At 46.5% G+C, this 61557-nt stretch overlaps 1 long non-coding RNA gene across 1 annotated transcript; it reads left to right on the forward strand.

Annotated features, from left to right (window-relative positions):
- The first annotated feature begins 13061 nt into the window (after positions 1-13061).
- Positions 13062-36831, forward strand: LOC132812708 (uncharacterized). Its single transcript, XR_009643768.1, has 3 exons — positions 13062-13170; positions 23014-23148; positions 36766-36831. It is a non-coding gene; the product is annotated as an uncharacterized LOC132812708 (long non-coding RNA).
- Positions 36832-61557: the final 24726 nt, after the last annotated feature.

Here is a 61557-nt window from a genome sequence, read left to right on the forward strand (position 1 = left end):
TACTGACATGATCGGCCAGGACCCCTGGTCACTGGGCCCACCACGATACCAGTGGGACCATTCTATTAGATCTTTTTTATAAATCAGGTAGGGATGTGGGGTTGTCTCTGACTGACCAGCCTTTATTACCTATCCCTACCTGCCCATGAGCTGAGTAGCTTGCAACTCGGCCATTTCAGAGGTAATTGGAGAGCAAACACCTTGCTGTGGGTATGTTCGTGTAGACCAAGTGAGGATGATCAGATCTCGTTGTCGAAAGGCAAAGTGCACGCCACGGTGGCTCAGTGATTAGCACTCCTGCCTCACAGCACCAGGGTTCCAGGTTCGATTCCAGCCCCAGGCGGCTGTGTGGAGTTTGCACATTCTCCCTGTGTCTGCATGAAATGCCTCCGGATGCTCCGGTTTCCTCCCACAGTCCAAAGCCGTGCAGGTCAGGCGAATTAGCAATGCTAAATTGCCCATAATGTTAGGTGTATTTGGTCGAGAGAGAAGGGTCTGAGTGGGTTACTCTTTGGAGGATGGTGTGGACTGGTTGGGTCGAAAGGCCTGTTTCCACACTGTACAAAATCTAATCTAAGGGATTGTAATTTTTGTACATCAGCAATGGTTTCATATTTGTTTATGGATTGTTAATTGCTATTTTTAAAATTATTGATTTTAAATTCCACCATATCTTATGATGGGATTCAAACCTGCCTCCCCTGAGCACTGGCTGAGGTTTTGGACAAATGCCCTAACAATAATGTTACTAGGCCATCGCTTCACCTGCTCACTGATTGCTCATCCCTGAACACTGATACATGAAGCTAAACCCATTCTTCCAACATGATTGTGTGATCCTGAAGTCTTCCAGCACTCCGGTGATATCACTTAGTCTCTCTCCATGTGGTATCCCTCACTGTGTGGGTCTAATTGCTGCCTCTGTCAGTGTCTCTCGCTCTTGCAGCTACTCCAGATCCTGAGCTAACAGAATTCTCCACTCCAGAGAGACGCAACAGCACAGGCCAGGGATGGAGCTTGGGATTTTCCAGATATCTGTGGGGTTCATTTCCATTCTCCTTGTGTAACCCTCACTGAATCAGTCTAATTTCCATTCTGTCTATTTCTCTGTCTCCTGTAGGTACTCAGGAAGTTACTGACTCAATAGACTTCCCAACTGCTGTGTGTCTCATCCATCACCTCATTGAAGATGGTTGGTCAGCCAGAGAGACAAAGGGCAGGGAGATCTGGAGCCTTCAATAAATCCTGCAGTGAGGTAAGATCACTCACAGTGCACAGAGCAGGGAGCAATGGGAGGGCTGCAAACATCGGCTAACAATACATGATATAGATACAGTGCTGGGTGGGGAGCACAGTATAGACACACCCCATGCTCAATCACCACATCTACTTTAACTTACGTTGCACTGAGACAGCATCGGGAGTTCAGAGTTATCAGTCCAGGCCTGTGCTGTCTTAGTGAGCATCAGGACAACAGAGGGGAAAGCAGGCCTCCCACGAGAGGGTGTGAATGCTGCCTGGGATCTTTCTGTTCTGTGTTCTCCCTCCAACACTGTATTAAGACTCACTACTCTGCAACGCTGTATCTGTGGCATGGCTTGTGCACCAGTGTCTTCAGTCATTTTTAACTCCTATAACAGTAGTTGTCCCTGTAACCTCCTCCCTTCCCGATAGTCCCTCCACATAGTTGAGACGTACTGCATTCCAGACTACCATCCCTATCGCTGTAACTTGTTTCAGTGTCCACAACATGCCTTATTTTGGTACACTAATCCTCTTTAACTGGATACAGAGTGATACAGCACGGAAACAGAACCTGTGGTCCTACTCCTCAATGCTGCCCATGTTACCTAAACTGAATGAGTCTCATTTGCCTGTATTTGGCCCTTATCTCTTCAAACCTTCTCCTCTCAATGTACCTCCCAAATATCTGTTCCATGCTGTAATTGTTCTTGTTTCTCCCATGTACCTGAGGCAGTCTGTTCCGTCTATGCACCATCCTCTGTGGATAATGTTCCCCGTCAGCTCCCCCTTCAAATCCTTGCTCTCTCACGTCCCATTTATATCCTCGAGTTTTGGACTCACCTACCCTTGGCTATTCACCATTCTTAGGGCCACCCCGAGGATTCATCTGTCAATGACGGCAAATTTGCCAAATGTCGCTTTTCCCACCCTGTCCATCCGGTATGCCACTTCTGAAGAACAATGAAACTTGCACCCCCTGGTCTCTCTCTCGCTCTCTCTCTCTCTCTCTCTCTCTCTCGCTCTCTCTCTCTCTCTCTCTCTCTCTCTTTCTCTCTATTCGACAACCCTGGCCAGAGCCCTTCCATTAACTGTATTAGTCCTCTATGGTTTGTCTTAACAAAATCCAACACCTGAATTAAACTCCATCTTTCATTGCCTGGTCCACTGGCCCAGTTGGTCAAGACCCCCTTTGATATCCGTATTTACTGCCCACTACACCATTAATTTGATCATCAACAAACTTACGCACAATCACTTCTATATTTTCAACCAAATCATTTATGTAGATGATGCACATTAGTGGACCCAGCCCTGATCCTTTCTTCAATAATGGAATAAAACCATATTCTTGTCATAGAGCCATACAGCATGGAAACTGACCCTTCAGCTGATACCCACCATCATCTTAAACTCAACTCTTCCCAGCTGCCTGTTGCTGGCCCATAGCACTCCAACCCTTCCCTATTCACCTGTTTATCCAAATATCTTTAAAGTGTTGTAATTGTACCCACATCAACCCCTTTCTCAGGAAGTTCATTTCACACTCAAACCACCCTCGGTGTAGCAAATTGCCCCATATCTTTTTTTTGAACATCTCTCTCCTCTAACCTTAAAAATGTGGCCCCTCCTCTTGAGACTCTCCCATCCTGCGGAAAAGGCAGCTACCATTAAATTGATCTATATACCTCATTTTTTTCATAAACCTTTATAGTATCATGTCTCAACCTCCAGGCTCCAGTGAAAAAAGACTCAGCCTATCCAGCCATTTTTCAGAACCCAAGCCTTCCATACCCAGCAATATCCTGGTAAATCTCTTCTGAATCCCCTGCAGCTTAATAAGATCCTCCCTATAACTGGGTGACCAGAACTGCACAGAGTATTGCAGAACAGGCCTCGTAAATGTCTGTGCAATCTCAATGCCGCTCATACCGCTCATGTTCATATAAGCCTCTGTAAGGTCATCCCTCAGTCTCCGATTCTCCAGTGACAGTAACCCCAGCTTATTCAGCAACAACCCGGGCAATATCTTGTAAAGCTTTTCTGAGCCCTTTCAAGTTTCACAACATCCTTCCTGTAGCAGGGAGACTGGAATTGCAGAGGACTCCGAATGTGGTCTCATGTATTACTCTTGTTCCCTGAGTTCCCCAGTCTTTGTCCTCAGTAAGTTCTGGAGTGAAAAAAATGTTTAGGATCTTAGCAAATATCCTGCAGTCCCACACATCGATGGCCTCATTGATCTTTAATGGATACTATTTTGTCCTGAGTTCCTTATGCACTCCTAATATACTGATACAATCACTTTTGGATTCCCCTTTCCTTCTCTGCTGAGGCTATTTCATTGAGCCTTTCTCCATTCCTGTTTTCTAATCAAAGTGTATTCCTACAGCCCCTGTATATCCTCAGGGATTCCCTTGATCCAGCTGGCTATACCTGACATGTGCCCCCTTTTCCTTGACCAGACCCTCAATAGACAGCCAGTGTTTCCGAATGCTGTCAGCATTGAGCTGCACACACACAGGAACATGCTGACGCTAGTCGATCAGTTTATCTCACTTTAAAGATATTCTCACTTGCCAAACTTCCCTTTCCCTGTAAATAATTCCCTTCCCCAATCACATTTTGAAAGTTCCTGGCTAATACGATCAAGATTGGTCAGGCTCCATTTTATAACTTGCACTTGTGGACCAGGCCTGTCCTTTTCCAAAGCTGTTTTCAAACTACGAGAACTGTGGTTACTTTGGCAAAATGCTTTCCCACTCACATCTCAGTCCCCTTCCCTACCTTGATTCCCAAGGGGAGGTCAGGTTTTGCCCCTTTCTCTTTTCAGGCCATTTACATATTGATTGGGAGATCCTGGAACACAATTACCAAATGCCTCCCTTGCAAACTCTGAACACTGGCAGTCCCAATCTAGGTTTGGAAAGTTCAAAAACCCTACCATAACAGCCCCATTATTATGGTTGATATTTAAGATGTCCCGATACATTTGTTCATCAGTCTGCCACGGATTATTCGGGGTCAGCAGTCAGATCGTATCAACGTGATGACCCATTCTTATTTCTCAGTTCTAACTTAGCTTCACTGGGCGATCCCACAGGAATATCCTCTCTAAGTCCTGCTGGGATGATTCATGCAATCAAAACCCACCACCACACGTCCTCTCCTGCCTCCCCTTCCTGGAGCATCTCTACCTTGAAACAATGAACTGCCAGTCCTGCCCCTCCCTCAGCTGTGTTTCTGTAATAACTATAATATCCCAGTCCCATGTTCCAATCCCTGCCTTGAGTTCATCTTCCTTAGCTGTCAGGCCCCTTGTATTGAAATAAATGCAGTTTAATCATCAGTTTTCCCCCATTGCCTGCTATGTTCTTGCCTGCCTTGTCTGCTGAAATTACTGTCTTTAACACGTGTACCAGTCTCAATCTTCTTTCTGGCCTTACGTTTATTTAAGGTCCAACACCCTGCCAGACTAGGTTATGTCCTCTCAAGCATCTCTAGCAATTCACCCCAGCAGGATGTGGGTCCCTCTCCCGCTCCCAGTTGAGGTGCCTTTCCCACCCTGTCTCCCTGTGCTGACACCTTCAGGGATCTATGAACTTGTCCACCAAGGTCCCTGTATTCCTCAGTACTCCGCAAAGTCCTACCATTCATTATGTCTGTCCTTCGCTTATCGTACCTCCCACAGAGTATTACCTCACTTCAATCAGAACTGAACTCTGCTTAGATTTTTATCTGATCGACATCGAACAGCAGACGGAGACCATCCCCCTCACTGTGGATAACACCCTCACCTTTCATATCATCTGCAAACCTACTAATGATACCTTCTGCTTTCACATCCGAGTCATTAATGGTCAATGGTTCCTGCACAGATCCCTGTGTACACCCGTTGGTGAAAGTATTCTACCCACCAGTTTTGCATCCAATTTGCCAACCTGCCTTGGAACCCAGTCCTTTTGGACCAACCTTCCATTTTGCATCTTATCAAAGGACTTATTCAAGTCCGTGTAACCCACATCATCTGCACTGCCTTCATCAATATACTTCAGCACCATTTCAAAAACCTGAACTGAATTCCTCAGACAGTACCTTCCTCTGCCAAATCTGTGATGACTAAACCAAGTTGATCCTTATCTTTGCAAGTGTGGATTCATCCTCATAATTCATTCCAATAATTTCCCTCCCCCTGCTGTCAGACTATCTGCTCTGTAATTACCTGGCCTGTCCCTGCTGTCCTTTTTGAACAAAGGGACCACATTAGCGATCCGCCAGTCATTCAACACTTCACCTGAGTCCAGCAAAGTATATATATCCACCAACAATCTCTGGGTAATTAGCATGGGGTCAAAGAATGCTGGTCCAGGCAGTAACACCCACATCCCATGAATGAATAAATAAAAATAAATATGTCCCTCCCTACCTCTGCAAACCACTCCAGCTGCAGTAATTCGTACTGGCTTTGTAACACCGTTCAGGCCCTGACCACTCTCTGTAACTCTCTCACTACCTCCAGCATCTTCATCTCTCCCTGTTCCTAACGTATCAATAAACCTTGACAATGTTTCCTCTTCGCATTGCCCTCCTCCTGCTAGCAGACCCATTGCAATCCCTTTAAAACTTACTCTAAAACTCTCACTTGAGGATTTTAAGTATTTTGTGGTGATCTTCTCAGCTTCCTAATCTAATATGATCCATTTTGTCCTGAGTGAGGGACTGATGGGGATTTCTTGCTGAGTTTTTGTCTGTTTCAATGGAATGTCCTTTTGTTGAGTGTTTTACACTGTTCATTCAAATGTTTTCCACAGTTCATTTCCAGACACCCATATTTCAGTCTGTGTAGCCTATTTACCTTGGTCAGTTTTCCTCTCAAACCCATGTAATTGGCTATTTTTGTTTCTATTTGTAGCTTGTCCTTTCTGTGATTTACTTGAAAACTTTATTTTTCTTTAAACTGCACTTTATCACAATTTTCCTGAGGATCTCTCCAGAATGACATAACTCATTCACTAAGTTTTCTCACACAACAGTCGCTCTGAGACAGTTACGTCCCTCGCCGGTTGCACAATGTGTTATTCTAAGAAATACTGAAAAAAAATTCTCTGAACTCCTCTTCCAATATCACTGTTGTCAGTGTGACTGTCCCAGACTTTGCGAATATTGAAATTTCAATAAATGTTCACCATTCCTTTATTAAAAATTCCAATGAGTTCCTGTGTAATGCAGTGATGAGCAAGGGAATGCTGTTCAGTGGTCTAAAACTGTTCTGCTGCTTGTGTCCTTGGCAAGGAATAGCCAGAGGTTACATTCAGACTGACTCTACTTCATGATCTGAGACCAAATGCTTTCTCTGTAATGCCCGTCTTACCCATTATTGTTAGTGTTACCCATTTTGCCTGAGTTTGCACAATGTTGCGAAACATTGAATATTTATGTCCACCTTTTGTTCGCCCTGTAACCACATCTCTCTGGTGTCAAAATCTCTTTTATCTCTGTGCCACAAATCCATCTACCTTGTTGCAGAGACTTTGTCCATTAATAAAAAACATAACTTACTCTTTCCCACAATTTCCTGTCACAAATGGTTTTGCTGATCTACAGTTTTAGTTAAAATTTGGCCCATCCTGTTCCTTTCTGTTGTCTTCGGTCACATTTTCTGTTGCTTCACCTTTTCTATTTGGATTTGGAAAGCTTCTTTCACCTGAAGCCTGTCCCAGCATCCTCTTTGTCAGTTTAAAGCCCTGTCCATAATCCTACCAATGTGATTGGCCAGGACATTGTTCCACTGGAACTGTGCTGGGACCAATCTGAATGGATTTTTTAAAATCAGGTCTGGGATGTGGGTGTCTCTGGCTGACCAGCCTTTATTGCCCATCCCTTGCTGCCCTTGAGCTAAGCAGCTGGCTCGCCCATTTCACAGGATCATTGAGAGGCAAACACTTTGCTGTGGGTATGTCGTGCAGACCACGTGAAAGTGAACTGTCGTCTTTCTCTGAAGGTCAAGTGTTTGGATTTTTATCAATACTTATTTATGGATTGTTAATTCTAATTTTTAAAACATATATTCATTTAAAATTCCACATGGTTAGAAGTTAGAAAAAAGAAGAGAGGTGGTCACTTTGTTGGGACTGTATTGTAGACTGAGTAGACCCAACAGATACCAGAGGAGCAGCTGTGTTGAGGGATTGCAGATAACTATAGGAATAATAGAGGAGTACAGGCTGGAGATTTTAATATTCCCTGTATTGACTGGGCCACCTGGAGTATAAAAGACTCGGACAGATTGCAATTTTTCAAATATGTCCAAGAAAGGTTTCTAAATCAATATGCAGAGGGCCCTACTCTACTCAGGCAGGTGCAACACAGTGCCCACAACTGTCTTTGTTTTAACATAGTTATGAAGGAAGATCAGCAGGTCCCCAGATTGATGAGGAAAACTGGAACAGGGCCAGGTTTGGGGCCATTCTGCAGGATCTGGCCAGCGTCAATGCTGTGAATTTAAAATTGCACAATGCCCAGTTATAATCCAACTCGCTTTGGAAGCGCTGGTGATCACTGTAACAGATGAAAGGCTTCAACTAAATTTGTTTGATATTATATTCCATGACCCTGCCATCCTGTTGCTAGAAATTCTGTGCCTTAGGATTGTGCTCCACAACCACCTGATGAAGGGGCAGTGCTCTGAAAGCTAGTGCTTTCAAATAAACCGGTTGGACTGGAACCGAGTGTTGGGTGATTTTTAACTTTGTACATCCCCTGTCCAACACTGGCACCTCCACATTATGATTCTAATCGATTGGGTGAGTCTGTTTGAAGGAAAAGAAACAACTGGCAAATGGGAGGCTTTTCAAAGTGTGATCTGAAGAATCCAGGACCAGTCTGCCCCATTGGGATAAAGGGAAATGCTGGCAGGGTTAGGGATCCTTGGCTGGTGTGGGATAATAAGGCTCTGGTCTTGAAATGAAGACTGCATGCATTGGGTTTAAGCTTTCAGTATCTACATAAACTCTTCTATTCTTAAAGACACCACCAATCTGTGGAGACCCTACAAACCTCTCAGTCCCTGTAACACTCCCAATCTGCAGAAGCCATTCCAATGCCTGTGACTCTTTCAATCCAGTTCCTACAAGACCCACTATCTGTGTGAAATCTTTTCATTGCCAGCACCCACCCTGTCAATGTAAGCTGCTCTAGTGTCTCCATCTATCTACTCATTTCCATAATCTTCTTCAGCTCTTACATGTGTAAACGTCTCCCTCCCCTACAACCCTTCCCACTTTGACTAAACTGGAGGAGGTTACTAATGCTCCCTAATCTGTGAAACTGTCTCCAACCAAAATTGCTGTCTTTGTCACTTGGAGAATCTGTCTGATTCCACACCCTCTTTATCTAAATAACCTGCAGAACCTCAGCCTTCCTGTATCTATAAACATCTTCAGTCACGACTACCCTCCATATGTCTATTTGTTTTTCTAATCTGGACAACTCACTTTATCTCTGTACTCAGCTCCATTCACCTGAAAAATTCCTGTCTGTGTAAAATACCACTATCCTTATCCCTGTAAACTGCTCCATTCCTCCCAACCTCCCCATCTCCATGAACTCCTGTAGGCCCGACAGCTCTCCACATTTCTGTAACCTCCTGTGGCTCTGTGCCCCTCCCTCTCTGTGAAACCACCTCCAGCCCCCACACCCCTCCCAGTCTGGGCCATCTGCTCCAGATCAGACCATTGCTGTCTCTGTTACCTCATACAACCTTAGCAACGCCTCCTATTTGTGTCACTTCATTCAGATCACAACCTCTCCCGCTTCCCGAAACCTCTTGCTGCCATCATAACCCTTGCTATTTAGAACATGGATTAGCACATTCCAGAACAAGCCCTTCCGCCCTCAATATTGTGCTGACCTTTTATCCTACTCTGAAGACGAAACTAACCTGCATACCTTACATTTTACTGTCATTGATGTGCCTGTCCAAGAGTTGCTTAGATATCTGGAATGCGTCTGAATCTACCACGGCTGGCAGTCCATTCCACACACCCACCACACTGTGTCAATAACATACCAGTCCCGTCCATGCCGACAGGATATCCCAACCCCATCTAGTCCTACCTGCCAGCACCTGGCCCATATCCCTCTGATATCTAAGCTAAACCTTCCGCCAATTACCTTAAACTTATGTCTCCTTGTGATTGCCATTTCACCATGGGAAATAGTCTCTGGTTATCCACTCCATCTATGCCTCTCATTCCCTTGTACACCTCTATCATGTCACCATTCTTCCTCCTTCGCTCTGATCAGAAAAGCCCCAGCTTCTACAACCTACCTTCTATGGGCATGCTCTCCAGTCCAGGCAGCATCCTGTTCAATCTCCTCTGCACTGTCTTTAAAGCTTCCACATCCTTCCTATAATGAAGCAAACAGAACTGTTCACAATATTCCAAGTGTGGTCTAACTGAGGTTCTGTAGAGCTGCAGCAAAACCTCGCATCTCTAAAACCCAATCCCCCTTCTAATGAAAGCCAATACACCATATGCCTTCTTAACACCCTGTCAACTTGGGTGGTAACCTGAGGGACACAGGATCCCTTTGTTCCTGCACGCTGCTAAGAATTCTGCCTTTAACCACATAAAGGCTTTCTGCAGAATCCTCCAATCTCAAACTATGCCTACCTTTGTAAGTTCCTCCAGACCCTACAACACTCATAAACTGTGAAACCTCCTCAAGTCCCTATATTCCTAATGTCTGCAAAATCCTGCCATCCTGATGTCCCTCCATATCTCTGTAACCCCCACCATCCTCCAGTGCCTTCTAGGGAACATTGCAGAGGAAGGAAGAGTTGGAGAGTCTGGGCCATGTTACGAGGTATGAAGGGCTGCAGAACCTGGAGGATGGTACAAATGTAGGAAGGGACTTGGGACCTGCAGGAGGTTGCGCAATTCATAGAACCTGCAGGATGTGACCGAGGATGGCTTGTGGAACCTGGAGGATATTATGATTTGAACCGCAGGTAATTTTTGATTGGACCATTCAGCCGATCTTACAGTCATAGAGATGTACAGCGTGGAAACAGACCCTTCAGTCAAACCCGGCCATGCCGACAGGATATTCCAACCCAATCTAGTCCCACCTGCCAGTACCTGGCCGATGTCCCTCCAAACCCTTTCTATTCATATATCCATCCAAATGCTTCTTAAATGTTGCAATTGTACCATCTGTAAGATTGGCTGAAAGATCCAATCAAAAATTACCTGTAGTTCAAATTATAACATCCTCCAGGTTCCACAATACATTCACGGTCCCATCCTGCAGATCAGATATCTCAACCCAATATAGTCCCACCTGCCAGCACCCGGCCCATCTCCCTCTAAACCCTTCCTATTCATACATCCATCCAGATGCTTTTTAACTGTTGCTGTTGTACTAGCCTCCACCACTTCCTCTGGCAGCTCATTCCATACATGTCCTATCCTCTGCGTGATAATGTTGCCCCTTAGTTCTCTTTTATACCTTTCTCCTCTCACCCTAAACCTTGCCCTACAATTCTGGACTCGCACACCCCAGGGGAAACACTGTCTATTTACCTTATCCATGTCCCTCTTGATTTTATAAACCCCAATAAGGTCACCCCTCAGCCTCCGACTCTCCAGGGAAAACAACCATCGCCTGTTCAACTCTCCCTATAGCTCAACCCTGGCAACATCCTTGTAAATCTTTTCTGAACCCTTTCAATTTTCACAACATCCTTCCGATAGGAAGTAGAACAGAGTTGCATGCAGTCTTCCAAAAGTGGCCTGACCACTGTCCTGTACAGCCGCAATATGACCCCCCAACTCCTGTACTCAATAGTCTGACCAATAATGTATACCAAGCGCCTTCTTCGCTATCCTAACTACCTGTGACTTTGCATAGACAGACAGAGTGGCCTGAGGTCTTCTGAGTAATGTTAGTTCAGTCTAAGCTGGTAGGCGGAGGCAGTGAAGTATTTGCAGTGCTGTCTGATGAATGGTCGAGAAATAATGCACATGTCAAACAGGCTATTGTAAGTGCTTATGGATTGCTTATGAAACGGAAGCCACGACAATTCCCTGTACTGTACCATCGCTAACTGACAAAGCTCCTTCAGACCTATATCCTCCAAATTGTTGAAACATGCTATCACCATGGCAACCCCCATTATTTCCAAACATTGTTGAGTCTCTAAAACCATCCCTATCAGTTTAATCTACTCCTCTGCATACAACACTCCAGGTCTGTGTAATCTCTTTAAGTCCTTCAGTTCCTATATACCTATGTGTAAGTGTGACTGCTTGGATGATAATACAGGAGTCATGGTTAGCAAGTTTGGGAGTGAGACTGAAATTGGTGATAAAGTGGACAGTGAAGAGGGTTATCGAAGAGTACAAAGGGATCAACAGTACAGCTGGGTCAGTCAGGTTAGAAAGAACAGGTGGAGAAATGCAAGATATTGTATTGTGGTAAAACAGACCAGGCTGGACTGGTAAAGTAAACGTTCGGGCCCTTGTCAATCAGTGACCCAGGGACGCAGATACACAGTCTTTTGAAAGTAGCGTCATGGGTAGACAGGCTGGTGAAGCAGGCGTTTGGGATGGTTACCCTTCATTGGGCAGAGCATTGAGAGTAGGAGTTGGGATGTCATGGTGTATCTGTACAGGACATTAGTGAGGTCACTGTATAAGCATTGTTGATTTTCTGGAAAAAATCAACTTGTTCACGTGTGTCCTTCAGGGAGGGACATCTAGCATTCTTACATGGTCTGGCTCACATGTGACTCCAGTCCCGCAGCAATGTGGCTGACTCTGAGCTGCCTCTAGGCAATTAGCAATGGGGTAATGTATGCTGGTCCATCCTCAGGCCGCAAATGAATCAATGAGAATACATATCTCCATCCCTAACTCTGCAAACAGCTCTAGCTGCAGCAATCCGTACTGGCTTTGTAACATTGTTCAGGACTTTGCCTCTCTCTGTTACACCCTCACCACCTCCAGAACCTTCAATTCTCCCTGTTCCTATCATCTGACAATGTTTCCTCTTCCTACTGCACTCCTCCTGCTAGGAGAATCCATAGCGATCTCTTTAACAAATGTGTCCAAGTTTCTAAATGCTGGCTTCTCAGAATTGATCGTTTTTTTTTCATCTCTTAATCAAATCTGTTAAGTCCTGGGCCAAGACCGTCCAAAGTGGGGAAAGAGCATTGGGAAGGTGTTGAGCACCTCGAAACTTGCTGTGGTGAAAATAGGAATCCAGCAGAAAACAGCACAAGGAGAGCGCTGTCACGCCAACGCCCCACCCACCCTCTTCCCATGTCCACCTCATGCCCCATGTGTAATAGTGTGTGTGGAAGGCCACATCGGTTTGTACAGCCAACTCTAGACTTTCCCACCCTCGCCCCGAGATTGGGAGAGAGTCAGCCTCATCTGTGAGCCACCGCCAAAGAGATGATGAGATATGAAGATTGAATCCCCTCACAATTATCCCAGTGCCTTTGTTACAAATTCAAACAATTCCCTGTTAATACAGTGTCTAGTAATGTGATATCACTCAGTATCTCTCCATGTGGTACCCCTCGCTGTGTCGGTCTATTTGCTGCCTCTGGCAGCATTTCTCCCTCTTACAGATGCTCTGAGATGCTGAGTCAACAGAATTGTCCACTCCAGATAGACGCAGCAGCACATACAAGGGATGGAGACTGGGATTCTCGAGATCTCTGCTGGACTCAGTGCCACTCTGCATGAGTTATCCTCATTACATCAGTCTAATTTCCCATTCTGTCTATTTCTGTCTCATGCAGGTAATCAGGATGTTCCTAACTCCTGTCTCATCCATCACCTCATTGAAGCTGGTTGGTCAGCCAGAGAGAGAGAGATGGAGAGGGAGATCTGGAGCCTTCAGTAAATCCTGCAGCCGGTAAGATCACTCACAGTAAACAGCACAAGATGGAGGTGGTAGACTTCTATATTCCGACCTGGAAGACAGGACATAGATACAGAGCTGGGCAAGGAACAGCAACATTCTAGGCTTCATTCCCACCATCTTGTGAGGGTCCTGCTTTCACCTCTGCTGTACTGGTCCTCAATGCGACAGCACAGGGGATAGCAGGCATCAATCCTGGCCCATTCTGTGTTAGTGATCTCTGTAATATCCTCCAGTCCAGATAATCCTTCCTCTGTTTGGAATCTCCACACCATTCTCCCTGTCTCTGTCAGGTTCTTCAATCCCTAACATCCTAATTCCTAAACTTCTGCAGTAGATACTCAATTCCTTCATCCCTGTAAACCCTGACTGTCCTGTCTATCCCTGTAAGCTCCTCCCACCAACACCACCCTCCATGTCAATGTATTTATCTTTAACCTCTCCAACGGTCCCTACCTATGTAATCTTCTCCAGCTCCTACAACCCTTCCTTAGCTGTGAAAAAATTGTAATCTCCTTGTCCTTCTCTAATTCTTTGATCTTTATCTTGTTAAATTACACCCTCATTCCCGACACCATACCCCTCGCGACCACAGGAACCTCCTTCAGTTTGTACAACCCTCCCTATTTGTGTAACTGTCTCCACCCCAGTAACCTGGCATTCTCCATTGCCTTCCCATCTCTGTAGCCTCCAGAGCCTAGAAGCCACCTTATATTTATAAACGTCTTCAGTCACGACAACCTTCCATATCTCTGTTAGTATACACAATACTCTCCTAGATGAAACAGCCCCCTGTCTGTGCCTCTCAGTCTGCCTACCTCTTCCTTTCTCCATCTCTATACCTATCTCCAGAATCTAATCCAGCTCCCTCTATCTCTGTAAATTCCTCCAATCCCCAAACCCCTTTGTCCCACTGACATTCTTGACCAGATGTAACTCTGTTTAACTCTAACATCCTTGAGTCCCTGTAAGCCTCCCTGTCTCTGTAACCTCTACCCATCTGTTCAACCCCCCACTACTGAGGAATGACTCCCTGCATTCACCATAAGGCAGATGGGATGACAGTGAACAGATATGATGGAACTGTCATTCCGGAGATTTAGCTGCAGAATGACCATCGCTGGGAGTGAATACTGAAGGGTTGTTGGGATAGAGTCATGGAGTCAGAGAGATGTACTACAACATGGAAACCAGCCCTTCGGTCCAACCCATCCATGCTGTGCAGATATCCCAACCCAATCTAGTCCCAATAGGCAGATTCAGCAAAAAGCCAACAAGTTGTGAAGGAAGGATGAGGTTAATGCATTAATGAGACAGTCATGTGGATCTGAATAACAAAAGTGGAGCTGAGAATAAGCAAGCAGCAGCAACCGTTAGCAGGAATTCTTTTGTAGGCACCAACCAGTGATGGGAATGTCAATACGGTTACAGTCAGGACACTGAATGTACTTGTAGCAAGAACAGTACAGTACCTGTGTGTGACAGTGGTGTGATCTCCATGCCGACTGATACAGCAGTGAGTATCAGTGCTGTAACGGATAGAATCCTGGATTGTATGTGAGATGGTTTTCTATAACATCATATCATATTTGTAGATCAAGTGCTGTGTACGAATAAATATCCAATAATCCCATTATAAAGGAGTTTTGTGAGCAGAAACCCATAATATTATGCAGGGCATATTGAGTTTGTGCTCAGACCATGAGATGTAGGAGGGGAATGAGGCCATTTGGCCCATTGAGTATACTGTGCCCTTCAGTCAGATCATGGCTGATCTGATACTGTTCAACTCTACTTTCCTGCCTTTTCCACAAAACCCTTGTTTCCCTGATTCAGTAACATCTGCAGGAGGTTACAGAACAGTTGGAGAGATAGACAGAAATGGCAAATTGGGTTTAGTCTGGACAAGTGTGAGATGATGTCAAATTCAGGAATAAAGTTCTCATCCTGAGGGATATTGATATCCAGAAGGATCTTGGTGCAAGTCAGTAACCCCTGAAAATGGCAACAGAAGTGTTTCAGATGGGAAACAAAGCAAATGGAGCACTGACCTTCATCGGTCACAACGTTGGGTAAAGTGGTTTGCATCTGATGCTGTAATTGTATAAAACGTTTGTTTGGCCACATTTGGAGAACTGTGTGCAGTTCTCATCTCCACACAATAGGGAGGATGGGGAGGCTTTGGAGAGGGTGCAAAAGGGGTTTATCAGCACGTTGCCTGTGTTAGGGTTTTTAAGTGTGTGTTAGGTGTTAAGAGGAAATTTAACAAAGTTGAATTGCTTTGTGAGGGTATCAGAGGCTGACAGGTGTCCAGGTACAGGGATATAACATTAGGACAGGGATAGATAATGTAGATAGTCAGCATCTCTTTTCCAATGTGAAAGTTTCAAATACTAGAGTGTAGAGGTTTAAGGTGAGAAAGAGAAAATTTAAACGAGATGTGTGAGGCAAGTTTTTTTTTGCAGAGAGTGGAAGTTGCCAAGCGAGGTCATAGAAAGAGAAATGTGAGTAAAGTTTTGAAGTGGGATTTCAACAGAAACATGAACGGGAAGAGCATAGAGGGATATGGACCACGTGCAGGCAGATTGTATGAGTTAGAATAGCATCATGGACAGCATAGACATGGTGGGCCGAAGGGCCTGTTGCTGTGCTGTGCTGTTCAGTTTTCTAACTTCCCAGCATCCGCCCGATCAGAGCCCCTCAGAATGGATGGTTCATTCCATTTCTCTCTCATTATCTAAACTTCAATGGGTTCAACCTCAACCTACTCCACCTCTTTTCATTGGAAAATCCCTCCATTCCCAGGATCAGCCGAGTGAGCCTTCTCTGACCTGCCTCCAATGTGACAATATCTTTCCTTCAGGCACTCTCACTGTTCATAATATTGAACCTTGCATCGTTTTAGCAAAACCTCCCTTTTTTAGACTCCATTCCCTCTGTAATAAATGCCAGCATTTGATTTGCCTTCTCTATTCCCTGCTGACCCTGTGAGCTACCTTTTTCAGATTGATACACAAGAACTCCCACAACCCTTTCTGCTGCCCGTCTGAAACCAAATAGAGTTACCCTGTCAGTAAGTCGGGACCATACTGACATTGTTAGAAAGGATATGTCAATATACAATAACTGGCCACTTAGAAACACATTTGATAAAAGAGAATTTGTTTCTGAGCCTGTTGGATTTAATTTGTTGGTGTGAATATAAATGGCAGAATTGTAAGGGTGTGAGAGGGGATATCATGTATTTGAATTATGAGAAGCCTTTGTGCAAGTTTCAGTCAGGGCTAAAGAGTAACTTAGTAGAGAATAGGGTCCCTTAAAGATCAATAAGGTCACCCCTGTGTGGAACCAGAGGAGATGGGTGAGATATTAGACAAAATAGCCTTGTCAGTATTTACTGTGGAGAAAGACATGGAAGCTCGGGAACTTGGAGAAATAAATAGCGATGTCTTGGAAAGAATCCTCACCAGAGAAGAGAAAGTGCTGGAATCTTAAAACAAATAAAGGTAGATCAATCCTCAGTAGCTCATTGGGTCGATACTAGAATATTGTGGGAAGCTAGGGAAGAGATTGCAGTGTCCTTAACAGAGATATTTATATTATCAACAGACACAGTGAGGTGTTGGAAGACTGGAGGGCGGCTAATGCTGTTCCATCACTTAAGGGCTGCAGGGAAAAGCCAGGAAATTACAGCCCTGTGAGCCCAGTGATGGGGAAGTTGTTGGAGGAGATTCTGAGAGAAAGGAGCTCCTTACATTTACAAAGGCAAAAGCTGATTTGAGATGGTCATCATGGCTTTGTGAGTGGAAAACCACGTTTCTCAAACCGGATTGACTCTTCGAGGAGGTGGCCAAGAGATAGATGAAGGCAGAGCAGTCAACGTTGTCCACGTGGACTTCAGCATCTAGTCAAGCGGAAGAAAGAAGCTAACTTGAGGTTGAGGAAGCAAGGATCAGACAGGACTCCAGAGAGTTACATTGGGTGGCGCGGTGTCTCAGTGGTTAGCTCTGCTACGTCAAAGCACTACAGGCTCCATTTCGATGAGAGCCTCAGGCGACTGTCTGTGGGGAGTTTGCACATTCTAGCCATGTCTGCGTGGGTTTCCTCCAGGTGCTCCAGTTTCCACCCACCATCCAAAGATGTGCAGATTAGGTGACTCAGCCATGCTAAATTACCCATAGTGTTCAGGGATGGGTAGTTTGGTGCATTAGTCAGGGCAAATGGAGAGTAACAGGGTGGGGGAATGGGGCTGGGTTGGATACTGTTTGGAGGGTTAATATGGAGGTGTTGGGCCAAATGGCCTGTTTCCATACTGTAGAGATTCCCTGAAGGTACCAGGAAGGAACCAAGGAATGGACTTAGGGCAACTAGAAGGCAGCATGAAAAAGCTTTCTTGGGAAGGCTTAAGGAAAACTGTGAGGCATTCTCCACTTCTGTGAGGAACAAGAGGATGGTCAGAGTGAGAATAAGGCCACTCTGGGATAGTGGAAGGAACTTGTCTCTGGAGTCACAGGAGGTAGGGGAGGTCTTTTAATGAATACTATGCCTCAGTGTTCACTGCTGAGAAGGGTCTTGTTGTTTGTGAGGACAGTGTGAAACAGGCTGATGGGTGGATGTTAAGGAGGAGGATGTGCTGAGAATTTTGTAAAAGATAAGGATAGATAAGTCGCCGAACCAGACTGGATGCGTCCAAAGTAACTGCACGAAGGGAGGGAATGGATTGCTGCGCACCTGGTGATGACCTTTGCACCCTCACTGTCCACTGGAGTCGGACCAGTTGATTGGAGGCAGGATAATATTATTCCCTTGTTCACGAAAGGGAATAGGAATAATCCTGGGAATTGCACACCTGTCAGTCTTATGTCTGTGGTGTGCAGATTATTGGAGAGGATTCTGAGAGAGAGGATTTATTTTTCCTTGGGAAACCATAGTTTGATTAGAGATAGTCAGCATGTTTGTATAAGGGCCAGGTCATGCCTTAAAAGTCTTATTGAATCTTTTAAGAATGTGACAAAACACCTTTATGGCTTATTCAGGAAATACAGAGGCATGGGATACAGGGAAACCTGTCTGTCTGGATACAGGATTACTGGCCCACAGAAGACAGAGGGTGATGATAGCTGGAAATAATTCATCCTGGAACTCAGTGACCAGTGGTTTTCTGTAGGGTGTGATTACAGCTCTTGTGCTCTTTGTGATTTTATGAATAAGTTGGATGTGTGAGTGGAAGGGTCGGTTAGTAGACTTGCCAATGACACGAAGGTTGGTGGCGTGGCTGACAGTGTGGAGGTCTGTTCTAGATTGCAACGGGACATTGACAGGATGCAGAGCTGGGCTGAGAAATGGCAGATGGAGGTCAATCTGGAAAAGTGTGAAGTCATTCATTTTGAAGATTGAATTTGAATGCAGAATACAGGGTGAAAGGCAGGATCTTTGGCAGTGTGGAGGAACAGAGGGATCTTGGGGTCCAAGTCCATAGATCCCTCAAAGTAGCCACCCATGCTGATAAGTTTGTTAAGAAGGGATATATTTTGTGGGATTTCATTAGTTTGGGGATTGAGTTTTAAAGCGGTGAGGTTATGCTGCAGCTCTCTACAGCCCTGGTTAGACCCCACTTGTAATATTGTGTTCAGTTCTGGTCCATTCATTACAGGAAGGATGTGGAAACTTGAGAGAGGGTAAAGAGGAGATTTACCAGGATGCTGTCTGTACTGGAGGGCATGTCTTATGAAGAAAGGTTGAGGGAGCTACGGCTTTTCTCATTGGAGTGAAGAAGGGTGTGGTGTGATTTGGCAGAGGTGAACAAGGTGATGAGAGGCATTCATAGAGTGAATAATAAGAGATATTTTCTACGCTCATATAAATAGCTATTACAAGGGGTTATAATTTTCGGCTGATTAGCGGATGGTTAAGGGGAGATTTCAGAGGTAGGTTCGTAACGTACAGAGTGGTGGCTGAGTGGAATGCACTGTCAGCGGTGGCAGTAAAATTAGATGCATTAGGGACATTTAATATACTTCTGGATAGGCACATAGATGATAATAAAATGAAGGGTATGGAAGGTAGAGTCATAGAGATGTACAGCACGGAAAAAGACCCGGCGGTCCAACCCGTCCATGCCGACCAGATATCCCAACACAATATTGTCCCACCTGCCAGCACCCGGTCCCTATCCCATCAAAGCCTTCCTATTCATATACCCAACCAAATGCCTCTTAAATGTTACAATTGTATCAGCCTCCACCCTTCATCTGACAGCTCATTCCATACACGTACCACCCTCTGCGTGAAAAAGTTGCCCCTTAGGTCTCTTTTATATCTTTCCCCTCTCACCCTAAACCTATGCCCTCTAATTCTGGACTCCCCAAACCCAGGGAAAATACTTTGTCTATTTACCCTATCCATGCACCTCATAATTTTGTAAACCTCTTTAAGGTCACCCCTCAGCCTCCCGACGCTCCAAGGAAATCACCCCAGCCTGTTCAGCCTCTCACTAGAGCTCAAATCCGCCAACCCTGGCATCATCCTTGTAAATCTTTTCTGAACCCTTTCAAGTTTCCCAATATCTTTCCGATAGTAAGGAGACCAAAATTGCACGCAGTATTCCAACAGTGGTCTAAACAATGTGCTGTACAGTCGCAACATAACCTCCCAACTTCTGTACTCAATACTCTGACCAATAAAGGAATGCATACCAAACGCCTTCTTCACTATCCTATCTACCTGGGTCTCCATTTTCAAGGAGCTATGAACCTGTACCCCAAGCAACACTCCCAAGGACCTGACCATTTCATGTATCAGTCCTATTAAGATTTCCTTTCCCAAAATGCAGCACGTTGCATTTACCTGAATTAAAGTCGATCTGCCACGTTTTTTTTTATCTTACGGTCAGATAAAAGATTGGCATGTCATCATGGCCGAAGGGTCTTGTTCTGTACTTTTCTGTGTTCTACGTGTCATATGGTAAACTGGGTAATAAACTCAGATCAGCGTAAAATGATATGGCATTCAGGAGGAGCTAGTGAACTGGACAAAATGATGGTCTTGATGGTAGGAGACAGAGGGTGATGGGAGACATGCTGTTTTTCTGACTGGAGGCATGTGACCAGCGGTGGAGTGGGTCCCCTGTTGTTTGTCATTTGGTTAAATGGTTTGGATGGGAACATTGGTTTCCTGTTAAGTAAGTTTTTTGGGTGATACTGACATTGGTGGTAAAGTGGACAGTGAAGAAGGTTATCTATGATCCAGCAGGATGGACAGTACTGCTGGGAGAGTGGGCTGAAGAATAGCAGATGGAGTTCAATTAGGTAAATGTGAAGTGTTCCATTTTGGTGAAACAAACCAGGGTGGGACTTGTACAATTAATGTTCGGGCCCTGGGTAGTGTTGTCCGTCAGAGACCAAGGGATGCAGGTACACAATTCTTTGAAAGTGGTGTCACAGGTAGGCAGGCTGGTGAAGCAGGCGTTTGGGATGGTTACCTCATTGGGCAGAGCATTAAGAGAAAGGGTTGGGACGTCATGTTGTATCTGTACAAGACATTGGTCAGGCCACTATAAAAGCATTGTTGATCAGTGGGAATAACACATCAGGTTCACTGATCTTTTGTGTATAACATCTGACATCTTAACCTGGTCTGGCTAACATGTGACCCCAGACCCCCTGCAATATGGCTGACTCTGACCTGTCCTCTGGGTAATTAGCAGTGACACACTCATCCCATGAATGAATAAATAAAAATACCTATGTCCCTCCCTACCTCTGCAAACCCCCCCAGCTGCAGCAATTCAGACTGACTTCGTAACACCCTGACCACTCTCTGTAACACTCTCACCACCTCTGGCACCTTCACTTCTCCTGTTCCTTTTGTGACATTATACCCTGACAGTGATTCCCCTTCCCACTGCTGCCCTCCTGCTAGCAGACCCTTTGCAATCCCTTTAAAACTTATTCCTATAACACAATCTCCCTTCACGATTTTAAGTAATTTTTGGTGATCTTCTAAGCCTCATAATCTAATATGATACATTTTGTCCTGAGTGAGGGGCCTTGCTGAGGTTTTGTCTGTTTCAATGGAATCTTATTTTGTTGAGTGATTTACACTGTTCCTTCAAATATTTTCCACTGTTCATTTACAGACCCATATTTCAGTCTGTTTAGCCTGTTTACCTTGGTCAGTTCTCATCTCAAACCCAAGTAATTGGCTGTTTTTGTTTCTAGTTGTACCTTGTCCTTTCTGTGATTCACTTTAAAACTTTATATTTATTTAAACTGCATTTTATCACAATTTCCCTGAGGATCTCTGCAGGTGACATTCCTCATTCAGTAAGTTTGATCACACAACGGTCGCACTGAGATAGTTACATCCCTAACCAATTGCACAATTTGTTATTCAAAGAAACACTGAAAAAAATTCTCTGAACTCCTCTTCCAATATCCCTGTTGTCAGTGTGACTGTCCCAGATTATGTGAATATTGAAGTTTCCCAAAATTATCACAATGTGTTTGTTAAAAAAATTCCAGTGAGTTCCTGTGTAACGCAGTGATGAGCAATGGAATGCTGTTCGGTAGCTAAAACTGTTCTTCTGCTTGTGTCCTTGGCAAGTAGTAGCCAGAATTTACATTCAGACTGACTCCACTTCATGATCTGAGACCAAATGCTTTCTCTGTAATGCCTTTCTTACCCATTATTGTTTGCGTTACCCATTTTGCCTGAATTTCCGCAAGGTTGTGATCCATTGACTATTTCTGTCCACCTTTTGTTCACCCTGTAACCACATCTCTCTGGTGTCTAAACCTCTTTTATCTCGGTGTCACAAATCAATCTACCTTATTGAAGAGACATTCAAAAAACATAATTTACTCTTTCCCATAATTTCCTGTCACAAACCGATTCCCTGATGTACAGTTTTAGTTAAGCTCTGTCCCATCCTGTTCCTTTCTGCTTGTCTTCTGCCACATTCCCATACTGCTCCCATTCTTCACCTTTTCCCTTTGGATTTGGAAAGCTCCTTTCACTGGCATCCTCTCTGTCAGTTGAAAGCCCCATCCATAAACTTACCGATATGATTGGCCCGGACCCTGGCCCCAGCGCAGTTCCAGGGGGACCATCCTCATGGATTATTTATTAAATCAGGTATGGGATGTGGGTGTCTCTAGCTGACCAGCCTTTCTTGCCCAGCCCGAGCTGCCCTTGAGCTGAGTAACTTGCTCGGCCATTTCAGAGGGTAATTGAGAGGCAAACACTTTGCTGTGGGGATGTCGTGCAGACCACGTGAGGATGAGCAGATGTCCTTATCTAAAGGACAAGGGTTTGGGGTTTTTGAACATCTGCAATGGTTTCATATTTATTTATGGATTGTTAATTACTATTTTTAAAATTATTTATGGTGAGATTAAAACCCACTTCCCCTGAACATTAGCTGAAGTTTTGGATAAATTCTCTCGCAGTAATACCACTCGGTCATCAATTCGCCTGCTCAGTGGTTGCTCATCCCTGAGCACTGATACCAGGGCATCATGAAGCTAAACCCATTCTTCCAACATGACTGTGTGATCCTGAGGTCTTCCAGCACTCTGGTGATATCATTCAGTCTCTCTCCCTTTGGTATCCCTCACTGTGTGGGTCTAATTGCAGCCTCTGTCAGAGCCTCCCGCTCTTGCAGTTACTCCAGATCCTGAGCAAACAGAATTCTCCACTCCAGAGAGATGCAACAGCGCAGACCAGGGATGGAGTGGGATTTTCCAGATCTCTGTGGGGTTCATTTCCATTCTCCATGTGTAAACCTCACTGCATCAGTCTAATTCCCCATTCTGTCTATTTTTCTGTCTCCTGTAGGTCCTCAGGAAAGTGCTGACTCCATAGACTTCCCAATTGCTGGGTGTCTCGTCCAACACCTCATTGAAGTTGATTGGTCAGCCAGAGAGACAAAAGGCAGAGAGATCTGGAGCCTTCAATAAATCCTGCAGTGAGGTAAGTTCACTCACAGTGTACACAGCAGGGAGCAATGGGAGGGCTCCAAACATCATCTAACATGACATGACATAGATACAGTGCTGGAGGGTAAGTACAGTACAGTACAGAAACACCCCTGGCTGAATCACCACGTCTACATTAACTTACGTTGCACTGAGACAGCATGGGGAGTTCATAGTTATCAGTCCAGGCCGGTGCTGTCTTAGTGAGCATCAGGGCAACAGAGCGGAAAGCAGGCCTCCGACGAGATGTGGTGAATGCTGCCTGGGATCTTTCTGTTCTGTGTTCTCCCTCCAACACTGTACTAAGACTCACTACTCTGCAACACTCTATGTGTGGCATGGCTTGTGCACCGGTGTCTTCAGTCATTTTTAACTCCTATAACAGTTCCTGTCCCTGTAACTCCTCCCTTCCTGATAGACCCTCCACATATTTGAAACGTACTGCATTTTAGACTACCATCCCTTTCACTATAACTTGCTTCAGTGTCCACAACATGCTTTACTTCCGTACACTAATCCTCTTTACCTGGATACAGAGTGATACAGCACGGAAACAGAACCTGTGGTCCAACTCGTCAATGCTGCCCATGTTTCCTATACTGAATGAGTCTCATTTGCCTGCGTTTGGCCCTTAGCTCTTCAAACCTTCCCCTCTCCATGTTCCTGCCCAAAGGTCTTTTCCATGTTGTCATTGTTCTTGTTTCTCCCATGTGCCCCCTGGCACAAGGTTCTGTCTGTGCACCATCCTCTGTGGATAATGTTGCCCCTCAGCTCCCTCTTCAAATCTTTGCTCTCTCACCTCCAGTTTGTACCCTCAAGTTTTGGACTCCCTTACCCTTGGCTATTCACCATTCTTAGGCCCAATCCTTGTGACACTCCACCAGTCACTGTCCTCCAGTCTGATAAGCAACCCTCACCACTACCCTCTGTCTTCTACCTTTGAGCCAGTTCTGCATCTAAATAGCTACTTCTCCCTGTATTCCATGAGATCTAACCTTGCTAACCAGTCTCCCATAGGGAACCTTGTCGAACGCCTTACTGAAGTCCATATAGATCACATCTACCGCTCAGCCCTCATCAATCCTTATTGTTATTTATTCAAAAAACTCAGTCAAGTTTGTAAGGCATGATCTCCCACGCACAAAGCCATGTTGACTATCCCGATTCAGTCCTTGCCTTTCCAACTACATGTACATCCTGTCCCTCAGGATTCCCTCCAGCAACTTGCCCACCACCGAGGTCAGGCTCACTGGTCTATAATTCCCGGCTTGTCCTTACCACTCTTCTTAAACAATGGCACCGCATTAACCAACCTCCAGTCTTCTGCCACCTCACCTGTGACTATTGATTATACAAATATCTCAGCAAGAGGCTCAGTAATCACTTCTCTCGCTTCCCACAGAGTTCGAGGGTACACCTGATCAGGTCCTGGGAATTTACCCACCTTTATGCATTTCAAGCCATCAACACTTGCTCGTCTGTAATATGGATATTTTGCAAGGTGTCACTATCTATTTCCCGACATTCTATATCTTCCATATCCTTTTCCACAGTAAAAACTGATGCTAAATACTTGTTTAGTATCTCTGTCTTTTAAACGTTGTCATTGTACCCACATCCACCCTTCTTCAGCAAGTTCATTCCACAATCAAAACACCGTCTGTGGAACAATTTGCCCCCATGTCTTTTTTTGAACATTGCTCTCTTCTAAACTTTAAGACGTGGTCCCTCCTCTTGGGAGTCCCCCATCCTGTGTTAAAGACAACTACCATTAAATCGATCTATATACCTTATTTTTAAAAATTTACTTTTATAACATCACGTCTCAACTTCCAGGCTCGAGTGAAAAAAGACTCAGCCTGTCCAGCCATTTTGCAGAACTCAAGCCTTCCATACCCAGCAACGTCCTGGTAAATCTCTTCTGAATCCCCTGCAGCTTAATAATATCCTCCCTATAACTGGGCGACCAGAACTGGACAGAGTATTGCAGAACAGGCCTCACCAATGTCTGTGCAATCTCAACATGACGTCCCAAATTCTCCATTCAATGGACTGAGCAATAGTCAGGCATGCCAAGCACTGTCTTATCCATCCTGTGATGCAAACTTCAAGAATTATGTACCTGAACCCGGAGGTCCCTCTGCTCTAAAACACTAACTGAGGCCCGAACAGTAATTGTATCGGCTCTACCTTTGTTTGTTTTACCAAGTGCATTATCTTGCATTTATTCAGATTGAAGTCCATCTGCAATTTTTCAGCTCATTCACCCATATCATCAAGATCCCTTTGTAATCTTAGCAAACCTCCTTCACTGTCCACTATGTCACCCTCCAGCCTTCCAGCCCATCACACATGGCTGTCATTGGTACAAATACCTTTGTTAGCGGCTCCACAGTTCCTTCCCTAACATCCCACAATGCCCTGTGATACATGTAATCAGGTCCTGGGGCTTTCCATACCTTTGTGTTTTAAAACGTCCAGCACCGCCTCTTCTATAACATGCCCTCTTTTCAAGCCATAGAGATGTACAAGGGAAACAGACCCTTCGATCCAACTCATCCATGCTGACCAGAAGATCTAAATAAGTCCATCCCATTTATCAGCATTTGGCCCATGTACCTCTAAACCCTTATTATTCACATACCCATCCATCCCTTAAATGTTGTCATAGTCTAAGTATGTGTTACTTTCTCCCTCAGCTCATTCCATACACACATCACCGTGTGCATAAAAAAGCTGACCCTTCAGTCCCTTTTAAACCTTTCCCCCTTTAACCTTAAACATATGCCCTTTAGTTTTGGACTCCCCAACCCCTGGTAAAAGACCTTGAATGCTTACCCAATCCATATCCCTCATGGATAATCCTCTGTCAGGTCACCCCTCAGTCTCTGATGCTCCAGTGAAAATAGCCCGAGCTTATTCAGCAACAACCCCGGCAACATCTTGTCAATCTTTTCTGAACACTTTCAAGCTTCCCAACCTCCTTCCTATAGCGGGATACTGGAATTGCAGCAAACTCCAAATATGGTCTAACGTATTACTCTTGTTCCCTGAGTTCCCCAGTCTTTGTCAACAGTAAGTTCTGGAGTCACAAAATGTGTTTAAAGTCTAGCCATATCCTACGGTTCCACACATCAATGATCTCATTGATCCTTAAGGAACACTATTTTGTTTCGAGTTACACTTTTACTCAATATAGTTATACAATCACTTTTGCATTCTCCCTATCATTTCCTGCCGAGGCTATTTCATGTACCCTTTCTGCATTCCTGATTTCCACCCAAAGTGTATCCCTACAGCCCCTTGATCCTCATGCATTCCCTTGATCCAGCTGGCGATACCTGAAATATGCCCTTTTTCCTTGTCCAATAGACAGCCAGTGTTTCCGAGGGCTGTCAGCATTGAGCTGCACACAAACAGGAACATACTGGTGGTGATCGCTCAATTTATCTCACTTTTAAAATATTCTCAGTTGCCAGACTTCCCTTTCCCTGCAAATAGACTCCCTGATCACCTTTTGAAAGTTCCTGTCTAATACTGTCAAGATTGGTCTGGTCCCATTTCATACCTTGAACTTGTGGACCAGACCTGTTCTTTTCCATCTTTATTCTTAAGCTAAGAGAATTGTGGTCATTTTGGCAAAATGCATTCCCACTCACACATCAGTCCCTTTCCCGACCTTGTTTCCCAAGGGAAGGTCAGGCTTTGCCCCTTTCTCTTTTCAGACCATTTACATATTGTTTGGGAATTTCTTGAACATAATTACCAAATTGCTACCTTGCAAATGCTGAACACTGGCAGTCCCAGTCTAGGTTTGGAAAGTTGAAAAACCCCAACCATAACAGCCCTATTATTCTGATTGATATTTGAGATCTCCTGATATATTTGTTCCTCAGTCTGCCACAGACTATTCGGGGTCAGTAGGACAATCGTATCAAAGTGATGACCCATTCTTATTTCTCAGTTGCACTAACATAACTTCAGTGGGCAATCCCACAGGAATATCCTCTCTAAATCTTGCTGTGATGATTTATGCAATCAAAACCCACCACCACACATCCTCTCTTGCCTACCCTTTGATGCTTCCTGTAGCATCTCCACCTTGAACCAATGTGCTGACAGCCCTGCCCCTCCCTCGGCTTTGTTTCTGTAATAACTGTAATGTCCCAGTCCCATGTTCCAATCCATGCCCTGAGTTTATCTTCCGTAGCTGTCAGGCCCGTTGTATTGAAATAAATGCAGGTTAATCATCAGTTTCTCCCCATTTCCTGCTATATTCTTGCTTGCCTTGTCTGCTGAAATTGTTCTCATTAACTTGTGCATCAGCCTCAATCTTCTTTCTGGCCTTAGGACTGTTTAAGATGCAACACCCTACCAGACTGGTTTATATCCTCTCAAGCAGCTCCTACAATTCGCCCCACCAGGATGTGGATCCCCCTCCTGCTCCCAGTTCAGATGTCTTCCCCACCCTGTCAACATGTGCTGACAACTTCACACATCCAGAGACTTGTCCACCAAGGTCCCTTGTTCCTCAGTACTCCAGGTGGACCTACCATTCATGATGTATATCCTTCACTTATGAGACTTCCCACAGTGCATTACCTCACAGTGATCAGAAGTAAACTACATCTGCCATTACTCTGCTCAGTTTATCATCTGATCGATATCAGACTGCAGCCACACCGACCCGCCGAAGCACAACCCACCTATACCCCGACATTTACCCCTTTTACCTAACACTACGGGCAATTTAGCATGGCCAATTCACCTAACCCGCACATCTTTGTGACTGTTGGAGGAAACCGGAGCACCCTGAGTCGGGAATTGAACCCGGGTCTCAGGTGCTGTGAGGCAGCAGTGCTAACCGCTCTGCCACCGTGCCGCCCACAAGTTATGCTTTCACATCCAAGTTATTAGTGTACATAATAACCAGCAATGGTTCCTGCACAGATCCCTGTGGTACACCCACTGGTGAAAGAATTTCAAACATGAAGAAGTGTATCCGCTAATTTTGTATCTAATTTGCGAACTTGCCTTGTGGCTCTTTACATTTGAACCAGCCTTCCATGAGGGATTTTGTCAACCGTCTTATTCAAGTCCATGTAAACCACATCATCTGCACTGCCCTCATCAATATTTTTAGACACCATTTCAAAAAAACTGAACTGAATTCCTCAGACAGTATCGTCCTCTACCACATCCGTGATGACGCTGCCGAGGTGATCTTTGCCTTTGCAAGTGTCGATTCATCCTCACAATTGTTCCCAATAACCGCCCCCCCCCCCCCCCCCACCCCCGCTGTCAGACTATCTGCTCTGTAATTATCTGGCCAATCTCTGCTGCCCTTCTTGAACAAAGGAACCGCATTAGCGATCCTCCAGTCTTTCAGAACTTTACCTGTGGCCAGCAAAGTATTAAAAATATACACCAGGGCCCCAGCAAACTCCAGCCTTCCTTCCCATAGCAACTTGGGATACATTTCATGAGGCACTGGGGATTTCTCCACCTTTATGCCTGTGAAAACATTTAATACCTCCTCCTTATTCATCTTATCATGTTCTAAAACCTCACCATCCCCACTGAAATCCCCGACTACAATGCCTTTCTCCTGTGTCAATACAGATGGGAAGCTTTCATTGAAGACCTTACCTACTTCCTCTGGCTCCATGCACGGATTGTCCCTTTGGTTTCTAACAAGCCTCGCTGTTTACCTGGGAATCGTCTTCCTCTAACTGTACTCATTAAACACATTGTGGCCTCTCCTTAACAGTATCTGAAAAGGATATTTCATGCCCATTATTTGCCCATCATTTTAAGGATCCCCTTGCACTCTCTATACGTTGGTCGGTCTTTGCCTGTTTTCATCGCATTGTATTTCCTTTATCAAGCTCAGGATACCGCTTGACCAGTATTCACTGGAGTTACTGCCTTTGTCAATCACTCTTCGCAGAACACACTGGCCTTGAATTCTCCCTGTATCACTTTGACGCACTTCCTCTTTCTGAATATGAACCCAACTGCAAATAGTTCCTCCCGGTCTGTGTTTGCCAGATCCTGTCTCGTGATAATGATAATGCCCAGTGACAGTGATATTCTAACAATTAGGGGGCTTCCACAAATTTGGCGTCTTCACCTCTGCCTTGTCCTTATATTTTACCAAAATGCCTTTGAAACCAACTGTTATGACCCCCATCACCAAAACACTATAAAAATCCTTACGTTTGTCATCTTGTCCAGCACCTACAGCCCACTCTGTCTGTAACATCCAGCCCTTACTGACCTGCCCACCTGTGTACCTTCCTCCAGCCTCTCCAGCACATGATGTCACTGTAACCTTCTCCAGTCCCAGCAGCACTCCTCCATCCTGTCCTGCAGCACCTTCATTACCTCTAACCTTCCACCATCCATTTCACCCCACTGTCTGTACAGAGTCCTCCAGTTCCTACAGCGTTTCCTGCTAACCCTCCCTTTGTGTAACATTGTGAAGCCACCTGAAAGCTCCTGAGATCTGTAACCTTGCCCTCTCTCTCTCTTCTCTGTGACTAACTCCCATCAGTACAATGTTTCTTACCTCTGATCACCTCCAGTCAGGACGAGCCTTCTTAGCTCTCGAACATCCTGCAGCCACTAAAAGCATCAATGTGCCTGAAATATCCTCTCAATTGTTGCAACAATTCACGTTCCCACAACTGCATCTGTCCATAACCTTAGTCAGTCCATAGAATCCTTGCTAACTCAGTAACCTCACCCAGTGTGTACAACTCTGAGTATGCCTAACTTCATCCAGTTTCCCCAACTGTCCCTACCTCTAATTGTAGAGAGAATCCACAACCTTCCCTATTGTGTTAACTCCCTCTAGTCCCTCTCATGGACACCATCTATGTAACCTTCTCCTGTTCCAAGAGACCCTTGTGAACTTGTGACCTAGTCCAATCTCTGCAGTGCTCTGTATAATCAGCCTCACTGTGCCTGGAACCTGGCTTCAATTCCAGCCTTGGCCGACTGTCTGTGTGGTCTTTGCATGTACTCCCCTCTGACTGTGTGGGTTTCTTCCGGGTGCTCCGGTTTCCTTCCATAGCCCAACATTTGCACGATACGTGGATTGGCCATCAGAAATTCACTGTAGTATTCAGGCAAGTGTGGTTTAGGTGAGTTCACCACGAGAAAGGCAGTGTTTAATGGACAGGGAGAGGGATGGGTCTGGTTAGAATGCTCTTTAGAGGGTTGATGTGGATTTGTTGGGCCAAATGGCCTTTTTCCACACTGTGGAGATTCTATTCAGGTTATTGCCCAGTCCTGTCAACCATCCCCAATACTCTCCTTATATGTGGAGTCTCCAACAGTCTCTAAAACACTCCTTGGCGATGTAAGATTCTCCAGTCCTTACCACAATCGATATGGCTGTCACCACTTCCTGCCTTTAGAATAATCCCTAAAATTATTGCCATTCGTTACATCACTCCCAATCACTGTTTCATCCTGAAACCCCCAAAAACATTTATATCTCTGTAAACTCATCTGAACTGTCTATATTTCCTTTTGACAATCCCATTCTGAGACTTTCTCCATATCAAAGAAGTCATTAAGTGTAGGTAACCCTTATTATTGTAACCTCCCTCCAGCCTTACAGCACTGAGGATCTGTAGAAACTCTTTTCAAACCGACAGCCATCTCTGTGTCTGTAATCTCCTCCACTCCCCATAATACATTCTCTCTGAGCTCTTCTGTAGTCCATTAAACACTCCCAAACACTGTCTGCATCAGTGTAACCTTCTCCAAAAACACCACGTTCCTTATCTGTGTAAATCCCGACACCAGTCCCTATCCCTCTAAGCTCCGCCTAATACAACCCTCCGTGTGTGTATTCACCTTCAGTCCCAACATCCCTCCCTATCTGTGTAATCTTCTCCATGTTCTTTTTTGTTCAGTATCTTCAACTGTCCCTGTCAGTGTAATCTCTTCTGGACCTGAAAACTCCCCCTCTCTTTAACTTTCTCAGTCTACACAACCCTCACTATCTGTAACCTACTCCTGTTGGAGAACTCTCCCTCTGTGAACTGCTCCAAATCTTCAACTCCCTATGAGCTCCTGCAGTCTTACAGCCCTCCCTGTGCACATAACCTCTTCCAGTCCCTAAAACGCCATCAGTCTGTGGAGTCCCTACCAGCATCCCTATCTGTGTTATCCTGTCAGGTCCCTGCTACACTCCCGATCTGTAGATCCCACTCCAATGCCTGTGTTTCACCCGGTCCTGTTCCTACAAGAACCATTAACTATGTAACATTCTCCCGTCACTATCACCCACCGTGTCAATGTAAGCTCCTCCTGTATCTCCATCCAGTTACGCATCTCCATAACCTTCTCCAGCTCTTACATCCCTATCTGTGTAGACATCACTCTCCACTCGAACCCTCCCTACCGCAGGAACTTCCTCCTGTTTGTGCTATGCTCCCTTATCTGTGAAACTGTCTCCAACCAAACTTGCCACCCCAATCTCTCAAAAACGAACCCAGATTCCACAGCCTCCATGTCTAAATAACCCCCAGAGCCTAAGCCTTCCTAGATCTTTAAACATCTTCAGTCACGATGACCCTCCATATCTCAGTTTGTTCCGCCAGATGTTACAAAACTCTTTATCCCTGCAACCTACTCAGCTGCCAAAAACAGTCCCTGTCTGTGTAATCGAGCCCTGTCCTACCAACAACCTTATCCCTGTAAACTCCGCAATCACTCGTAGCATTCCAACTGTTTGTAATTTTTATTAATGACTTGGATGAGGGCATTGAAGGATGGGTCAGCAAGTTTTCAGATAACACAAAGATTGGAGGTGTCGTTGAAAGTATAGAGGGCTGTTGTAGGCTGCAGCGGGACATTGACAAGATACAGAGATGGGCTGAAAGGTGGCAGATGGAGTTCAACCTGGATAAATGCGAGGTGATGCATTTTGGAAGGTCGAATTTGAAAGCTGAATACAGGATTAAGGATAGGATTTTTGGCAGTGTGGAGGAACAGAGGGATCTTGGGGTGCAGGTACATAGATCCCTTAAAATGGCCACCCAAGTGGACAGGGTTGTTAAGAAAGCATATGGTGTTTTGGCTTTCATTAACAGAGAGATTGAGTTTAAGAGTCGTGAGATCTTGTTGTAGCTCTATGAAACTTTGGTTAGACCGCACTTAGAATACTGCATCCAATTCTGGTCACCCTATTATAGGAAAGATGTGGATGCTTTGGAGAGGGTTCAGAGGAGGTTTACCAGAATGCTGCCTGGACTGGAGGGTTTATCTTATGAGGAGAGGTTGACTGAGAGCAGACTTTTTTCATTGGACGAAAGGAGGAGGAGAGGGGACCTAATTGAGGTATACAAGATAATGAGAGACATAGATAGAGTCGATAGTCAGAGACTATTTCCCAGGGCAGAAATGACTAACATGAGGGGTCATAGTTTTAAGCTGTTGGAGGAAAGTATAGAGGGGATGTCAGAGGCGGGTTATTTACACAGAGTTGTGAGAGCATGGAATGCGTTGCCAGCAGCAGTTGTGGAAGCAAGGTCATTGGGGACATTTAAGAGACTCCTGGATATGCATATGGTCACAGAAATGTGAGGGTGCATACATGAGGATCAGTGGTCGGCACAACATGGTGGGCTGAAGGGCCTGTTCTGTGCTGTACTGTTCTATGTTCTATGGTCTAATTAGAGACAGTCAGCATGGGTTTGTGAGGGACAGGTCATGCCTCACAAACCTTATTGAATTCTTTGAGGATATGACAGAATACGATGATGGCTCATTCAGAAAAGAAGGTTGATTGGGATACAGGGAAATCTGTCTGTCTGGATACAGGATTGGATGGCCCAGAGAAGACAGAGGGTGGCAGCAGATGGACAGTATTGAGCCTGGAGCTCAGTGACCAGTGGGGTTCTGTAACAATCGGCTCTGGCACTCTGTTCTTTGTGATTTTTGTCAATGACTCGGATTGTGGGTTAGTACGTTTGCCAATCGCATGACGGTTGATGGAGTGATGGGGAATGTGGAGGGCTGTTGTAGGTTGCAGTGGGACATTGACAGGACGCAGAGCTGGGCTGGGAGTGGCAGATGGAGTCCAATCTGGAAAAATGTGAAGTGATTCATTCTGGAAGGTGGAATTTGAATGCAGGATACAGGGTGAAAGGCAGAATGCTTGGCAGTGTGGAAGTACAGAGAGACCATGGGGTCCATGTCCATTGATCCCTCAAAATAGCCACGCACGTTGGTAGGGTTGTTAAAAAGGCATATGTTGTGTTGGCTTCCCTAAGAAGGGGATTGATTGTAAGAGCCGTGAGGTGTTACTGCATCTTTATAGCATCCTGGTGAGACCACACTTGGAATATTGTGTTCAGTTCTGGTCCCCTGTTTACAGGAAGGATGTGCAAGTTTTAGCGAGCGTACACCCGAGATTTACCAGGATGCTGCCTGGACTGGAGGGCAGTTCTTACAAAGAAAGGTTAAGGGAGCTAAGGCTTTTTTCATTGGAGTGAAGAAGGGAGCGGGCTGACTTTGTGGAGGTGAACAAGTTGATAAGAGGCACAGAGAGAGAGTGAATAGTCAGAGACATTTCCTCCTATGGAATAAATGGTTATTACAAGGCGGTATAATTTTAAGGTGAATGGAGGATGGATAAGCGGGTAGAGAATGGTAGGTGGTTGGAATGCACTGCCAGTGGTGGTAGTAAAATTAGACACATTCGGGACATTTAATAGACTCTTGGATAACATGTGGATAATAGTGAAATGAAGGGTATGTAGTTTACTTTGTTCTTACAGTTGGATAAAAGGTTGGCATGAAATCATGGCCGAAGGGTCTTGGGCTGTACTGTTCTGCGTTCTGTGTTCTGTCTGGTATACTGGGTGATAAACTCAAAGCAGTGTAAAAGGATATGGCATTCAGGAGGAGCTAGTGAACTGGATACAAAATTGGCTTGATGGTAGGAGACAGAGGGTGATGGGAGACATGTTGTGTTTCTGACTGGAGACATGTGACCAGTGGTGTAATGGGTCCACTGTTGTTTGTCATTTGGATAAATGGTTTGGATGGGAATATTGGTTTCCTGGTAAGTAAGCTTCTTGGGTGACACTGACATTGGTGGTAAAGTGGACAGTGAAGAAGGTTATCTATGATACAACAGGATGAACAGTTCTGCTGGGATAGTGGGCTGAAAAATAGCAGATGGAGTTTAATTAGATAAATGTGAAGTGTTCCATTTTGGTGAAACAAACCAGGGTGGGACTTGTACAGTTATTGTTCGGGCCCTGGGTGGTGTTTTCAGTCAGAGATCCAGTGACCCAGGTACACAGTTCTTTGAAAGTGGTGTCACAGGTAGACAGGCTGGTGAAGCAGGCGTTTGGTGTGGTTATCTTCATTCGGGAGAGCATTAAGCGTAAGAGTTGGGATGTCATGTTGTGGCTGTAAAAGACATTGGTGGGGCCACAGTAAAAAACATTGTTGATCAGTAGGAAGAACTCATCTAGTTCACTGACCTCCTCTAGTGAAGGACATCTGACATTCTAACCTGACTCCACACCCACAGCAATATGGCTGACTCTGAGCTACCCTCTGGGTAATTAGCAGTGGGGACAAAGAACGTTGTTCCAGGCAGTGACACCCACACCCCATGAATGAATATATAAAAATACCTATGTCCCTCCCTACCTCTGCAAACCCCTCCAGCTGCAGCAATTCAGACTGGCTTTGTAACACCCAGACCACTCTCTGTAACACTCTCACCACCTCCAGCACCTTCACCTCTCCCTGTTCCTATTGTGTCAATGAACCCTGACCAAGGTTCCCCTTCCCACAGCCCTGCTCCTGTGAGCAGACCCATTGCAATCCATGAACATTTACTCCTAAAACACACTCTCACTTCAGGACTTTATGGTGATCTTCTCAGCCTCATAATCTAGTATGATCCCTTTTGTCCTGAGTGAGGGATCAGTGGGAGTTTCTTGCTGAGGATTTTACTTTTTCAATCGAACGTTCTTTTGTTGAGTACTTTGCATTGTTCCTACAAATGTTTTCCACTGTTCATTTTCAGACACATATTTCAGTCTGTTTAGCCTGTTTACCTTGGTCAGTTCTCCTCTCAAACTCTAGTTGTAGCTTGTTCTTTCTGTGATTCACTTTAAAACTTTATATTTCCTTAAACTGTACTTCATCACAATTTCCCGAAGGATCTCTGCAGGTGACATTACTCATTCACTAAGTTTCATTACACGGTCGCTCTGCGATAGTTATGTCCCTTAACAGTTGCACAATGTGTTTTTCAAAGAAACACTGAAAAAAAATTAACCGAACTGCACTTCCAATATCAATGTCGTCCGTGTGATTGTCCCAGATTATACAAATATTGAAGTTTTCCAAAATTATCACAATACCTTTGTTAAAAAATTCCAATGAGTTCCTGTTTAATGCAGTGATGAGCAATGGAATGCTGTTCGGTGGCTAAAACTGCTGCTTGTGTCCTTGGCAAGTAGTAGACAGAGTTTACATTCAGACTGACTCTACTTCATGATCTGCGGCCAAATGCTTTCTCTGTAATGCCTTTGTTATCCATTATTGTTAGCGTTGCCCATTTTGCCTGAGTTTGCACAGGATTACGAACCACTGAATATTTTTGTTCACCCTGTATCCATGTCTCCCTGGTGTCTAAATCACTTTTATATCTGTGTCACAAATCCATTCACCTTATTGCAGCAACATTGTCCATTCAAAAAAAAAACATAATATCCTCTCTTCCACAATTTTCTGTCACAAATCTATTTGCTGATGTACAATTTTAGTTTAACTCTGCCCCATCCTGTTCCTTTCTGTTTGTCTTCAGCCACATTCCCATGCTGTTCCATTGCTTCACCTTTTCCCTTTGGATTTGGAAACCTCCTTTCACCTGCATCCTCTCTGCCAGTTTAATGCCCTATCCAATAACCTACCAACATGATTGGCCAGGACACAGGTCCCAGCACAGTTCCAGGGGGCCCATCCTGGTAGCTTTCATTTTAAAATCAGGTAGGGGATGTGGGTGTCTCTTACTGACCAGCCTTTCTTGCTCAATCCTAGAATCCCCTGAACTGAGTAACTTGCTCGGCCATTTCAGAGGGTAATTGAGAGGCAAACACTTTGCTGTGGGTATTATCATGCAGACCAGGACAGGATGGGCAGATGTTCGTATCTAAAGGACAAGTGTTTGGATTTGTTGTACTTCAGGAATGGTTTCATACTTATTAGTGGATTGTTAATAATTGTTTTTAAAATTATTGATTTCAAATGTCTCCTTTTCAGATGGCGGGATTCAAACCTGTCTCCCCTGAACATTAGCTGAGGTTTTGGATACATTCTCTCACAATAATAGCACTAGGGCATCACTTCATCTGCTCATCCCTGAGCACTGATACAAGGGCATCATGAAGCTAAACCCATTCTTCCAACATGACTGTGTGATCCTGACATCTTCCAGCAATCTGGGACTATTACTTAATATCGCTCCATTTTACAGATCTCTGTGGGACTCAGTGCCATTCTCCATGTGTAACCATCACTGCATCTGTTTAATTTCCCATTCTGTCTATTTCTCTGTCTCCTGTAGGTACTCAGGAAAGTCCTGACTCAATAGCCTTCCCAGCTGCGGGGTGGATTATCCATCACCACATTGAAAGCAGTTGGTCTGCCAGAGGGAGACAAAGGGAAAGGAGATCTGGAGCCTTCAATAAATCCTGTAGTGAGGTAAGGCCCCCCACAATGCACAGAGCAAAGAGCAATGAGAGGGCTCCAAACATCTGTTAACACAACATGACATAGATACAGTGCTGGAGGCGAGCACAGTACACACACACCTCGGACTCAATCACCGCCCCAATGCAACTTCTGTTATATTAAAGCTCACTACTCTGCAATACTGTATCTATGGCATGTCTTGTAGTCCAGTGTCTTCAATAATTTTTAATTCCTGTAACAGATCCTATGGCTGTAACCTCCTCCCTTCCCGATAGTCCCTACACATATTTGAAATGTACTGCATTCCAGATGACCATCCCAACCCCTGTAACTTTGTTCAGTGTCTACAATATGCCTTATCTCGGTAATCTCCTCCTTCAATAAGGTAAAAACAAGGACTGCAGATGCTGGAAACCAGCGTCTAGATTAGAGTGGTGCTGGAAAAGTACGGCAGGTCAGGCAGCATCCGAGGAACAGGAAAATCGATGTTTCGGGCGAAAGCCCTTCCTCAGGAACAGAGGCGGGGAGCTTGCAGAGTGGAGAGATAAATGAGCGAGGGTGGGAATGGGAAGAAAGTAGCATAGAGTACAATAGGTGAATGGGGTGGGGAAGAAGGTGCTAGGTCAGAGTGGAGGATGGGGGAAGTTAGCAATGAGTACAATGGGTGAATGGGGGTGGGGATGGGGGTGAGAGGTCAGAGATGAGGATGGAGTGGATAAGGTGGGAAGGGAGATAGGCCATTAGGACAGGTCATGAGGGCGGTGCTGAGCTGGAAGGCTGGAGGTGGGGTGAGATGGGGGAAGGGAAAATGAGGAAACTGGTGAAGTCCACAATTATGCCCCGGGGTTGAAGTGTTCCGAGGCGGAAGGTGAGGCGTTCTTCCTCCAGGCGTCGGGTGGTGAGGAAGCAGCGATGGAGGAAGCCCAGAACCTGCATGTCCTCGGCAGAGTAGGAGGGGTAGTAGAAATGTTGGGTCACAGGCCGGTGGGGTTGATTGGAACGGGTGTACCAGAGATGTTCCCTAAAGTGCTCTTCTAGGAGGTGTCCAGTCTCCCCAATGTAGAGGAGACCGCATCGGGAGCAGCGGATACAATAAATGATATTGGTGGATGTGCAGGTAAAACGTTGGATGTGGAAGGCTCCTTTGGGGCCTTGGATGGAGGTGAGGGGAGAGGTGTGGGCGCAGGTTTTGCAATACCTGCGGTGGCAGGAGAAGGTGCCAGGAAGGGAGAGTGGGTTTTTGGGCGGCGTGGAACTGACCAGGTAGTCACGCAGGGATGGTCTTTGTGGAAAGTGGAGAGGGGTGGGGAGGGAAATATATCACTGGTGGTGGGGTCAGTTTGGAGGTGGTGGAAATGGCGGCGGATGATTTGGTTTATGGGAAGGTTGGTAGGGTGGAAGGTGAGAACTAGGGGCATTCTGTCCTTGTTACGGTTGGAGGGGTGGGATTTGAAGGCGGAGGTGTGGGATGTGGACGAGATGCGTTGGAGGGCATCTTTTACCAGGTGGGAAGGGAAAATCCGATCTCTAAAGAAGGAGGCTATTTGGTGTGTTCTGTGGTGGAACTGGCCCACCTGGGAGCAGGTACGGCGGAGGCAGAGGAATTGGGAATAGGGGTTGGGAATTTTGCAAACGGTAGGGTAGGAAGTTATGTAATCTAGGTAGCTTTGGGAGTCGGAAGGTTTGTAAAAAAATGTCAGTGTCAAGTCAGTTGTCATTAATGGGGATGGAGAGGTCCAGGAAAGGGAGGGAGGTATCAGAGATGATCCAGGCAAATTTAAGTTCAGGATGGAATGTGTTGGTGAAGTTGATGAATTGCTCAACTTCCTTGAGGGAGCACGAGGTGGTGCCAATGCAGTCATCAATGTTGCAGAGGAAGACGTTGGGAGTGGTGCCATTGTAACGACGGAAGATGGACTGTTCTACGTAGCCAACAAAGAGACAGGCATAGCTGGGGCCCATGCGGGTGCCCATTGCTACCCCTTTGGTCTGGAGGAAGTGGGAGGATTTGAAGGAAACATTGTTAAGGGTGAGGACAAGTTCAGCCAACCGAATGAGAGTGTCGGTGGAAGGGTACTGTTGTGGACGTCGGGAGAGGAAGAAACGGAGGGCTTTAGAGGTCCTGGTCATGGTGGATGGAGGTGTAGAGGGATTGGATATCCATTGTGAAGATGAGGCGTTGGGGGCCAGGGAAACGGAAGTGTTGGAGGAGTGGAGGGTGTGGGTGGTTTCTCGAACGAATGTGGGTAGTTCCTGGACTGGGGGATAGGACAATGTCGAGGTAGGCAGACATGAGTTCGGTGGCGCAGGAGCATGCTGAGACAATGGGTCGGCCAGGGTGGTCAGGCTTGTGGATCTTGGGAAGGAGGTAGAACCGGGCAGTGGGTGATTCTGGACAATGAGGTTGGAAGCTGTGGGTGGGAGATCTCCTCCTGAGGTGATGACGTTCTGTATGCTCTGGGAGATGACCGTTTGGTGATGGGAGGTGGGTCATGGTGAAGGGGGTGGTAGGAGGAGGTGTCTTTGAGTTGGCATCATGGCTTCAGCGGTGTAGAGGTCAGTGCACCAGACTACCTCTGCACCCCCTTTATCTGCTGGTTTGATGGTGAGGTCGGGATTGGAGCAGAGGAAGTGGAGGGCTGGGCGTTGTGAGGGTGAGAGGATGGAGTGGGAGAGGGGTAGATAGGTTGAGGCAGTTAATGTGTCGGTGGACGTTGGAAATGAAGAGATCGAAGGCAGGTGATAGGCCAGCGCGGGGTGTCCAGGTGGATGGAGTGTATTGGAGGCCGGAAAAGGGGTTCTCAGAAAATAGGTGGAAGTGTTCATTGTAAAAGTAAGCTTTGAGGCGGAGGCGGTGGAAGGAGCGTTCGACGTCACGGTGTGTATTAAATTAATTGATGTGTGGACGGAGAGGGATAAAGATGAGGCCTTTGCTGAGGACTGATCATTCGTCCTCAGTGAGGGGGGAGGTCAGGGGGAATGGTGAAAACTCGGCAGGAGTGGGAGCTGGGACCAGGCGTAGGTGTGGTGCTGGGGGCGGCGACGGTGCCTGTAACTGGTGTGGGTGTGGTGTTAGGGGGAATGGGGATGGAGTCATGGACAGGTGTGGTGTTCCCCTCAGGGTTCTGCGGGCGGGGATGGTGATGGTGGGACCTGGGAGTGGTGTCAGCAGAATGCATGTTAGTGGTGTTGGTGGGGACGGAAGTGTTGGCAAACACGGCAGTGGGGGGAGCGGCAGTCACTGAGTGTGTGACATCAGCGATGATGTGAGGGACGAAAGTGATGTCACTTGTGGTGTATGAGGAATTGTAAGGGGCGGAAATGGCATTTACTTTATTTTAACCAATAATTTCCTGTCACAAATCTATTTGATAATGTCGTATTTTAATTAAACTCAGTCCCTTACTGTTTCTTTCTGTTGGTCTTCATCCACATCTCCATGGTGTTCCAATATTTCAACCTTTCTCTTTGGTCTTGGGAATTTCCATTCACCTGAGACCTGTCCCCCTCCTCATCTGTGTCCGTTTATAGCACACTGCATAATCCTGGTACCAGAGGAGCCTATCCCAATGAAATAGCTCAGTCCTCCCTGAGTGCTCACTGGTCAGAACCACTTCTAATGATACCATTGTGTGATCCTGACACCTTCCAGCACACTGCTGATATCACTCAGTCTCTCTCCATGTGATATCCCTCACTGTGTGGGTCTAATTGCTGCCTCTGTCAGTGCCTCTCACTCTTGCAGTTACTCCAGATCCTGAGCCAACAGCATTCCCCACTCCAGAGGGAAGCAACTGCACAGGCCATGGATGGAGACTGGGAATTTCCATATCTCTGTGGGACTCAGTGCCATTCTCTATGTTCATTGTGGGACTTCATTGCATTAGTCTAATTTCCCATTCTGTCTATTTCTCTGTCTCCTGTAGGTATTCCTGATGTCCCTGACTCAGCACAATTCCCAATTCCTGTCTCGTCCATCACCACATTGAAGACGGTTGGTCAGCCAGAGAGAGATGGAGAGTGAGATCTGGAGCCTTCAGTAAATCCTGCAGCCAGTAAGATCACTCACAGTAAACAGCACAGGGAGGAGTTCATTGGCTTTAATTCAGAACCTGAGGGCATGATGTAGGAATAATGCTGGACAAGGAACATGAGAAAAATCTCAGGCTTCATTATCACCATCTTGTCTGTAAATTCATCTGTTCCACAGAACCCTCCCTATGTCTGCCATTTTCTCCACTGTCTGTTTCATCGATACCACCTTCCCTATCTCTATCAGCCCCTACAATCCTGCTTATCCCTGTAAGCTCCTCATATCAGTAAAACTCTCCAAGTTTCTGCCTTTGTCTTTAATCCTGGGTTCTGTCACATCTCTCCTTAACTGAAGAAAATTAACTCTTCAGTTCCTTAAGCCATCCCTGTCAGTGTAGTCCTTTCCAGACCTGAAAAACCTCCCTGTCTTTGTGACTTTTTTGAACTCCTGCTACCTTCATGATCTCTGTAACCTTCCCGTCACGCCAACAAAAAAGCTCTGTACCTTAGTAACCTCCTCCAGCTGTTAGACTCCTCCTTGTCTCTGGGCACAAAGCAGAGTGACCCTGCTTCTCTCAAAATTAGTTTCTGCATTTCTAATGATGACTATAAACTCTTCCTGTCTCTAAGACACACTCAGTCTCTGTAAACTCTGCTGGTCCCTATTGATGTAATTTCCTTTAGTAACTACAAACCTTTCTACCTTTAATCTCTTCCAGACGCGACCACGCAGTTTATTTCTATAACCTCCATGAGTGATACAGTCATAGAGATGTAGAGCACGGAAACAGACCCTTCGGTCCAACCTGTGCATGCCAACCAGATATCCCAACCCAATCTAGTCTCACCTGCCAGCACCCGGCCCATATTCTTCCAAACCCTTCCTATTCATATGCCCATCCAAACGCCTCTTAAATGTTGAAATTGTACCATCCTCCACCACATCCTCTGGCAGCTCGTTCCATACACGTACCACCCTCTACGTGAAAAAGCTGCCCCTTATGTCTCTTTTATATCTTTCCCCTCTCACCCTAAACCTATGCCTTTGAGTTCTTGTCTCCCTGACCCCAGGGAAAAGACTTTGTCTATTTATCCTATCCTATCCATGCCCTCATAATTTTGTAAATCTCTGTAAGGTCACCCCTCAGCCTCCGAAGCTCCAGGGAAAACCGCCCAAGCCTGTTCAGCCACTCCCTGTAGCTCAAATCCTCCAGCCCTGGCAACATCCTTGTAAATCTTTTCTGAACCCTTTCAAGTTTCACAACAATTCTTCCGATAGGAAGGAGACCGGAATTGCATAAAATATTCCAACAGTGGCCTAACCAATGTTGTGTACAGCCGCAACATGACCTTCCATCTCCTGTACTGAATACTCTGACCAATAAAGAAAAGCATACCAAATGCCGCCTTCACTATCCTATCTACCTGCAACTCTACTTTCAAGGAGCTGTGAATTTGCACTCCAAGGTCTCTTTGGTCAGCAACACTCCCTAGGACCTTACCATTACGTGTATAAGTCCTGCGAAAACTTGCTTTCCCAAAACGCAGCACATCACATTTATCTGAATTAAACTCCATCTGCCAGTTAGCCCATTGTCTCATCTGGTCCAGATCCTGTTGTAACCCTCTTCGCTGTCCACTACACCTCCAATTTTGGTGTCATCTGTAAACTTACTAACTGTACCTCCTATGTTTGCACCTAAATCATTTATGGAAATTACAAACAGTAGAGGGCCCAGCACTGATCCTTGTGGCACTGCTCTGGTCACAGGCCTCCGGTCTGAAAACAACCCTCCACCACCACTCTCTGTCTTTTACCTTTGAGCCAGTTCTGTATCCAAATGGTTAGTTCTCCCTGTATTCCATGAGTTCTAACCTTGCTAATCAGTCTCCCATAGGGAACCTTGTCGAATACCTCACTGAAGTCCATATGGATCACATCTATCACTCTGCCCTCTTTGTTACTTGTTCAAAAAACTCAATCAAGTTTATGAGACATGATTTCCCACGCACAAAGCCATGTCAACTATTCCTAATCTGTCCTTGCCTTTCCAAATACATGTGCATCTTGTCCGTCAGGATTCCCTCCAACAACTTGCCCACCATTGAGTTCAGGCTCACTGGTCTATAGTTCCCTGGCTTGTCTTTACCACCCTTCTTAAACAGTGGCACCACGTTTGCCAAACTCCAGTCTTCCGGCACCTCACCTGTGACTATCGGTGATACAAATATCTCAGCAAGAGACCCAGCAATCACTTCTCTAGCTTCCCACAGAGTTCTCGGTACACCTGGTCAGTTCCTGGGGATTTATTCACCTTTAACCGTTTGAAGACATCCAGCACTTCCTCCTCTGTTATGTGGACATTTTGCAAGATGTCACCATCTATTTCTCTGCAGTCTATATCTTCCATATCCTTTTCCACAGTAAATACTAATGCAAAATATTCATTTAATATCTCCCCCATTTTCTGTGGCTTCACAAAAAGGCCGCCTTGCTGATCTTTGTGGGGCCCTATTCTCTCCCGAGTTACCCTTTTCTCCTTAATATATTTGGAAAAACCCTTTGCATTCTCCTTAATTCTATTTGTCAGACCTATCTCATGTATGCATTTTGCCCTCCTGATTTCCCTCTTAAGTATACTCCTACTTCCTTTATACTCTTCTAAGGATTCCCCCGATCGATCCTGTCTATGCCTGACATATGCTTCCTTCCTTTTCTGAACCAAACGCTCAATTCTTTAGTCATCCAGAATTCCCTATAACTACCAGCCTTCCCTTTCACCCTGACAGGAATATACTTTCTCTGGACTCTTGTTATCTCATTTCTGAAGGCTTCCCATTTTCCAGCCATCCCTTTACCTGCGAACATCTGCCTCCAATCAGCTTTCAAAAGTTCTTGCCTAATACCGTCAAAATTGGTCTTCTCCAATTTAGAACATTAACTTTTAGATCTGGTCTATCCTTTTCCATCACTATTTTAAAACAAACAGAATTATGGTCGCTGGCCCCAAAGTGCTCCCCCACTGACACCTCAGTCACCTGTCCTGCCTTATTTCCTAAGAGTAGGTCAAGTTTTGCACCTTCTCTAGTAGGTACATCCACATACTGAATCAGAAACTTGTCTTGTACAGACTTAAGAATTTCCTCTCCATCTAAACCTTTAACACTATGGCAGTCCCAGTCAATGTTTGGAAAGTTAAAATCCCCGACCGTAACTACCCTCTTATTCTTACAGATAGCTGAGATCGCTTTACAAGTTTGTTTCTCAATTTCCCTCTGACTATTGGGGGGTCTATAATACAATTCCAATAAGGCGATCACCCCTTTCTTATTTCTCAGTTCCACCCAAATAACTTCCCTGGATGTATTTCTGTGAATATCCAACCTCAGAACAGCTGTAATGCTATCCCTTATTAAAAATGCCACTCCCCCTCCTCTCTTGCCTCCCTTTCTAACCCTCCTGTAGCATTTGTATCCTGGAACATTAAGCTGCCAGTCCTGCCCATCCCTGGGCGATGTTTCTGTAATAGCTATGAGATCCCAGTCCCATGTTCCTATCCATGCCCTGAGTTCATCTGCCTTCCCTGTTAGGCACCTTGCATTGAAATAAATGCAATTTAATTTATTAATCCTACCTTGTCCCTGCCTGTCCTGACTGTTTGACTCACTTCTGTTCTCAGCTGTACCTGTCTCAGATCAAGCTCTCAAAATCCTCCCTGTGATTGTTACCACGTTCCATCCCTGCATTCCTCCAAATCCGTGTAAAGTCCTCCCATTCCTAAAACCCGCCCTGTATCTGTCATCTGTTCCAGCTTCCACAACCCTCCCTATCTCTGTAAGACCCCCACCCCACCCCGTCCCAGTTACTACAGCCTGCTGTATCACTGAATGCCAGTCGTCACTATAATATCAGGGTTAGGTGTCAAAGCAGGAACACTGGACTGGGTTAGATATCAGTCCTGATCATATTGAATGGTGGGACCGACTCTGTGTTCAAATGGTCGATATCTGCTCTTCTTTCCTGTGGTTCTCTATAAACTTACTATCTATATAACCTCCTTCAGTCCCCACAGTCCTCCCTATCTCCATAAACTCCTTCAGTCCCCATGACTCTTCCTATCAATGTAACCTGAATCCTTCCCCACAAACCTCCCTAACTCCATAATCTCATCCTGACCCAACGACCCTCCCATTCAGAGTAACCTCCTTCAATTCCCATGATCCTCCTGATCTGTGCAACCTTCTTCAGGCCCAACAGCCCTCCGACCTCTTTGTTCTCTTTCAGGCCCCACATCACTCCCTATCTCCATGATGTTCTTCAGTCACCACTGCACTCTCTATGTCCATAATCTCATACAGTCCCCACATCACTCCCTATCTCCATAATGTCCCTTCAGTCCCCATGACCCTCCTTATTTCCAAAACATCTATTACCTGTTGAACCTGTAAGCTCCCTTTTTCAGATTGTTAAACACGAACTCCCATAACCCTTTCTGCTGCCAGTCTGAAACCAAACAGTGTTGGCCTGATAGTAGGTCGGGAGCTGGAATGTGTTTGAAAGGATATGTCAGTGAACAATAACTGGACCCTTAGAAACACTTTTAATAAAAAGAGAATGTTGCTTTGAGCCTGTAGGATTGTATTTTTATTGGTGTGAGCATAAATGGCAGGATAGATACAGGTGTAGGAGTGGCTGTACCGAAGATACGATTTATTTGAATTTTCAGAAACCTTTACACAAGTTTCAATAAGGGCTAAAGAGTAACTTGGGAGAGAATAGGGCACCATAACTGGAGGTGGTTGAGATATTATACAAAATAGTGATGTCAGAATTTACTGTGGAGGAAGACATGGAATCTCGGGAACTTGGGGAAATAAATAGCGATGTCTTGGAAAGAATCCTCTCCAGAGAAGAGAAAGTGCTGGAATCTTAAAACAATTAAAGGTTAATTAATCCTCAGTAGCTCATTGGGTCTATGCCTGAATATTCATGGGAAGCTAGGGAAGAGATTGCATTGTCCCTAACAGAGATATTTATATTATCAACAGACACAATGAGTTACTGGAAGAGTGGAGGGTGGCTAATGTTACTCCATCACTTAAGGGCTGCAGGGAAAAGCCAGGAAATCACAGCCCAGTGAGCCAGTGCTGGGTAAGTTGTTGGAGGAGATTCTGAAAGAAAGGAGCTCCATATATTTGGAAAGGCAAGGGCTGATTCGAAATATTCAGCATGGCTTTGTGAGTGGGAAACCGTGTTTCACAAACTGGATTGACTCTTCGAGTCAAGAGATAGATGAAGGCAGAGCAGTCAAGCATTGTCTACATGGACTTCAGCAAAGCATTTGACAAGGTTCCAAGGGATGTAGAACATCTAGTCAAGAGGAAGAAGGAAGCTGACTTAAGGTTGAGGAACCAAGGATCAGAAGGAGGGCTCTAGAGAGTTACATGGGGCAGCACGGTGGCTCAGTGGTTAGCACTGCTGCCTCACAGCACTAGGGGCGCGATCACAATTCCAGCGTCAGGTGACTGTCTGTGTGGAGTTTGCACATTCTCTCCATGTCTGCGTGGGTTTCCTCCGCGTGCTCCGGTTTCCACACACAGCCCAAAGATGTGCAGGTTAGGTGAATCAGCCATGCGTTGTTCAAGAAAGGGAATAGAGATAATCCTGCGAATCACAGACCTGTCAGTCTTCTGTCTGTGATGTCCAAATTATTGAAGACTCTGAGATACAGGATTTATGATTCCTTGGAAAACCATAGTTTGATTAGAGAAAGTCATCATGGCTTTGTTAGGGACAGGTCATGACTCACAAATTTTATTGAATCCTTTGAGAATGTGACAAAACCCATTTACGGCTCATTGAGAAAGTACAGAGCATGGGATACATGGAAACCTGTCTGTCTGGATACAGAATTCCGGGGCCATAGAAGACAGAGGGTGATGCCAGATGGAAAGCATTCAGCCTGGAGCTCGGTGACCAGTGGTTTTCTGCACGGAGAGGTTACAGGACCTCTGCTCTTGGTGAGTTTATGAATGACTTGGATTTGAGAGTGGAAGAGTGGGTTAGTAAGTTTGCCAATGAGACGAAGGTTGGTGGAGTGGTGAATAGTGTGGATGTCTGCTAGAGGTTGCAATGGGACATTGACAGGATGTAGAGCTGGGCTGAGAAGTGGCAGATAAAGTCAAATCTGGAAAAGTGTGAAGTGATGCATTTTGGTAGGTGAGACTTGAATGCAGAATACAGGGATAAAGGCAGAATACTGGATAGTGTGGAGCAACAGATGGATCTTGGATTTCATGACCAGAGATCCATCAAATTTGCCACCAAGCTGATAGTGTTGTTAAGAAAGAATATGTTGCATTGGCTTTCATTAGCTGGAGGATTGAGTTTTATAGCCATGAGGTTATGCTGCAGCTCTATACAGCCCTGTTTAGATCCCAATTAGAATATTGTGTTCAGTTTTGATCCCTTCATTACAGGAAAGATGTGGATGCTTGAGAGAGGGTAAAGAGGAGATTTACCAGTATGCTGCCTGTACTGGAGGGCATGTCTTATGAAGAAAGGTCGAGGGAGCTAAGGCTTTTCTCATTGGAGTGAAGAAGAGTGTGGTGTGATTTGGTAGAAGTGAACAAGGTGGTGTGAGGCAAAGAGAGAGTGAACAGTGAGAGACCTCTTTATCCCATGGCATACATGGTACCAGGGGGCATGATTGTAAGGCGATTGGAGGATGGGTAAGGGGAGATTTCAGATGTAGGTCCTTTACACAGAGAGTGGTGGGTGGGTAGAACGGGATATTTTAACAGACTCTTGAATAGGCACATGGATGATAGTAGAATGAAGGTTATGTAAGTTAGTTTGATCTTACAGTTGGGTAAAAGATGGGCATGACATCATGGCCGAAAGGTCTTGGGCTGAACTGTTCTGTGTTCTGTGTTCTGTTTGGTAAACTAGGTGATAAGCTCAGATCAATGTAAAATGATATGCTATTCAGGAGGAGCTAGTCAACTGGATACAAAATTGGGCTTGATGGTGGGAGACAGAGGGCAATGGGAGGCATGTTGTTTTTCTGACTGGAGACATGTGACGAGCGGTGAAGTGGGTCCCCTGTTGTTTGTCATTTGGATAAATGGTTTGAATGGGAATATCGGTTTTGTGGTAAGTACGTTTTTTTGAGTGACACTGAAATTGATAATATGGATAGTGAAGAAATTTATCCAAGATACAACAGGATGAACAGTACTGCTGGGACGGTGGGCTGAAGAATAGCAGATGGAGTTTAACTCGATAAATGTGAAGTGATCCATTTTGGTGAAACAAACCAGGGTGGGACTTGTACTGCTAATGTTCGGGCCCTGAGTAGTGTTGTCAGTCAGAGACCCAGGGATGCAGGTAGACTGTTCTTTGTAAGTGGTGTCACAGGTAGACAGGTTGGTGGAGCAGGCCTTTGGGATGGTTACCTTCTTTGGGCAGAGCATTGAGAGTAGGAGTTGGGATGTCATGTTGTGGCTGTACATAAAAGCATTGTTGACCAGTAGGAAGTACACATCTGGTTCACTTACGTCCTTTAGAGAAGAACATCTGACATTCTAACCTGGTCTGGCCTGCACGGGACACCAGACCCACAGCAATATGGCTGACTCTGTGCTATACTCTGGGTAATTAGCAGTGGGGCAAAGAATGTTTGTCCAATCAGTGACATCCTCATCCCATGAATGAATAAATAAAAATACCTATGTCCCTCCCTACCTCTGCAAACCCCTCCCGCTGCAGCAATCTGTACTGGCTTTGTAACACCGTTCAGACCCTGACCACTCTGTGTAACACTCTCACCACCTCCAGCACCTTCAGCTCTCCCGGTTCCTTTTGTGACATAAAACCTTGACAATTATTCCGTCTTCCATCTGACCTCCTCCTGCGAGCAGACCCTTTGCAATCCCTTTAAAACTTACTCCTAAAACATCCTCTCACTTCAGGATTTTAAATACTTATTGGTGATCCTCTAAGCCTGATAATCTAATATGATCCTTTTTACTTGAGTGAGGGACCGATGGGAATTTCTTGCTGAGCATTTGTCTGTTTCAAGGGAATGACCTTTTGTTGAGTGTTTTACACTGCTCTTTCAAATGTTTTCCACTGCTCATTTACAGGCACATATTTCAGTCTGTTTAGCCTATTTACCTTGGTCAGTTCTTCTCTCAAACTCATGTTATTGGTAATTTTTGTTTCTAGTTGTAGTTGGTCCTTTCTGTGACTCACTTTAAAACTTTATATTTCTTTAAACTGCACTTTATCACAATTTCCCTGAGGATCTCTCCCGGTGACATTACTCATTCACTAAGTTTCATCACACAATGGTCACTCTGAGATAGTTATGTCCCTAGCCAGTTGCACAATGTGTTATTCTAAGAAACAGTGAAAACTAATTATCTGAACTCCATTTCCAATATCACTGTTGTCGGTGTGACTGTCACACATTTTGTGAATATTGATGTTTCCCAAAATTATCACAATGTGTTTGTTAAAAAATTCCAATGAGTTCCTGTTTAATGCAGTGATGAGCAAGGAAATGCTGTTTGGTGGCTAAAACTGCTCTGCTGTGTGTGTCCTTGGCAAGTAGTAGCCAGAATTTCCATTCAGACTGACTCTACTTCATGATCTGTGGCCAAATGCTTTCTCTGTAATGCCTTTGTTCTCAATTATTGTTAGCGTTACCCACTTTGCCTGAGTTTCCGCAAGGTTGTGAGCCATTGAATATTTATGTCACCTTTTGTTCACCCTGTAACCACATCTCTCTGGTGTCTAAATCTCTTTTATCTCTGTGTCACAAATCCATCTGCCTTGTTGATTAGACTTCGTCCATTCAAACAAAACCATAATTTACTCTTTCCCAAAATTTCTTATCACAAACCTACTCACTGATGTACAGTTTTAGTTAAACTCTGTCCCATCCTGTTCCTGTCTGTTGCCTTCAGCCACATCCCCATGCTGTTCTGATGCTTCACCTTTTCTCTTTGTATTTGGAAAGCTCCTTTCACCTGAACCCTGTCCCTGCCTCCTCTCTGTCAGTTTAAAGCCCTGTCCATAAACCTACCGACATGATTGGCCAGGACATTGGTCCCACCACGGTTCCAGGGGGACCATCCTATTGGATTTTTTATATAAATCAGGTCTGGGATGTGGGTGTCTCTGGCTGACCAGCCTTTATTGCCTATCCCGAGCTGCCCATGAACTGAATAGCTTGCTCGACCATTTCAGAGAGTAATTGAGAGGCAAACACTTTGCTGTGGGGATGTCGTGCAGACCACGTCAGGATGATCAGATCTCGTTGTCGAAAGGACAAGTGGGCGCCACGGGATGGCTCAGTGATTAGCACTCCTTCCTCACAGCACCAGGGTCCCAGGTTCGATTCCAGCCCTGGGCGACTGTGCGGAGTTTGCACATTCTCCCTGTGTCTGCGTGAATTGCCTCCGGATGCTCCGGTTTCCTCTCACAGTCCAAAGCCGTGCAGGTCAGGCGAATTGGCCATGCTAAATTGCCCATAATGTTAGGTGTATTAGGTCGAGGGAGATGGGTATTAGTGGGTTACTCTTTGGAGGGATGGCGTGGACTGGTTGGGTCGAAAGGCCTGTTTCCACACTGGAGGGAATCTAATCTAAGGGATTATGATTTTTGTACATCAGCAATGGTTTCATATTTGTTTATGGATTGTTAATTGCTATTTTTAAAATTATTGATTTTAAATTCCACCATATCTTATGATGGGATTCAAACCTGCCTCCCCTGAACATTAGCTGAGGTTTTGGACAAATGCGCTAACAATAATGTTACTGGGTCATCACTTCACCTGCTCACTGGTTGCTCATCCCTGAACACTGATACATGAAGCTAAACCCATTCTTCCAACATGATTGTGTGATCCTGAAGTCTTCCAGCACTCCGGTGATATCACTCAGTATCTGTCCATGTGGTATCCCTCCCTGTGTGGGTCTAATTGCTGCCTCTGTCAGTGTCTCTCACTCTTGCAGCTACTCCAGATCCTGAGCTAACAGAATTCTCCACTCCAGAGAGACGCAACAGCACAGGCCAGGGATGGAGCTTGGGATTTTCCAGATATCTGTGGGGTTCATTTCCATTCTCCTTGTGTAACCCTCACTGCATCAGTCTAATTTTCCATTCTGTCTATTTCTCTGTCTCCTGTAGGTAGTCAGGAAGTTCCTGACTCAATAGACTTCCCAACTGCTGTGTGTCTCATCCATCACCTCATTGAAGATGGTTGGTCAGCCAGAGAGACAAAGGGCAGGGAGATCTGGAGCCTTCAATAAATCCTGCAGTGAGGTAAGATCACTCTCAGTGCACAGAGCAGGGAGCAATGGGAGGGCTGCAAACATCGGCTAACAATACATGATATAGATACAGTGCTGGTTGTACAGGACATCGATGAGACCTCTCCCGGAATACTGTGTCCTGTCTGGACATCCTGCCCGCTCATTCCATAGGGACACCACCCTCTGGGTGAAAAAGCTGCCCTATGGTCACTTTTAAATGTTTCCCCACTTACAACTATGTCCTCTAGTTTTGGTCTCCACTAGCCTTATAAAATACATTGACTATTCACTTTGACATCATTGACCTTGATATTATTAAGCTGGAGAGGGTTCAGAAGAGATTAACCTGGATGTTGCTGGGAAAGGAGGGATTGAGCTATAAGGAGAGGCTGAATAGGCTGGGACATTTTTCACTGTAGAGTATGAGATGGAGGGGAAACATTGCAGAGGTTTATAAAATAATGAGGGGTACAGATAAGCTGAAGGGCTGATGTCTTTTCCCTAGAGTTGGGGATTCAAAACTGAGGGATATTTTAACGTGCGAGGAAAAAAGATTTACAAAAGTCAGGAGAGGTAATTATTTGAGACAGAAGCTGGCTTGTGTGTGGAATGAACTTGCAGAGCAAGTGGTGAAAACAGGGACAGTTACAACGTTTAAAGGACATTTAGATCAGTACATGGATAAGACATCAGTTTAGATGGTGCTGTGAGCCGCTGCCCTCTCCCTCCCCCTCTCTGAGTGAATCCCTGTTGTTTTTCACCCTCTGCCAATGCCGGTGCAGTGGCATGTCGAGGCCAGCAGAGGGAGGCATTGCATCACTTTCTGCATCACGGAGACTGCCAGACCTGCCCAACACAGAGACACACAGATACACGCATAGCAATTGTTGAGACACGGCATAGATCTCATCTGGTAATTTAAACTAAACATAAATAAATGCTCAATTCGACTCATAAACTGTTAAACTATGAGTGAGAGAGAACTCCCAAATTTCACTGTTTAAATAAAAACAACAATGTATTTTTTAACACTGAAAGTGAACTGAAAGAGACCCTCTATCTCTTAACTGCTTATAACCCGACTACAGCTCTACAGTAATATACTGTTTCTGGGTCTGCCCTCCTCTCATATCACAGGTACGTGTAAGCTCTCAGTTCAGAGCAGCATTCACCCTCGCTTAAAGGTACAGTACACACTTTCACCTTCATCCCATTATACTGATGGATTACTGGGCTAATGGTAGGCTACTTGGTAGTGTAGATGAGCAGAGGGATCTTGGTGTCCATGTACACAGATCTCTGAAAGTTGCCACCCAGGTAAATAGTGCTGTGAGGAAGGCATATGGTGTACTGGGCTTTATTGGTAGAGGAATTGAGTTCCGGAGTCCTGAGGTCATGTTGCAACTGTATAAGACTCTGGTGCGGCCTCATCTGGAGTATTGTGTGCAGTTTTGGTCGCCATACTATAGGAAGGATGTGGAGGCATTGGAACGAGTGCAGAGGAGGTTTACCAGGATGTTGCCTGGAATGGTAGGAAAATCTTATGAGGAAAGGCTGAGGCACTTGGGGCTGTTCTCATTGGAGAAGAGAAGGTTTAGGGGAGATTTGATAGAGGTGTATAAGATGATTAGGGGTTTAGATAGGGTCGACACTGAGAACCTTTTACCGCTAATGGAGTCAGGTGTTACTAGGGGACACAGCTTTAAATTAAGGGGTGGTAGGTATAGGACAGATGTTAGGGGTAGATTCTTTACACAGCGGGTTGTGAGTTCATGGAATGCCCTGCCAGTAGCAGTGGTGAACTCTCCTTCTTTATGGTCATTTAAGCGGGCATTTGGAAGTTATTGGGCTAGTGTAGGTTAGGTAGGATTCGGTCGGCGCAACATCGAGGTCCGAAGGGCCTGTACTGCGCTGTATCTTTCTATGTTCTATGTTCTATACCCTGGTGAATATAGATAAGTGGAACTATCCAGATTTCTCTTGCTCTGTGGTTTGCCAATATTTCATCTACTCTGTCTCATATATGTCAGGATTTTTGATGCTCCATTGACAGTATGTCATTATTCGACTCTGTCTGTGGGAATATATCAGTATTTCACTTGCTCACACTCGTGTGTGTGGGGCAGGATTTCAGTTGTTTCATTGGGACTGTGACACTGTGACAATCTTAATGTTTGTAAATGGTACCAAACCTGCAAGAATTGTAAAGTCTATGGAGGACAGTGTGGAACTCTAACAGGACAGTGACACGCTGGTAGACGGGGATCAATGGAGAGCAGTGTGAGGTGATGTACTGTGGTATGAAAGATAAAGAAAGACAGTATAAAACAGTCTGTGCCGTTATAAAGGGGCTGCAGGAACAGAGTGAGCTGCGTGTATATAAGCACAGATTGTTGAAGATATCAGGACAAGTGGGAAGAGCAGTAACTATCACAGATTAGCTTCAGTATCTGAGCTGTTTACAGGGGGAGGTGTAGGAGGGAGCCTCCGTGCTCCCTTCCTGGGAGGTGGTGGTGACGATATGTTGTGAGCCCACCCTCCTGCCCCCCGAGACCGTGGGGATTCCATTTGTACCAGCTCGACACAAAAGGGAGATGGTATCAGGGCCACAGCTTCTAAGTTGTGTAGGGGGGAAACGGAGCTGCCAGTGGGTTTAAAGTGAGAATTGCCCTTCACTGAACATTGCTCCTTACTCGGTCGGTGGGACGTGGATGTTTTAGAATCCCCACACGAGGCTTCCAGGGTCGTACCAGTGTCCTCCCCACATGGCGGGGGGAGAGGGGGCGAGGGAATGGATATCGGGCACTCCACCACAGGCTTGGCCCTTTCTGTCCTATTCCAGGCTGTATCTCCTGGAATGGGGGAAAGGGAGGGAGAGAGGGTGGGAGTGATTGGCCCTGCTGTTAGTGCCGTGGTAGGTGGGGGACATGAGGAGGGGTTCGGATGGAGTCAGTCCACAGGGTTGTATCCATGAAGTGTTATTATTAGTGTGAGGGGTAGAGTGGAAGGAGGGAGTGAGAGAGAGGGAGACAGAGGGAGTGCGGTGGAAGGGGTTGTGGGGAATGTGCTATAACAGATACACAGTGATTGTGAAGGAGCAGAGAGAATACCGTGACCCTTATCCTGACAGAGCGGGGAAGGTTATTGATGCTTGTCCTATATTGCTGGACACTTCTTCAGACTGCAGATACTGCACTGAGCTGGGTGGTGAGCTCAGACCATGTTCAGTGGGTCTGGTGGTGAGGCCCCCTCTGGGACGTGAATGGCACCCCTCTGTACTAGCCCATCCACCAGGACCACCGTGCCCCTGTCGACAAATTGTGGTGTAATTGCCTCTTATATGCCATGCTGAGGGTAAACTGTGCAGGGCAGCTCCGAACTGAGAAAGCTCAACCGTGGGCCCCTTCGCCTTTCAAAGATGGCATCAGTGCCAGGGATCACAGAATATCCAAGGGCACCCGGGCGATGGTGAGTACCGCCAGCCATGATGGGTGGGAGAATCAGGCTGGTATTGGATGAGAGGAACACCATGGGGTGGGGTGTGTAGATAATGAGGTGAGTTCAATACGATAGCACCAGAAAATTAACACAGCCTCGTGCGGATGATCCCTCTGTCACACTCAATGCACTGAGGGAAATTATTATCAGAATCTGCCCAATGAGTACTGGACTCTGTTGAAGACAGTCCCATTTGCAAAGCTATAGAACAAATATTCATCCAAAACTCTCCAACATCTGACCTCACACCAATCTCCCTTTTTCCCATGTTTCCTGGGAAGACTGGCTCATGTTAACGGATGCTTTCGAAGTGTCGACATTTCAGCATTCCGAAACCTGGGAACATATCCTTCCATGTCACTGTCTCTCAGTCTCCCCCTCTCTGTCTATACCCCAAACCCCCTCCCATGTGGTGATATTTAAACTGATTCCCCCGCCATCTCTCTCTGGCAGTGATGTTCACACCCACAGCACTCCCTTATCATGGCACAATGGAGATATGGAACTGCAAATGGATGGGAGTTGAACATCGTGTCATTTCCAGCATGGGCTGCAAGTTTCCCCACACTGGGCAGGGACTTAACACAGTGTTACTGAGCAATGCACTGGAGCAGTGTACAAAGCTCTACATGCTGAGAGGGTAACTGGTCCTGGATTACAGATCAATGAAGTGGGGTGGGGTACACAGCCCTACATGTTGGGAGGGTAACTGCTCCTGGGTTACAGATCAATGCACTGGGGTGGGGTACACAGCCCTACATGCTGGGAAGGTAACTGTTCCTGGTTTACAGATCAATGCACTGGAGTGGTATACACAGTCCTACATGCTCTGAGGGTAACTGCTCATGGTTACAGATCAATGCACTGGGGTGGGGTACACAGCCCTACATGCTGGGAGGGTAACTGCTCCTGGGTTACAGATCAATGCACTGGGGTGGGGTACACAGTCCTACATGGTGGGAGGGTAACTGCTCCTGGGTTACAGATCAATGCACTAGGGTGGTGTACACAGTCCTACATGCTGGGAGGGTAACTGCTCCTGGTTTACAGATTAATTCACGGGTGATCACTGCACAGGTCTCTGTGCTGGTCAGACTGTACGGTTGAGATTTATAGATAATACAATGATGTGGTTAGTGCAGCTCCCCATGCTGGATGGATATGTAGCCTGTGCACAGTACATCATGTTGGTGGGGTGGATGGGGGGAAAGGTGATGGACAGATCAAGGGGTTACCTGATATTCTATAACTGACATTCCCCGGAACGTTCTGTCCCTGACGTTGTTTGTTTTTGAACGGTCGGACGTCAGTGAATTGAACAAACGATAAGATCCCGAGGGAAGAGATCCCGTTCCAGGGAGAAGGAGACACTGTTCCGAAGGCCCCTCGGGCAGTTATAGAGATGAATACGTTTTCCCTGCGTTTACATTTCTTCACGACACAGGTACGACCACAATTTAGACCAAAATGCAGGAATTCCCAAACGCCGTTTGTCTTCAGGAAACTGAGAGAGAATCCTTCAGGACAGCAACGTTTCCACCCTCCGTATTAGGAACTGGGAAAGAGTGACCTGTGTCTGCTCTCGAGTGATCGAGTGTGTGGGAATGTTCTAGAAACCATCTGTCCTTATGGGTGTGTCTCTGTGTGTTTGGGGAGGGAGGGTTTCTTGTGGTTCATGTCACAATTTTGTCAGTAATTCCGACCTTCCCATTTGTTATTCCAGCTCCAATTATTTTAATAAATCCCTGAATACTGGGACGCATTTGAAAATCTCACTGGGTCCCCGATCAAACGGGTCCCTTTGCCTCCAGGCTGATGGATAATGGGTTTGTTTTCCTTCCTCACAGTTAACGTAGTGACAATCTACGTCCTGCTTTATAAAGATTGTGGATTGTCTCCATGTGTCAGACGTTACCTGGGGGCTATGGCAGCGGCGGATCTCCTGGTCATTATCCTCGACCTGATCCTGAGACACATTCCCATTGTTTATCGGGAACAGTTTTATTTCCTGTACTCCGTCCCCGTGTGTAATATCCACACCGCCCTGCTTTATGCAGCCACTGACTGCTCTGTCTGGTTCACCATCACTTTCACCTTTGATCGGTTTGTGGCCATTTGTTGCCAGAAGCTGAAAAGTAAATATTGCAGTCAGAAAACGGCGGCTGTGGTTCTGGGAGCAGTGACTGTGCTGAGCTGTTTAAAGAACATTTTCTGGTATTTTTATGCTCACGGCTCGGTATCGGAAATTGAACTACCCCTGGTTTTGTGAGGTAGCAGATGCTGTTTATTTCTCCAGTGTCTGGGTCACAATCGAGTTCCTCCACCACATTCTAACCCCGTGTGTCCCATTTCTCCTGATTCTGCTGCTCAATGTTCTCACCGTCAGACACATTTTAGTGACCAGCAGAGCCCGCAGGAGACTCCGTGCTCATACCAATGGGGACGCTCAGTCTGATGCAGAAATGAGAAATCGAAAAAAAATCCATCATTTTACTGTTTGTGATCTCTGCCAATTTCATCCTGTTATGGTCAACGTTCATGCTGTTTTCTATATGGAGACGGATGTGTGCCATTGTGTATACCCCTGTGTATCTCCATGACTTTGTGCGGGAATTAGGCTTCATCCTGCAGCTCCTCAGTTGCTGCACAAACACCGCGATTTATGCCGTGACCCAGACAAACTTCAGGCAGCAGCTGAAGAATGTGTTGAAATATCCCTTCACCCAAATCCATCCATCCATCAAATTCCCTCATTAATCACACCATCTGGGATTTTCTCATTTCAGTTCAGTGCTTCAGCGATGGAGCAGCCTGTCGCTATTGTAACAGTCTGAGAGTAGCGCTGGTTTGTCCAAACTTTTCCCACAGCGGGGTTACAGGGAAACATTTCAATGTTTCTCACAACTCAGGGGCCAGTGAGAAAAGGCACCCTCCCACTGACTGTATCCATCACTTCCATTTGTAACCAATAAAAATGTGGATTAAAGCGTGCCGAGCAGCAGAGTGACCGATGTTGTTGTGTGTCTTTGTGTTGGAGAAGCTGAGCTGGAGAGAGACAGACTCAGCCCAGAGTCCTGGTCCTCAGGGAAGGGGAGAGCACCGGGCCCTGAGCTCAGGAGCTGGGTTTAACTCCCACTATCCCCCCGACTCCAAATCTGGACTCCTCATTACCTCTCCCCTACTCTTTCACCTCAATTCTCTCTCGCTCTCTTTCAGCACACACTCTCTTTCTCAAACCTCACCTCATACCACTCTCTTTCTCTCTCTCTCTCACACACACACACACAGACCCTCCAAAACCGGTTTCTCCACCTGCCTCCACTCTTCCCTCTCCCCCCTTTCTCTCTCATGCCGTCGCAGTCTCCCTCCCACAATTCCATCTCTACCACATCTCACCCACACCCCCACACGCAGCCTTACCCCCAAACACCCCCAGTCTCTGGGTCAGAGGGAGAGGGAAGGACCAGGGAGACAGGTTATGTCAGAGAGAGAGGGAGGGAGGGACAGGAGGGAGACAGATTCAGTCAGAGGGAAAGAGAGGGAGGTGGGAAGAGAGAGACACCGAGGTACGTGGAGAGCGAGAAAGGCGACAGACAGAGAGAGAGGCGAGAGAGAGGCGAGAGAGAAGCGAGGGAGAGGCGAGAGAGAGGGGCGAGAGAGAGTGGCGAGAGAGAGGGGCGAGAGAGGGAGAGAGAAATGGGAGGAGATAATGAGAGGGGGGCGAGTGAGAGAGTGCGAATGAGAGAGGGACGACGGGACAGAGAATGGGGGCAAGAGAGATAGGGGAGGCGAGAGAGAGAAAAAGACAGGGCAGAGAGAGAGAAGGGGGTTGGGAGATGGAGGCAAGAGAAAGCGGGATGGCTAGAGAGAGATAGAGGAGGGAAGAGATAGAGATAGAGGTACGAAGAGAGAGGGTTGACAGAGGGAGGTGAGAGAGAGTGGGAGAGAGAGAGAGACTGGATGATAGAGAGCAAGGTCGAGACAGAGAGATGCTGAGAGAGAAGAAGGGCAAAAAGGAGTGATGGGCGTGTGAGAGGGCGAGAGAGAGGGGGAGGGGGCGGGCGAGAGAGGGAGGGTGAGATAGAGAGAGAGGGAGGGGTTGATGGAGAGAGAGGGAGGGGGCGAGATAGAGAGGGAGGGTGTGCGAGAGAGAGGGAGGGGGTGAGAGAGAGAGACAGAGGTGAGCGAGAGACAGAGGGGGAGAGAGAGATAGGGAGGGGGCGAAAGAGAGAGAGAGAGGGAGGGGGACGAGAGAGAGGGGGCGACAGAGAGAGAGGGGGAGGGGGCAAGAGAGAGAAGGAAGGGGATGAGAGAGAGGGAGGGAGCGACAGAGAGGGAGAGGGGGACGAGAGAGAGAATGGGAGGGCGGGCGAGAGAGAGAGAGGGAGGGGACGAGACAGAGAGAGGGGGTGAGTGAGGGGAGTGGTGAGTGGGAGGGGGCGAAAGAGAGAGAGGGATAGGGTGAGAGAGAGAGGGAGGGGGTTGAGAGAGAGAGCGGGATTGGCTGAGAGAGAGGGACGGGGAGGAGAGAGAGGGAGGGAGGGAGAGAGAGACAGAATGGGAGGGCGGGTGAGAGAGAAAGGGAGGGGTAACAAGAGTGCGAGAGGGCACGAGAGAGAGAGTGAGGGGGACGTGAGAGAGAGAGGGAGGGGATGAGACAGAGAGGGAGGGGACGAGAGAGGGAGAGGGGACGAGAGAGGTGGAGGAAGGGGGTGAGAGAGAGAGAGTGAGGCGGAGAAAGAGAGAGGGGGAGAGAGAGAGAGGGATGGGGAGTGAGAGAGAGGGAGGGAGGGGTTGAGAGAGAGACGGGGCGAGAGAGGTGGGGGCGAGAGAGAGGGGGGATGGGAGAGGGAGGGGGTGAGGAAAGGAGAGAGGGAAGGGCGAGAGAAATAGAGAGGGGGCGAGAGAGTGAGAGGTAGGGGGATAGAGCCAGAGAGGGTGGGGCCAAGAGAGAGAGGGTGGGGGTGCGAAAGAGAGAGGGAGGGGGCGAGAGAAAGAGAGGGATGGAGGGGCGAGAGAGAGAGAGATGGCGAGAGAGAGGGGCGAGAGAGAGAGGGGTGCGAGAGAGAGAGAGTGAGGGGGGCAAGAGAAAGAGAGGAGGCAAGAGAGAGAGTGGGGGGAGAGAGAGAGGGAGTGGCGAGAGAGAGACAGGGAGATGGCGAGAGAGAGAGGGGGCAAGAGAGAGAGAGGGAGGGGGCAAGAGAAAGAGAAAAGGCAAGAGAGAGAGGGGGGTGTGAGAGCGGGAGGGACACGAGAGAGCGAGGGAGTGGAACGTGAGAGAGGGGAGGTGGGTGAGTGAAAGAAAGGGAGGATTTCGAGAGAGACAGAAGGAGGGGGGTGAGAGAGAGAGGTAGTGGGAGAGACAGAGAGTTGGGGTGAGAGAGGGGGTGCAAGATAGAGAGAGGGAGGGAGGGGTTGAGAGAGAGAGGGGGCGAGAGAGATACGGAGATGGCGACCGAGCGAGAGGGAGGGGGACAGAGAGAGAGTGGGAGGGGGCGAGAGAGAGAGTGAGGGGGGCGACAGAGAGAGGGAGGGCTGTGACAGAGAGGGAAGGGAGGAGAGAGAGAGAGGGAGGGGTGTGTGAGAGAGAGGGAGGGGTGAGAGAGAGGGAAAGGGTTTCGAGAGAGAGGGAGGGGTGTGTGAGAGCGAGGGAGGGGCGAGAGAGAGGGGCGGGGGGTGATAGGGAGAGGGACGAGAGAAAAAGGATGTGAGAGAGGGAGAGGGAGGGGACCGATAGAGCAGGAGGGGTCGAGAGGCAGAGGGAGGGCACGAGAGAGGAGGAGGGGGGCGAGAGAGAGAGAGGGATGGGGACAGAGAGAGAGAGGGGGCGAGAGAGATACGGAGGTGGCGACAGAGCGAGAGAGAGTGGGAGGGGTGAGAGAGAGAGAGAGGGGCGCGAGAGAGAGAGGGAGGGTGGTGAGAGAGAGGGAGGGATGAGAGAGAGGGGAGGGTTTCGAAGGAGATAGGGAGGGGGTGTGTGAGAGAGAGGGAGGGGCGAGAGAGAGAGGGGCGGGGGGTGAGAGGGAGGGGGCGAGAGAGAGAGAGAAGGAGGGGACAAGAGAGAGAGAAGGTGGAGAGAGAGAGGGCGCGGGTTGAAAGAGAGAGTGAGGGAACGGGTGAGAGAGAGAGGGAGGGGGTGAGAGAGAGGGAGGGGAGAGAGGGAGGGAGGGGGGTGAGAAAGAGGGAGGGAGGAGGACGAGAGAGAGCGAGGGAGGGGGATGAGAGAGGGAAGGGGGTTGAGAGAGTGAGAGGGAGGGGACCGATAGAGCGGGAGGGGGCGAGAAAGAGAGGGAGGGAACGAGAGAGAGTGGGAGGGGGCGAGAGAGAGAGGATGGCGAGAGAGAGAGTGAAGGGGCAAGAGAAAGAGGGGAGGCGAGAGAGAGGGGGCGTGAGAGAGAGGGAAGGGGATGAGAGCGCGAGTGAGGGGATGAGAGAGAGAGGGAGGAGGGTGAGAGAGAGAGGGAGGGGGCGAGAGAGAGTGAGAAGGAGGAGGGGCGAGAGAGAGAGGTAGTGAGCGAGAGAGAGGAGGGGTGAGAGAGGGAGAGAGAGGGAGGCAAGAGAGAGAGAGAGGGAGCGGGTGAGAGAGAGAGGGAGGGAGCGAGAGAGAGAGAGGGAGGGAGCTAGAGAGAGAGAGGGAGGGGGCGAAATAGTGAGGTGGGGTGAGAGAGGGAGAGAGAGGGCAAAAGAGACAGAGAGGGAGGGGGTGGTGGAGTGAAAGAGATACGGAGGGCGCGAGAGAGAGAGGGAGGGGGGCGAGAGCGAGAGGGGGGCGAGAGAGAGAGAGGTGGGCGAGAGAGAGAAGGGCGTG

The sequence above is a fragment of the Hemiscyllium ocellatum genome, unplaced genomic scaffold (assembly GCF_020745735.1).
Source record: "Hemiscyllium ocellatum isolate sHemOce1 unplaced genomic scaffold, sHemOce1.pat.X.cur. scaffold_2937_pat_ctg1, whole genome shotgun sequence".
NCBI classification, from domain to species: Eukaryota; Metazoa; Chordata; class Chondrichthyes; order Orectolobiformes; family Hemiscylliidae; genus Hemiscyllium; species Hemiscyllium ocellatum.